The sequence below is a fragment of the Phoenix dactylifera genome, chromosome 12 (genome assembly GCF_009389715.1).
Source record: "Phoenix dactylifera cultivar Barhee BC4 chromosome 12, palm_55x_up_171113_PBpolish2nd_filt_p, whole genome shotgun sequence".
Classification (NCBI taxonomy): domain Eukaryota; kingdom Viridiplantae; phylum Streptophyta; class Magnoliopsida; order Arecales; family Arecaceae; genus Phoenix; species Phoenix dactylifera.
In genome coordinates this window covers 8289390-8361478 of record NC_052403.1, presented here as the reverse complement: position 1 = coordinate 8361478, position 72089 = coordinate 8289390, and the positions used below count along the sequence as shown (strand labels likewise).

The 72089-nt window shown below is 42.0% G+C and overlaps 2 protein-coding genes, 2 long non-coding RNA genes, 1 other non-coding gene and 1 pseudogene across 5 annotated transcripts; 1 reads left to right on the top strand and 5 right to left on the bottom strand.

The window, feature by feature from the left end:
* Window positions 1-15541: 15541 nt before the first annotated feature.
* Window positions 15542-15647, bottom strand: LOC120112818. The gene has a single exon (XR_005514449.1). It is a non-coding gene; the product is annotated as a small nucleolar RNA R71 (small nucleolar RNA).
* Window positions 15648-23629: 7982 nt separating this feature from the next.
* On the bottom strand, window positions 23630-26174 carry LOC120112748. Its single transcript, XR_005514417.1, has 3 exons — window positions 25884-26174; window positions 24553-24602; window positions 23630-23788 (listed from the first exon to the last, which is right to left on the bottom strand). It is a non-coding gene; the product is annotated as an uncharacterized LOC120112748 (long non-coding RNA).
* Window positions 26175-29415: 3241 nt separating this feature from the next.
* LOC113461011 lies at window positions 29416-30513 on the bottom strand. Its single transcript, XM_026800060.2, has one exon. It carries the CDS (start codon window positions 30511-30513, stop codon window positions 29416-29418), a length of 1098 nt encoding a protein of 365 aa, XP_026655861.2.
* Window positions 30514-30983: 470 nt separating this feature from the next.
* Window positions 30984-32582, bottom strand: LOC120112749. Its single transcript, XR_005514418.1, has 2 exons — window positions 31908-32582; window positions 30984-31147 (listed from the first exon to the last, which is right to left on the bottom strand). It is a non-coding gene; the product is annotated as an uncharacterized LOC120112749 (long non-coding RNA).
* Window positions 32583-33000: 418 nt separating this feature from the next.
* Window positions 33001-49872, top strand: LOC120112797 (annotated as a pseudogene).
* Window positions 37931-40395, bottom strand: LOC120112747 (protein argonaute 2-like). Its single transcript, XM_039132563.1, has one exon. The coding sequence runs from the start codon at window positions 39771-39773 to the stop codon at window positions 38265-38267; it is 1509 nt and encodes a 502-aa protein (XP_038988491.1). The 5' UTR covers window positions 39774-40395; the 3' UTR covers window positions 37931-38264.
* Window positions 49873-72089: the final 22217 nt, after the last annotated feature.

The window sequence follows — 72089 nt, the reverse complement described above, 5'->3', positions numbered from 1 at the left end:
GGCGCCTTCCCTTTGCGGTCCATGGAGTTTCCCCCAAACCGCCCGAAGGTCACCAGGAGCCGAGAACACTTGCCGAGCCAAGTTACTGTGCTTCACACCGCCCCGCCCACCCGCCGTGAATGTCACACCGGACGGCCGGAGCCTCGTCGGACGCCGATAGGACGCCGCCGACTAGCCGTTTGCTTTCTCACACTATGCTGGAGCTTCTCGCTCTAACTATCCGTTTGAAAGTATGCCTGATTCTTTAGAGAGAGAGAGAAGAGAAATTTTTTTGATATCTTTATTTAGAATAGATTTTATTTTAGATTGATGCAAGATTTTAAAATATTATCGATTTTGTAAGACTTTTAGCTCTATTATTTAATTAGAATTTAAATATTATTATTTAAATTATTTCTACTGTCTAATTATAATATTATGATGAGATGTCTTTCATGCTCGTGAGGAGAGTTTTCTATGAGTATGCGGTGGTTGCCACGACTCTCGGCTCGAGATCTCGGATCGGGGGAGTGACAATTATTATGGTATTATGGTATTAGAGCATAAGTGGATAAATCATAAGTTATAGAATCAGACATAGCATGAGTGTAGGTGGACAGATACTAGGAACATTGGGACGTTAGTTTATGATGATTATGATAATTTATTCTAAATACTTGTAATTAACTGGTAAGCTTATTATGGGTATGCTGCTATCTGATGAATATAAGTTAGGATGCTTCTACGTCGGATGAAAAAGACTATTAGTGGTATTACTGATAAAGCACCAAACAAGTAAGATGGTGGCACACCCCAGCAGGTCGGTGGCACCCCTTAGTAGGAGGGAGTCGTCGATCCTGTCAGGAATACTCAGATAGAACAATAAGAATCGGGCTTAGGTCAGGTTAAGGGGTATGATGCAAATGCAACAGCAGGTGCAGCTGCAGTTGCTCCATCAGCAACAAGTTCAACAACAACAAATGCAGTTGCACCATGCATAGCAATAGCAAGGATGAGGGGAGCAGTACGAGCAGTGTAGTAATATAGCTGAGTTCAAGAAGCTGACTCTTCCAGCTTTTAAGGGGACTACGGAACTTTTGGAAGCTGACATTTGGTTTACAGAGATGGAGACAACGTTCGTTGTTCAGAGATGCCGGGATGATGAAAAGATTCTTTATGCATCATACATGTTGCATGGTGAGGCATTCAATTGGTGGCAGATGCTGGAACATAAATATGAGCAAGATAGGGAGCCACTCACTTAGGAAAGATTCTGTGGAGCATTCTATGATAAATATTTTTCTCGGAGTGTAAGGATGCAGAAAGAGCAAGATTTTATTCATCTAAAATAAAGGAATATGACCGTTGCAGAATATGAAGCTAAATTTACTGAGCTAGCTAAATTTGTTCCAAGGTTAGTTAAGGATGAGCTAGATCGTGTGCATAAATTTGAGATAGGACTGAAGACCGAAATTAGAAAACAGATGGTATCTTATGAGTTGGCTACCTATGCAGCTGTGGTGAATAAAGCTTTAATATTTGAAAGGGAGGTTAATGAATAATAGGTGGAAAGGGCAAGAAATATAAAGAAGAGGAATAGATCGGATGAATTTCAAGGTCAGAGTGGTGGAAGCACTAGGGATTCAAATAAGAGATCAATAAGTGATAATGCTAGGTCGACAAATGGCGTCAAGTGTTCTAGATGTGGTAAAGCTCATGTCGACCAGGATTACCATTAGATGACCGGTGCTTTCTTTAGATGCAGTAAGATAGGTCATAAAATTGCTTCATGTCTACAAAGAAATGAGGATTAGTCTATCAAGATAGCTGAACAAAATAAAGATTAAAATTAGAAGCTCCAAACCCAAGAAAAGGGTTTATGTTATTAGGCAACAAGATGCACAAGCTATTGATGCGATAGTGACAGGTACTAATCTAATTCCAGTATTTATTCCTATATATTGTTTAATATGAGTATTACTCATATCTACTGCTTTTGTTAGATGACTTATTATGTTGCTAGGAAAAGATTAAGTGGTTGTATAACATTCTTTGATTAACTGTCAAAAAAAGAACATGAACTTTTAAATTTCGGAAGTGTTCACAAGGATTAAGATATAGCAATGCAGGTGCTAATAAGTAGGTAATTTTAGAAAAAAAACCTAGACCTGACATGAGTATGTTGAGGTTTAAATCAGAGTGGTGCAGCAGAAGCGTGGCGAATTGAATTATTTGACACTAGTAAGACAAGATGACTTTGATTTGAGAAGTATTATGACTTGCTTTGGAAGAAGTATCATCTACTCTTTGAACTATAGGTACAAAAACTTTGTGGACAAATTTTTTTTAGGGGGCGAGAAAGTTAAATCTGTGGACTAGGCCCGGTCCACTTAATCGGCCCAGCCATATTTGAGCCAACTTCACGTGTGATGCATGTGAGGATTAGAAGGAAGACTCTGACTAGGAATCTTCTTCCTCCCGATTGCAATGGTGATCGGAGTTCCATCGCCACCCAAAGAACAGCCGGATAAGGCCGAAATTATCTATTTAGAGATCTCCTTCCTCCTCCTTTAAGTTCACCCAAGATCAAAATACCAATCCAAAGCTTCTTTTTCGATCATCTTCCTCGATTTGTCACCGAAAGGAGTCACTAGACTACCTCACCGGACCGAGGTAGGCCTTTTTCTCTCTCTTTCTCTCCCCCTCTCTCTCTCGTGGTCTGTTAACTGTGAACCACTCTGATTTGGGCCGATAAATCGTCAAGAAACCGTCCAAAATAGAGTGCCCAGTTTCGGCCCCTTTTTCTTTCGAGTTTCGCTGCCGTCGGCCACCGTTGCCGACAATGACTGCGGCTGAGAGCCACTATGTCCACCATCGCTCGGGCTGAGCCACCATTGGCTGCCCAGCGAATCTGACCGAAAAGGAGAGAGAACTCTTCCTATTTTTGAAAGAAGAGAGTCTCTTCTTTTTTTCTCTCCCTCTCTCTTTCTCTTTTCTCCCTCTCTTATTTTTCTCTCTACTAAACTTTTTCTCTCTATCTGAACTTTCTCTCTCTTCTTTCTCTCTCCTCTCTTCTCTCTCCTCTCCTCGACTTTATCTTTCTCTCTCTATATGGACTTTTTCTCTCTTCTTTCTCTCTCCTCTCTCCTTTTTCTACTTGAATTCTTTTCTAGAGTTGATGAGACCCTGTAAGTACGATTCTTAGTGATTTCTAGATTGACCTGGGTAAAGAATTCTAATCTAGAGTCGTCGGGCATCGTGCCAGCCCTCACCTTGGTTCTTTGCCAAATACTGTTAGATTTAGTTACCTCCAATCTATAATTAAACCATCTGTAACTTAGTTTGAATATGATCAGATGAGTTTTGCCTTGATTAGACCAATCGGGATGTTGGGCACTCTCGCTTGGGTCGACCCTATGAGGATATTGCAATTAGAATTTTTAATAATAATGATAAATTTTGATTGAAAATATATTTTTTAAATACAGAATTCGAGAAGAAATTTTTTGAAATTGATTAGACTGATAGTTAGGTTCGCTCGCCAAGGTAGTAATGATGTCTTTTTTAGAATTTTTATTGACATAATATTATTCTTCCATCGAATAATTTGGTAATGGATTTAGATGTGATTTATGAATTTTATGAGACGTGATTTGAAATAAAAGACTAGATATGTAAATTGGAGTAATATTTTCGAACTATTTGTTAAATTATTTACTGTTTTTATATTGTATATGCATATTTTGATTGAATTATGATGTATCTATTATTTTATAAAAAGAACTTTGATGTGTATCAGATTTGAACTCTCAATCTGACTATATTCTGAACCCTGCCAATTGGGGGGTTATGCATTGACACTCCGATTATTATTGATTTTGGCCTACACATAGGATTATATTGTAGTTTCTGGCCCACTCCCGTAGGGTATAAGTGCGGTATTCTAGCCCACTTTGTAGGATATAAGTGTTGTATTATGGCCCACTCTGCAAGATGTAAGTACAGTTCTTATTCTAGCCTAACCACAAGGTATAAGTGTGGCCATAAAAAGCTGCTGAGTTGAATGTAATTTGTTTCGAATTAGATTTATAATTACGTATACAAATATTTGAAAAATATAAATTTTTAATGAATTTGTGTTTGAAACGGAATTGATTACATCTTTATACTGATTTATCGTATTTGTATTTATATTTTATTATATTAATTGTTTAGTTAAAGTATTCATTATTTACTGGGTTGTTTAGCTCATTATACGATTTCTTATTATTTTACTGATCCGAAAATTGTTCGGACCTGGGGTTTTTCAATATATGAGAGAGACTAGAAGAATTATGGCACAAGTTATCTTATATTAAAGTTTATTTAAATTAATATATTATCTTTGACTAATGTTAAAATTGCGAGACATTGTAAGTTGAGTGAGCTAATGAAATAAAGATTGCATACTATTAGTTTAAATTGTTCTGCTGTATATTTATGATCTCATGTTGAGATGTCTTGCATACTCATGGGAGAGCTTTTCTATGGGTGTGCGGCAGTTGCCGCGAACTCCCGGCTTGCATTCGCGGTCGGGTGTGTGACATTAGAACGAGACAATGATTGACAGGTTTAAAATTCATGCTCAATCTGAGTAAAAACAATCAACAATTATAGTGTTTCCTCTTAAAAAGATTGACCTGTTTGGATTGCTAAATTCCTTCTACAAGAAGAGCCTTCTATCTGCTCTTAACATAGCTATTTGCTATTCATCCGCAGTAGGCGGCACGGTGAAAAACTCTTGCATGTTATCTACTTAGGTATCCAATTACCTTGAAATGTCTAGTGAGAGATGTACAGTTGTGAATGAAACGCCAGTAGTGCTTTGTTACCCTGCACAAAATTTGCTTTGCTTGGGAATGATTAGTAGCAGCATAAACAATAGATTTCAAGAAATAGTTCCATCTATTTGTTTATTTCTGTTCAACTACTGCGGGCTTCCTTTGTTGTGCTAATTTTAAGCTTGTGTTATTTATAATAGTCCTAGATTTTTCAAGCTAATTCTAAAAGCAGTTATTTTCTTGATTGTCAAAGTTGTCTTTGCACCACTAACTGGTGCATAAAAGGTTTAATCAATTTAGTTTCTTCCTTCCTTTCCTCTTTCAGATTTGAGAAAATAACCAACCATTTCATTTCATCAAATTGCATTCGACAAATTGATCGTTTAAATTCTCCTCATTCAGGATCATTTATTCTGAAAAAGCAGAGCACAAGGATCAATTGGAGATGTCTCATGAAACTTTTGGGCTGGATCTCGCCAGTTGTAGCAGCCGGGTTCGGGCTCGGACCCGTTAGGTGGGCCGGACGCGGGGCTCGAGAGGGGAGGGGCGTGGCGCTCTCCTATCCTCCCCACGGCCACATGAAGTTAGAGCGAGAGAAGGAGAGGGAGGGGACAGAGGAGGCGGCGGCGGCGGCGGCGGAGGTTTCCGGTGGTGCGGAAGGCACGCACACGTACAGGGAGGGAGGAACCGGGGTGGTGGTGGCGGTGGTCTTCCAGAGAGAGAGGGGGTGGGGGTAGGGCTGTTAATGAGCCGAGCTGCTGGGGCTCGGCTCGTTAGTCAAACGAGCCCGAGCCCGAGCCTAATATGAGGCTCGTTTACATCCGAGCTCGAGCCCGAGCTCGAGCCCGAGCAGCTCACGAGCCCAAACGAGCTTGGGCCTTTAGCTATTTGCTGAATGCTGATTGATTAGTCTCCCATGGCCATGGGCCCACCCGGCCAGCCCACTCTCCAGCCGAACCAGCCCCCACCGTCCATCGACCCAGATCGTGATCACCACCTCATGTGTCTCCAGATCGGATGATTCGGATCAGCTCATGCGATGCCCATGCCCTAGTCTCCTCCTGTGTCCTGTCTCCCTCTCGAGTCTCGGCCGCCTCTCCCACTCGACAGACGACAGTCGACTCCCAACTCCCAAGTCCCAGCCCTCCCCCGATTTCGGCCTCTCCCACTCGACTCCCAGCCCTCCCAGCCCTTCCGGCCTTCCCCTTCCGGCGATGACCCCCTTCCGGCCTTCCCCTTCCGGCGACGATCCCCTTCCGGCGACGATCCCCTTCCGGCCTTCCCCTTCCGGTCTGCCTTCTCCTTCGAAGGCTTGAAGCTGAAGCCCCAGCCCCGCCGCGCTCCGCCTCCCTTCGCCCGCACGCCGCACCGCCGAACCCTCCGGCCCCGGCCCTCCTTCTCCTCCGAACCCCTCCGGCCCTCCTTCTCCTCCGAACCCCTCCGGCCCCCCTTCTCCTCCAAACCCCTTCGGCCCTCCTTCTCCTACAATCCCCTCCGGCCTCCTTCTCCTCCGAACGACTCGATTAAGTCGATCCCTCGACTTGCCTCCCCGATTCTCCCGACTCCGAGTCTCCGACTTGCTGAGTTGCTGCGCGCTGACCCGATCGGCGACCGGCGACCACCGACTTGCTGGGATTTTCTCTTCTCCCCTCCGGTCTTTGCTCCTCAGTCCTCAACTCCTCAACCGTTCTGTTTCACTGTTTGATTTTATCTATTATTATTTCTTTATGAAATTTGTTTGGAGGAGGGCTGAATGTTATGCTTTCAAGTATTTAAGAATTGGGTCTAAATTTGTTTGGTTTTTGTTTTAGCCGTTTGTATAATTTATCGGCAGTATGGCATGCTTACTGTACTAAATATGTATTTGATTGTTGTTTATATTTTCAAGAAATGTCAGATGGCCAAACATGAATTCGGATCAACATGCCTCTACAGCTTATAGTGCAAATGAACTTGTTTGAATTGGAAAATATTATTGATAAAGATGATGCAATGGATGAAATGGAAAAAAGGTACAGGACAATCTTCGGATACCCAAATAGGAGGAAGAGATCTGAGGTGTGGACTGAATTTGATATCGAACAGTAGATGGCAACACAAAGGCAAAATACAATTATTGCAGTGCTAAATTGGTATAAAAGGGGGGTGCCACAACTCATCTCAAAAGACATTAAATGCTTGCATGCCTCGAAAACTTTCTAAGCCTAGCGAAGACAAAGAGTTAAAACAAATCTTATTGTCGTTTGATGTTACTCAAGGTCATGCATGCTAGCAACTTACAAGTATGACAAAGACAAGATAAGAGAGATTCTTGCAAAGATGTTTATAGTGCATGAGTATCTTTTAGGATGGAACATCAGTTTCTTTGTTTTATTCTGTAAAGCTCTTAACCCAAAATTTGAGCTAATAAAGCGGGTTACTTTGAGAAATGACTGCATGAAAATGTTTGCAATTGAGAAGCAAAAGTTGAGTCAATGTTAAGAATGTTGATAGAATTAGCTTAACGACTGATCTATGGACCTCAAATCAAACAACTAGGGTACATTTGTTCACTGGACATTTTTTAGATTCTGAATGGAAGTTGCAAAGAGAATTTTAAATTTTTGTAGCTTGGCACCTCCCCACACGGGAATTGCTATTGCTGATTGTATTCTTAGTGTCTAACTGAATGGGAGATTGAAGATAAGGTTTCCACTATTACGTTAGACAATTGCATCTTCGAATGACAACAGCAGTTAAAGTCTTGAGGGATAATTTTGCAATCAAAGGAAAGCTTTACTTCAGTGGAAAAATATTTTCATATTCGCTGTTGTGCACATGTTTTGGAACCTAATGGTACAAGATGGTTTAGCAGAAATACGGATGTAATTGAGAATATCCGCGAAAGTGTGAAAATATCTCTGAAGATGTCTCCTTCACGACTTCATAAGTTTACTGAAATTGTTAAAACAGTTGAAGTTGTCAAACCTCTAAAATTCTTCAACTTGATGTGCCTACTCGATGAACTCAACATATGAAATGCTAGAGTCCGCATTGGAGTTCAAACCGGTGTTTCCAATGTACAAGGAAAGAGACTCCAACTATAAATGGTTACCATCCGAGGAGGACTGGATACGAGCTACAGAGGTTTCAAAATTTTTGGAAATTTTTAATGAAGTCACAGAAGTGTTCTCAGGACGTCAATATCCAACTTCAAATTTGTTCCTTAATGAAATTTGGAGAGTGAAGAGAAATTAAATGATATGTCCTTTGATACTAGAGATTTTGTGGTGCGCATGGACTCGAAGAATGAATGAAAAATTTGAGAAGTATTGGGGAGACTGTAACTTACTAATGGCAATTGGAGCAGTTTTGGATCCTCGCTATAAAATGCAGCTCATTGTATTTTGTTTTCCAAAAAATTTATGGTGAGGATGTTTTTCAACGCCATATTGATGATGTTCATGAAGCCTTAGATATGCTCTACAAGGAATATGTATCTTCAGATGGACCAAATAGGATGTTGATGCTAGCAATATCCCAAGTATCTCCTCCAAACTGCAAAAAAAAGAAGGGCTAATCATCGGTTTCATATGTGGGCTCAACAACATAGGAATGCTATTCCTTCAAACAAAACTGAGTTGGACATGTATCTAGAAGAAGATATTTTCAAGCCTAGTGATGAAGACTATGACAAGTTTGATGCTTTAAATTGGTGGAAAGCCAACACTTTAAAATTTCGCTATCTATCAAAAATGGCTCGGGACATACTATCCATTCCTATTACTACTGTTGCTTCAGAGGCTGCATTTAGTGCTGGAGGTAGAGTGCTTGATCAATATCGTAGCTCTTTGAAGCCTGAGACTGTACAAGCTTTGATTTGTACTGGAGATTGGTTGCGTCAAGAGCTTGGATTTGGAGCCAGTCATCAAATGTAAGTATCATTTATAGTATTTAATATATCTTTTAGTAGTTAGTTTTTCAATTTATAATTTTGGGTTTCTTGTTTAATTTGCAGGTTGATGAAGAGTTTACGCAATGGAACACCGAGACTGGTCCTAAACGAGAGTACTTGAGAACTTGAGATTTATTATGTTTATTGTGTTTCTTGAACTCTTTTGTAGAACTTGATTTGTATGGGATGTTTTTTAGTTTGTTGAGGATGAACGATATTTTGTCATGTACTCATGTTAGATCTCCACCTTTAATGGGGAAAGTGTTATGGATCCATTTCCAAGCACTTCTTTGGTAGTGCACCCTCTTTTCCCTTTGGATACTTACAGGTAGAGAAACATGAGAAAGGTGGATCATTTTGAAAGCAATGTCAATTTCATGAAAGCAGAACCAGGATCATGAAAGCAATGTCAATTTCATCATATTGCAGAACCAGGATCATTTTGATATATAACAGTATCATGTAATTTTGATCTTAGGATGCCATGATGCTTGGTTTCCTATCTTATATATGCTATTGACATCATAAGAGAACCATGTATTCGTATATGGATGTGGGACATCAAGGGACAGGTTCTTGATGCACAGCTTTGATACTTCTGAAGCATCTAGATGGAGGTCAGCTCTCACCACTTTATACATGATTCATTAATCTATAACTTCTTGTCTTGACTTTTTTATTGTGAATCACACCATTAGATTATCTGGATGAAAAGTGCTGATTTCATTTAGTTCTATGAGCAATGCTGCCTGAATATCAGCCTTCTTTCCCATTAATGGAGTTTTTGTGTTTGTAGAGAAGGCCGGTCTGATGCTGCAGCCCACCGATGACCCTTGTTATTTGGCTGAACTTGATGTTAGATTGTGTTTCATTTGCATATTTTGTTTTCCTGCTCTCATCTTTTTGTGTTTATCAAGTAGTCTGCTACTGTTGCATGCGTGGATCCCACCCAACTGACAATTTCAATGGATGCAAATATATTGGGATGAGGTTATTGTCAGGATTAAGGGAGATGGTTTGACACTTGAAAGATTATTCAGCTAAGCATGATAATGCCCATTTTTAATATAGCATGGGCCTGGCATTATCCCATCAAACAGATTATAGTGACAATGGAATCTTGTGCTCTAGTTCCATTTTAAAACGTGGTCATTTATGGCTAAAACTCACTGAAGCATCAATTATTTCTATGCTGTTTCAAGGAAATAAGAAACAGACCACCGAGCTCGTACCGAGCCCCGAGCCCGAGCCCCGAGCTCGGGCTCGTTCAGGAGCTCGTAATTGAAACGAGCTTTACGAGCTCGAGCCCAAGCCTTTGCTTTACCAAGCGAGCCCGAGCCCGAGCCCAATACAGAGCTCGTTACCGAGCCCGAGCCCGAGCCCGAGCCCAAGCTACTGTGAAACGAGCCGAGCCGAGCTTTCCCAGGCTCGGGCTCGGCTCGGCTCGTTAACAGCCCTACATGTGGGCAGCGGATTAAGATTACCCTTTCCCCTGAGTTTCCTCTTTGACCCGACCCTTAATCTAGTTTCTCCACCCAGAGCCCGTGAGGCATTGCTGGCGTCCTCTTCCCTCAGATTATGTCCCTGACTAGGCTTCATTAATCTTGTGTGTGAAGGTTAACTCGGAGAGGACAACCATAAGGTCACTCATGGCACACTAATCAAGGTAAAATTCTAGTCTTCTAATTTTCAAATTTAATTTAATTATTAGGTCAGACTGTAGAAACCTAGAGCTAGAGTAGAGCTGAAGATTCGAACCTTAGAAATTTAGGCTAGATCCAAATTTTATCATGCTAATTATTGATTTATTGGGTACGTTAGGTGTATCTACGGACTAAGTCACCTCGTGAAGTCAGTCTTTGCTACCAATTGAGGTAAGGATCTCCGTGGACGATCACCTATATAGATGTAAATATTTTTATGTATATGCATGTCTATTATGTGCAGCTATTTTTGATGTTGCATGGATTATCACATTAATTATTTCACATGAAATATGATAATAAATTATGTTATAGAGTATAACTGACTTAGAAAATTGAGAATATTGCATAATTGTATAATTAGAAATAAATAGGCATCTAGACTAGTCGATCATGATAGAAGCGTGATGTGTATGATTTATCAAATTTGAGCTAAGATGTAGTACTATGATGTTGCCGACCATGGGCGCAAATGTGGAGTATGTTGGCCAGTTACAGACAAGGTCGTGGCCGTATCTGTTTCAATATCGGGGAAACCTGGTGTTTGGAGCTAGTTGGTCGGCGATAGAAATGTGGCATTTATGATTTGTTAGCTTTGGGCTGAGATATAGTATTATGATGTTGCTGACGCACGGACGAAAAATGTGGAGTATGTTGGCCCCTCACGAGCAACGTCGTGGCCGGAGCTTGTTCAATGTTGAGGAAACCTAGCGTTTAGAGCTAGCCAGTCGGTGATAGAAACGTGATGCATATGATTTGTTAGCTTTGGGCTGAGATGTAGTACTACGTTGTTGCCTTCCATGAGCAAAAATGTGGAGTATGTTAGCTGGTCACGAGCAAGATCGTGACAATAGCTAGTTCAATGTCGAGATAACCTGGCATTTAGTGCTAGTGACGTATTTGATTTGTTAGCTTCAGGCTGAGGTGTAGTACTATGATGTTGCCGATCGCAGATGGAAAACATGGTGTATATTGGCCGGTCATGGGCGAGGTTGTGACTGTGGTTAGTCCAAATGCTGGGATGTTAACATTGCCGGATCCGACCTATGTTAATGAAGGATAAATATTTTAACTAAAATTACTATTGAATGGAATTGCGAGTCTGGTGATATATGATATGCATATCGGAGCTGCTATTTGGGAATATGATATATGCACTGGGGTTGCTATATTTGCAATATACGATATACAAGTTGGAATTGTTATTTGATTTACTTAATGGATTTGGTAATTCAGCATTTACTTAACTATAGAATTATTGACATGTGAATTTTTATAATAGCTATATTTTGATATCATTTTAATAAATATATACACTATCTAAAGGTTGTTATCTTACTCGTGATGTTGTGTATGCTGGAGGATTCTGACTAGGCTGTTAGCTCATATTATTATTATTTTATTTTTTTTTAAAGCTGCAAATGCCTAGCTCTATGGAGTCGATCCGATTTTTCAGAGAAAGTGTTAGAAGAATTTGTATCTGATTATAGATATATATGAACCCTATATTTTGGAGACTTATTCATCAAACCTTTTGTTTGTCTTGGTTACAAATCTATTATTATTAAGTAAATCGGTTCAGATCTGTAGGCCTTGCATATTTTCTAAAGCTATGCCCTAGAGAATATGCGGTTGTGTCACGTGTCAAGTGATAAGTGCTTAATAATTCATAATTTAGTTATCTTTCCATAGCACTTATCAATGTTCTTAAACTAATAAATACATATTTTACCATGAAATTGAATAAACATTGAAATAAATTTAAAATATGGTAATAAGTAAATAATTCTTTTCTTAAAACAGACTCTGAACTCGTCTCTCTCCTGGTTGCGATCTTTCATGAAAACAGGGGATTGGGTTGACCTGGTTTAGTAACCTGATGGAGTTGTAATCAAGCTAAGGCTATAATTAAATAGGTTTTGGTCCTGATTAGATAATTATTTTTGTATGAGAAAAAGGTTTGATTAATTTTTTTTATTAAGTCCCGGTCTTGTTTTTGGTCTTGTCGAGTCCGGTCTGAAGCAGTTTAGCAAGAAGTAAATTTAAATGACATTGGGCTCGAGAACAAGTTCAAGCAAATCAACGATCATGACCCACCTCAAATCTAAAGTCAATTCTTAACCAATTCCTTACCTGTCTTCGTATAAAATTTATAATTTTTAAAACTAAAAAAATAAAAAATAATTAAATATCCACAGTAATTTCGAAAAAAAAAATACTAGAATCACTGTTCATATGAACAGTGTTACAAAATAATAATAATAATAATAAAAACTAATTCACTGTTTATCTTCTCCTACCCAGTACTGCAACAGGAGACTTCTTCCCCAAATCGGCCAGCCATTCTTCCATTCCTTCCCATCCGTCCGCGTATCATCCCGCGTGCCATCCCCGGGTATTCCGCCATCAGCCGGTGCAGCCAGCGACCACTCATCCGCGATCCTGGCCTTCCGTGATCAGCGACCCAGCCGCGTCGAAATCCCTGCATCCTCGCCTCCGCACTGCCATTCCGAGCGTCCGAGACAAGCTCCGCATCCTCCCAGCGTATCACGCCATGGATCCGACCACCTTATTCTTCCGCCCGTGACGCCTCCGACCCAGCAATCACCCAGCATCCAAGCATCTGCGTCGTCTCCCCTTCCGGATTGATCCCTAGCACCAAGCCGTGATCGGCTCCCAACAGCCGATAACCCAGCTCGGCATCCATCTCCAGCTCTGTCCCCATCTTCTCCGAGATCCAGACATTCCGCATCAGCCTCCCATCGATCCCGCGGCCATCTCGTCTTCTTCCATCCACCACCCGTCGATTCAGCGGCCAGCTCCATTTCCGGCAATCTACAGTCAATCTGGCGCTCCACGGGCCACGTATTCCTCCCAAGATCCAGCCATTTCCACGGATTGACGCCCTTCATCCTCTATAAAAGGAGGAGGGTGGCCATCGGCTGGAGGGGGGGAGCTCGGTTGAGAAAACAGGGGGTCTCCCCTGTTTTGGTGAAAAGAAGAAGAAAACCGAGAGGGAAGAAGAGAAAAAGAAATAAAAAAAAGAGAGAAAGGAGGGGGAAAGAGAATAGTTTTGGATATTTTGGGAAAAATGGGAGGTGATCAATTTCATTTGAAGATGGGAGGTCGTCCGGAAGCCATGCTCGGCTAAACGTCTAGTCTAGGGCTGGATGAAGCCCTAGCAATGTTACAGGGCATTGTAGTTCTTATTTTCTTTATTATTTTGGGGCTTGTTTAAATTCTTATTATCAATGAAAAATCCTTTTATGATGTTTAAACTTTGAGCATGCTATTTATTATTAATGTTTGCTAAAGTAGTCTAAGATGATCCATGCCTAGGAAGATGAGGTGTACTGCACCCTAGGTTAGCATAATTAGGTAGACACTTCTTTCTATACCGAAGATGGATTTTCTTAAAACTCTTTATGCTTTTATTTTAAAAAGGCTTGTAGCCAATATTGCATGCCTCTCCAAAAGATAAAAAAAATAAAGAATACAAACCCTGATGCAATGCTATGTGGTGGACTCCAAATCCTAGATCCATTTATTCTGATAAATTCTAATTCGCACTCATAGTTTAATTTAGTTAAATCAAGTTAGCAAATTCTTCTTCTTGAGTTTTTTTTAAAAGAAAAATAACTTATTCTTCAATCCATGTGGACCGACATCCGTAATCACTATCCTACAGGATACGTGCTATTGCGTGGTTTATTTTTGAAATTGAAATAACCGATCAATTTTTAGCGCCGTTGCCGGGGATTGCTAGCATAGTTTATTTTTCCTATCATTAAAAAAAATTAGTTAATTAAAAAAAATCTTGCAAAAATATATATATATATATCTAAAATAAAATAAAAAAATTATTTTCTATTATTGTTACTTTTTTTTAATCTCCTTTTTCTCTTCTACTATTTTTTTTTAATTTTTCTTTTGGTCTTATTTGATCAGGAATCGAAGAGGAGATCTGGGCTATCAAAAAGGAATGCTTTAGAGGTTTGCTTAAAAAATTTTAAATTGCTAGAAAAATTTTCTTTGGTAACCTCTAAATCTTTCTTATTTAAATTAATTATTAGCTTGAAATTTTGTGGTGATTGTTTGATTTTAATTTCAGCAGAAGTGTGAATGTATGTCTGATACACATATACCAACTAATCTGCACTTAGTAAGGGCAATCACCCCAACAAGATAAGAGCCGGATTTCATCACCGGACTCTTGCCCAACTTAGGTGAACTCAATCTCACCTAGTGTCACATTAATTAAAATCAATTAGACATTGGCTCCTAGGGACATTCGAGCTCAATAGGACGAAAATCACCGAAAGTTGCACCAATTTCGCTCTGTGGCTTAGTTGATGTCTAGACAAGCTTTGTCCCTATAAGGGAGACAGTTCATCTGTTCGAGGCAAGTGGGTTTTAAGTGGGACCTTTGCGAACGCATCGTGACCCCTCCACTTACCTGGGAGCTTACCTGGTCAACTCGGTTCATTAGACCGGATTGGAGGCTTAGGTGCCCTCTTCAAACCAGTTAGGAGCTGTCTAGTGATTTTAGGACAAATACAAGGATTGATGTGTTTATCTTTTATTGCATGCTTGACTGATCAAGTACTAGTGTATGCAAGGGAGTCGTTCTATAGTACGTGACCTATTACCTTTTGACCTTGAAATAGAACGGACCCTTAGGAATATTCGAGCTGAGATCAGAACATTAGAATCATCCCCATCTCCTGAGATGGCTAAAGAACAACCCAAACTCCTGAGGGAGTACTTTACTCCCACCATTTACACTTTTCCATCTTGCATTCGATTACCTGAGGTAGCAGCTGTACAATACGAAATAAAGTCTAGTGTGATCCAAATGCTCCCATCTTTTTATGGGCTCACCAATGAAGACCCATATAAACACCTAGATGAATTCCTTGAGATTTGCACCACTGTCAAGATTTAGAACTTCACTGATGATGCTCTAAAACTTAGATTATTCCCCTTTTCCCTTAAAGATAGAGCCAAACAATGGCTGAGTTCTTTAGAAGCCAAATCGATTCGCTCTTTGGATCAAATGCAACAAGAATTCCTTAAAAAATACTTTTCCATAGGAAGAACGAACCAGTTTAGACGTGCCATTACAAGCTTCTTCCAAACCGAGGGAGAAGAATATCATGAAACTTGGAAGAGATTTCGAGATCTAATCCGTAAATGCCCTCATCATCAAATACCTAAGTGGCAGCTAGTGCAATGTTTCTATGACGGATTGACTGAATGAAACCGTCAGATGATCGATGCTGCATGCGGGGGGACTTTCATGCTTCAAAATGAGCATGAAGCATGGCAATTATTTGAAAATCTTAATGAAGACTCCCTCCACCATGCTTCTTGTTCTCGTCAAGCACCTCCGAGTTCTCAAAGAAAAGGGACCATTTGTGAAATAAGTCATTCCATGGACCTGTCTAGCAAGGTAGATGTGTTGTCCCATAAGATTGATCAATTGATGATAGGAGGACATATCGTTAGCTCTTCCCAAGCACAAGTGTGTGTTATCTGTTCTAGCCCATCGCACCCTATTCATGAGTGCCCCTCAGCACCCCAATTTCCCGAACTCGTGCAAGAACACATCAATGCTGCCCAAACACAGCCCAGACCAGGTAATGACCCATTTTCCAATACGTATAACCCGGGATGGCGGAATCATCCAAATTTTTCTTGGAGGCAGCAAGCTTCGAATAATGCCCAACCCTACTCCCCAAATTTTCAAAACTCTCAGAATTTTCAAACCCCACAAAATATTCATCCCTACTGTCCATCGACTCAATTTCAACACACTCCTCCTCCACCCCAAAGAAACACAGCCTTTGAGGAGAAAGTGTTGAATGCCCTTCAAGGTTTGGAAACCATTACACAATTAGTGCACTCTCACACGCAATCCATCGCCAAGCTAGAATCCCAAATGGGTCAACTAGCCAATGAATTAAACAAGCGAGAGGAAGGAAAGCTTCCAAGCCAACCATTCAGTAATCCTAGGGGACAATACATGGCTCAAGAAAATCAACTAAATGCAATTCATCATGAACAAGCCAATGCTTTGACTACCCTAAGGAGTGGACGTGTAGTAGACAATAAGATTGGGGAAGATAACAATAAGGAAGATGAAGAAGAGGATAGAAATATATTAAATGAAAATCTAAAACCTTCTTCTTCTTCTTCAGCTAGTCCACCTTCTGCCAAAACTCACATCCCAAAGGCCCCATTTCCTGAAGCTCTTAATTCAATCGTCTCCCTTTGGCAAAAAGGGATCTTCACTAGAGGAGATGATGGAGGTTTTCAAACAAGTGAAGATCAACCTTCCACTTCTTGATGCTATTAGACAAGTTTTCTTCTATGCCAAATTTCTTAAAGACCTGTGCACCCAAAAGCGAAAATCTAGGACACATGTGCCTAGAAAGGTTTTCCTAACTAAACAAGTGAGTTCTATTCTCCAACACAACACCCCTCCGAAATTCAAAGATCCAGGTGCTCCCACCATCTCCTGTGTCTTAGGAAATAATTTCATTGATCGAGCACTCTTAGATCTAGGGGCAAGTGTCAACCTTTTACCTTATTCAATTTGTGAGAAACTTGGGTTAGGAGAATTAAAACCAACCTCGGTATCCCTTCAATTGGCTGATCGATTTGTAAAAACACCACGTGGGATAATTGAAGATGTTCTGTCAAGGTAGACAAATTCTATTTTTCAGTAGATTTCATCGTCCTTGATATGGAACATGAGCCTAATCCTAAGAAACAAATCCCAGTGATCCTTGGGCGCCCCTTTTTAGCAACAGCCAATGCATGCATAAATTATAGAACGGGGGTAATGAACATATCATTTGGGAACATGAAAGTAAAATTAAATGTGTTCAATACGGCCGACCAACCCGCAAGAAAAGTTGAGTGTTTTATGGTAGACAAAATAGATGACTTCATAAAAGGAGATGCAAAAACTACCTCACTGTGTCTGGCTGAAGACAATAAACTTAGCGCTTGTTGGGAGGCAACCCAATTCTCTTAGATTTTCATTTAACATTGAGGACAATGTTAGGTTTAGGTTTGGGGGTATTCATCTTGATTTTCATAAAAAAATATATATATAATAAAAAATAAAAAATAAAAAATAAAATAAAATAAAATAAAATTTTTTTAAAAAAAGAATGTGTGTACATTTTCATCTTTATAAATTGAATAATAATAATAATAAAAATAATAATAACAAAAAAAAACCTCATTTCTATACATTAATGCGAGAATGCTAAACACACAAGGTATATAAAATCTAAAAAGCCCAATGACTAGTCGGAAGTAATACAAAATTAAGTTCTTTTCATTTAGTCTCTCTTAGGGAGTTGTAAGCTAATTAATACTTCGGAATTTCACTACACACTGGCCGACACTTCTAAGGTCTAGGCTCGACATTATGTTGATAGTATAGTAGCAACCTTGGACCCTGATGAATCATACTTATCTAATCCAAAAAAAAATATATTATCAATAATAATGGATTTAGTCAGGACCATCGAAAAGGGCTACCTATTGTCAAAGGTCAAGTGGGCTTGTGATGAGAACTCCGAGCATAAGTCCGTACGGGAGTTTTGATGCCTGATACCTTGTGCCAACTGGTTTGAGAGTTGTCGACTGATTGCTCGTTACACGGAGAAATCACCACAAGAGTAAAAGTGCACAATTTATATGTCTTTATAAAAAAATAAAAAAAAACTCTGTATTGACCTTGAAAAAGACAATAGTGTGAAAGCCGTCATTGTAAAAATTCGAGTAAATTGGAATATTACAGATAAAGCCCGTGAGGTACTAAATTAAACATCCACAACTCTCGAAATCCTGCAGATAAGATGATTTTGAATCAGTGAGCAGGTTCTTTCGACCAATCCTTGGAAACTACTGGTATTAGCAATATTTTGGAGATCCAAATCCTTAGCTTGTGAACGGTCCAGATTTCACCAAGCACTCCAGTATAAATGAGTCTTACAACTTCCTAAACGGAAACTTAATGACTTTAACTTAGATTGCATACTAACCTAGAATTTGGGCTGACTTAGTAAATAAAACAGTGTGTGTTTTGAAATTCTTATCATTTATGTATTTAAATTAGATTTTAATAATAATATTTTTTTTTTTTGAAATTCTTTACTAGTATGCATTTGGAATTCGATTTTCACTTCATAGATCAATCGATCTAAAAAAAATAAAAAATAAAAAATAAAAAAAATAATAACAATAATAATAAATGATTTATTGAAGTTTGTGGGTATCTTCACTGAAAACTCTCACGAGACTATAACTCGTCCACTAGGGTAACCTAAGGGTTTAAAGCCTTGTTGCATATGGTAAATGCAATCGCGATGCCTGCGAAAGTGAGTTAGAGTTTTTCTTTTCTAATTTATTTTGCTCGAGGACTAGCAAAACATAGGTTTGGGGGTGTGATAAGTGCTTAATAATTCATAATTTAGTTATCTTTCCATAGCACTTATCAATATTCTTAAACTAATAAATACATATTTTACCATGAAATTGAATAAACATTGAAATAAATTTAAAATATGGTAATAAGTAAATAATTCTTTTCTTAAAACAGACTCTGAACTCGTCTCTCTCCTGGTTGCGATCTTTTATGAAAACAGGGGATTGGGTTGACCCGGTTTAGTAACCTGATGGAGTTGTAATCAAGCTAAGGCTATAATTAAATAGGTTTTGGTCCTGATTAGATAATTATTTTTGTATGGGAAAAAGGTTTGATTAATTTTTTTTATTAAGTCCCGATCTTGTTTTTGGTCTTGCCGAGTCCGGTCTGAAGCAGTTTAGCAAGAAGTAAATTTAAATGACATTGGGCTCGAGAACAAGTTCAAGCAAATCAACGATCATGACCCACCTCAAATTTAAAGTCAATTTCCAACCAATTCCTTACCTGCCTTTGTATAAAATTTATAATTTTTAAAACTAAAAAAAACTAAAAAATAATTAAATATCCACAGTAATTTCAGAAAAAAATTACTAGAATCACTGTTCATATGAACAGTGTTTCGTGAAAACACTGTTCATATGAACAGTGTTACAAAAATAATAATAATAATAATAAAAACTAATTCACTGTTTATCTTCTCCTTCCCCGCGCTGCAACAGGAGACTTCTTCCCCAAATCGGCTAGCCATTCTTCCATTCCTTCCCATCCGTCCGCGTATCATCCCGCGTGCCATCCCCGGGTATTCCGCCATCAGCCGGTGCAGCCAGCGACCACTCATCCGCGATCCCGGCCTTCCGTGATCAGCGACCCAGCCGCGTCGAAATCCCTGCATCCCCGCCTCCGCACTGCCGTTCCGAGCGTCCGAGACAAGCTCCGCATCCTCCCAGCGTATCACGCCATGGATCCGACCACCTTATTCTTCCGCCCATGACGCCTCCGACCCAGCAATCACCCAGCATCCAAGCATCTGCGTCGTCTCCCCTTCCGGATTGATCCCTAGCACCAAGCCGTGATCGGCTCCCAACAGCCGATAACCCAGCTCGGCATCCATCTCAGCTCTGTCCCCATCTTCTCCGAGATCCAGACATTCCGCATCAGCCTCCCATCGATCCCGCGGCCATCTCGTCTTCTTCCATCCACCACCCGTCGATCCAGCGGCCAGCTCCATTTCCGACAATCTACAGTCAATCCGACGCTCCACGGGCCACGTATTCCTCCCAAGATCCAGCCATTTCCACGGATTGACACCCTTCATCCTCTATAAAAGGAGGAGGGTGGCCATCGGCTGGAGGGGGGGGAGCTCGGTTGAGAAAACAGGGGAGACCCCCTGTTTCGGTGAAAAGAAGAAGAAAACCGAGAGGGAAGAAGAGAAAAAGAAATTAAAAAAAAGAGAGAAAGGAGGGGGAAAGAGAATAGTTTTGGATATTTTGGGAAAAATGGGAGGTGATCAATTTCATTTGAAGATGGGAGGTCGTCCGGAAGCCATGCTCGGCTAAATGTCTAGTCTAGGGCTGGATGAAGCCCTAGCAATGTTACAGGGCATTGTAGTTCTTATTTTCTTTATTATTTTGGAGCTTGTTTAAATTCTTATTATCAATGAAAAATGCTTTTATGATGTTTAAACTTTGAGCATGCTATTTATTATTCATGTTTGCTAAAGTAGTCTAAGATGATCCATGCCTAGGAAGATGAGGTGTACTGCACCCTAGGTTAGCATAATTTGGTAGACAGTTCTTGCTATACCGAAGATGGATTTTCTTAAAACTCTTTATGCTTTTATTTTAAAAGGCTTGTAGCCAATATTGCATGCCTCTCCAAAAGATAAAAAAAATAAAGAATACAAACCCTGATGCAATGCTATTTGGTGGACTCCAAATCCTAGATCCATTTATTCTGATAAATTCTAATTCGCACTCATAGTTTAATTTAGTTAAATCAAGTTAGCAAATTCTTCTTTTTGAGTTTTTTTTAAAAGAAAAATAACTTATTCTTCAATCCCTGTGGACCGACATCCGTAATCACTATCCTACAGGATACGTGCTATTGCATGGTTTATTTTTGAAATTGAAATAACCGATCACCAAGCTTGACAGGCAGGTTTGGGGCATGACAACCAATCATTCAAGTTGTCAAACTTGCGCAAAACCAAGCAAAGTTGGGTCTGTATATTTTGGCTTCTAAGTTCGATATTTTTCTATCATATCCATTCATGTTATATTTTGCATGCACACTTTTAGAAATATGTCCTTCCACAAATGAGACTACAAAGACCACTCTTTTTATTTTTAACCATTTGCTTTAGAATCCAAGGCTCATTATTTAAACTTGCTATATATTTTAGATCAGAATGATGAGTGTGTTCTCAAACCCCCTCGAACCTGAGATGAGCAAAATGGAGATCAGAATTTTACTACATATAATTCTATAAGCTTGGAATTAAGGATTGATAGGATTTGTTTTCTTGCATGCGAATGAGCTTTTGACGGAAACCTAGGGACAGTTTTGTTAAGAGCAAACATAGAAATTAGAAAAAATTATTTTATTTGAAAATTAAAAAAATATTTTTATTTAGAACTAGAATTTTATGAAATCTATAATTAAAATTTTATGAACTCTATAATTAAAACTTTATGAGGACTCTTGTAGTTTATTTTTATGTAGACTCTTATTAGAGTTTTTGGTTGCTATGTAAACCCAGATCCATTTTCTTTCGAATCCGTTTAATCAAACTGGTCTACATCATCATCTTAGTTGCCACATCAATAGCCAATTAGCAGTGCCATGTAAGCATACTGTCAGCACCTTTTGCCATGTCAGCAGTGTCAGGTCATCTGTCAGCATCAACTTTGACATCTTCGCCATGTCGGCCCACGAAACCTGTCCCTAGCTAATTTCAACATGCTGATTTTTTTTGGTCTGCTGATTCTACCTCTAAAGTAAGCTTTTCTTTGCTAGAAGGTGAAGTAGTGGTTTAAAGTACTCCTTGAGAAAAGATGCAATTGAAGCAATTTTGACTGATGAGATTGTTATTTCTTCTTATGGTGGCTTCTATCATTATCTTGTCCAATGGATAGGCCCACCCTTTATCTGTTGCTTCTTGGATTATAGCACATGACTTTTTTGAAAAATAGGAATATTTTTATTTGGAACTATAATTTCGTGGACTTTAGAATTAGAATTTTATAAGAACTCTAGTATCCTATCATTATGCGGATTCTTATTAGGGTTTTGGGTTGTCTATATAAACCCATTATTATGTTAATTGAGAGTACAATTTTCATTATTGAGATATGAAAATACATAATATTGAGTTGCCCTCTCCACCTTCTTCTCCTCCTTTTCTTCTTTCCTCTTCTTCTTCCTCTTTTTCTCTCTCTCTTTTTCTTTTGTCCTGCATTAGTTGATATGAGAGCTAACTCTTTCCCATATCAGCTTTATTGGTTCTGTACTACAATGGCACGTTTCAAATGTTTGGTTTGCTTCAAGTGCAAACTCTTAGAAAGATAGCTACGATAAAGTGAATTGAGGCTTTGCTCAAATGGTCATATTCCTCTGGATAGCATGCAGGGATTTTGTGTTTTGAGTCTTGGATGATGCATTTCTAGATAGTGCAGACAGATCCTCCCTCCATTTTGTTTTCTGAAAGAAACACTTCAGCTCAGTAGGGCAGACTAGGTGTTGTAATGATGTAATCTAAAGCTAAAACGACTACATTTAGTTGGAGTCCGGCCCAGTAGGATAGTGGTAAAAAGACTTCTTTCCTAGGCTTTCTACGACTGGCATCTCCAAGGATGGTAAAGTGGCTGATCAGTCAAGTTTTAAATTTAGAAGCACCAAAGAAGAATTGACAGTGTACGAGTCCATGCAACAATATAATTTTCTCAGCAATGTCTAGCTCCCTTTCAGTAGATGTCTTCGGAGGCTAGGGATAGGAAATAATGTTGGTTCCTAATTAATGGTGGTATTCTCTCAGCGTTTGCAAGGTTTTTATCAATGCTGTGATCATTTCACTCTTCTTTTAAAATGGAAGTGTTTACTAAACCTTTTGCTTTAACAAACTAGAGATATGCTTGCTCAAGTTTGCTTAAGTTTACTGTTACCCAGATGTGATTATGACACTGTAATTAGTTAGGTCTGTCTACCTGTGGAAGCATGAACATGGTAGCTGTTTAGCTTCTTTTTCACCTTGGAAACCCATATTTGTATGCATTGTTTTTTTTAATTTAAGCTCCCTGCATAATTATATTTTCGTTTTACACTCTACTTTGCACACTAATTCGTAGGAGCTGATATCATATGGACACATTTTTATGACTGACATGATTGAGTAATAATCATCAGGATGAAGAAGAAAAAGCAATTGAAGAGTGTCCTAGGAAGCTAGCCATATGGTCTTCACATGAGGTTCTGGGGTTGCTCTATCACATTGTATAGCTGATGGGACCCCAAGTTTGGTCCGATCTTGCCTCGTCACAGTCGCATGGATCAGTAGCTCACTCTTCTCATTGCATATTGCTAATAATCTTCAGCCTTCGGCATGCTCCATTGTCGCACCTTAGTTGTTTGAGTGCTTGAGCTATGATAGAGCATTGGAAGATAGGGTCTTAGTGTCACGCCCCAAATCCGGATCATGACACGGCCGTGCTATTGCTATCTTATGCACACAATAACACGAAGCCACATAAAATTTCATAATAAAAATAAATAGTTTTATTTACTAATGTCATAACATTAGTGAAGAAGTTGGAACAGTACAGAGCTTCTAAAATCTGATTATTACATAACATTTTCAATTACCCCAACCCTGAATAACATCAAGCTCCCTGCTCCTAATGGTCTTAATCATCTGTAAGAAAAAAATAGATAAAAAGGTATGAGCTACACAGCTCAGTAAGTAACCAGGTACTATCTTATTGGATCAAGTACAATTATTTATGCTAATGCAATGATTAAAAAGCCAACAATTGATGTAAAATAAAACATTTTATAGATGATATACACAAATCAGGTCATAAAGCAATGCATGTTCTATCCATAAAAGTTCATAATCATGATAATGCAAGTCATATAAAAATATTGCCATTTATCCATACTTTAGAAAACATACTCTCAGATGGATGTGCTGCTATGGTCACTATAATCCCGTGACAGGGCCTGTTAATCTTAGTCGACTAATTCTGTTATTCATTACCAACTTTAACCCGTTGGCAGAGGGCCTGTTATTCTTTGGATGCTAGCTCCAGGGTGTCGACTGGCCTCTATTTCTAGAGGTGGTCATAGCTATCTGAGAGTTCATAAATCATATTCTTTTTCTTTCATAAATCATAATCATCATAAATAGGTTTGAAAATGATAAATGGCATTATATAATTTAAAATGCATAAACATGCTTCAAATATCATTTTTCATGCAGTCTAACATAATCATAATTTCATAACTCATACATCATCAAATATTCATGAAGGATGCTCTTTAATCAAATTCATGTATCACATGCAATCATATACTTGATCCTAATTCTGAGAAAAATATATCGTAAAGCAATACATTTTCATAATGATGAATAAATAGTAATTTAAAAACTTTAATATCAGTGCCAAGGTTACTTACAGCAATTTGCTTTCCAATTTCTTACGTCCGGATAATGAATCTTTGATCACCTAAATTAATCACATAAGGATCACATTATTCTTTTCATGATTTTTCTAATTTATCATAACATGAATTTACTTGCTTGGAACTCAAGTCCAATTTACTTAATTTAGAGCCCTTGGCCTCGATTTAGAACCAGATTGGGTTCACGTAGGTCAATTGGATCTTTAATTAAAGAATTGGCTCGGTTCCTAATTGGATCTAGCCCTATTGGGTCAATTTGGTCTTTTGATTAGGTTATTGGGCTCAATTTCAAGTCCAATTAGGTTTAATTTTGGTCCAAGGTCAATATGGCTCATTTAGGCTTGAGTCAGGGTCAGCCCAAAGTCAATTTGGTCTCAATTTGGTTAAACTGGTTTTGAATTGGGCTTGATTCATATTCAATTTGGGTCTGCTGAGATTAACTCAGCTTAATTGGGTTCGAACCCAACTCAATTGGGCTTAATTGGGTTCGGATTTAACCCAATTTATAGTTTGGGTTCGTCCGAACTTAGTCCAATCTGATTGGGCTCGAATTGAATCAAATTTGGCTCAACCCATTTTTCTTTTCTTTTATTTGGGCCTAACAGGTTCGGACCCGAACTCGGATCAGACCCGTTAGGTCGGACCCGTTAAGGGTCTCTCCCTTTTTTTTTTTTCTTTTTTTTTCTTTTCTTTTCTTTTTCTTTTTCTTCTTTTCTTCTTTTTTTTTTCTTTTCTTCCCTCTTCCTTCCCGAACCTTCTTCTCCTTTTTTTTTTTTTTTCTTCCTCTTCTCCTCTCCCGACTCCTCCTTCCCCCTTTCTTCTCATTTCTTCTCTCGTGGAGGGAGGAGGGCGAGCTCGAGCGGCTTGGGAGGAGTGGGTAGCGGCCGACGGCGCCCAGCGGCCGGCCTGCGGTGCCCACGGTCGCGCCCGCGGCCGTGCCCGCGGTCGTGCCCGTGGCCATGCCCAAGGCCGTTTCGGCGGCCCACGGCCGCATCTACGTCTTGCTGCCGGCGACCCGCATCCCATGGCCGACGACCCGCGGCCCGTGGCCGAGGCCGGTGCCCGCGGTTGCGGCTGCGGATCAACCACCGGTAAGTCCTTTTTTTTTTTCTTCTTCTTCTTCTTCTCCCGCGGATGGGAGATCTGGCTCGGGGAGGGCCCGAGCCGCAGCCGGCGGCTCCCCGGCCGGCTTACGGCCTCTCTTGCTGCCGCGGCTTGCGGCCACCGCAGCCGGCGACCGCTGCCATCTTCCTTCTTTTTTTTTTGTGTGCGATTTAGTTGCTAAATTAGATCTACAAAGAATAATCTAGGAGTAAGGGCGTTACCTGCTTTGAAGAAGAACGTCCGCCTCCTACTCCGGCAACGCAGCCCTTTGTTCCGGCGACGCAAGCCTAATGCCAGATCCTGTCCACCGAGGAGAGTTGTGAGAAAAGGAGAATGGAGAAGAAACAGAGGAAGGAGGGTGGTGAAAAGCCTCATCGATCGGAGCTTCTTGTAGCCTTCGATTGCTGGGGAACGTGGACGGTTGTAACCGCCCACCATCAGGCGATTACAAACGCCCGCCCTTTGGTGTGATGGCCTCTCCCCATTCCTCTCAGAAACATGGACGGTTATCACATTCTTCCCCCCTAATAAAAATTTCGTCCTCGAAATTTACATACCTGCATTCTCAAAGAGTTGCGGATGTATCGCTCGCATTTCCTCCTCAAGTTCCCATGTGGCCTCTCTCTCCGAGTGGCTGCTCCACTGAACTTTTACATAGGGTATGATACGTCGTCTCAGGACCTGCTCCTTTTGATCAATGATGCGTAAAGGATACTCTTCATAAGTTAGGTCTCTATCAATCTGCAGGGGCTCGTGCTGTACTATATGGCTGGGATCAGGAATGTATCTCCGTAGAAGAGAAACGTGAAAGACATTATGCACGCTGGATAACTCTGGTGGCAAAGCCAGCCTGTAAGCAACCTCCCCTACTTTGGCAAGAATCTCAAAGGGTCCAATGTAGCGAGGATTCAGTTTACTATGTCTTCCAAATCTTGTAACACCTTTCGAGGGTGAAACTTTTAAGAATACAAAGTCCCCCTCCTGAAATTTTACTTCTCTTCTTTTCTTATCTGCCCAACTTTTTTGTCTATCTTGAGCTGCCTTGAGCCTTTTTCTGATCAGTAGAATCTTTTCTTTGGCAATCTGAACTAATTCAGGGCCCAACAATTTCTTCTCTCCAACATCATCCCAATGTAGAGGAGACCGACATTTTCTTCCATACAAGGCTTCATAAGGTGCCATCTGGATGCTAGAATGATAACTATTATTATAAGCAAACTCGACTAGTGATATATGATCATCCCAGCAACCTCCCAGATCAACAGTGCAAGTCCGCAGCATATCCTCCAGGGTCTGGATCGTCCTCTCTGACTGGCCATCAGTCTGTGGGTGATAAGCAGTGCTGAGTCTCAGATCAGTGCCCATGGCAGTCTGGAAGCTTCTCCAAAATCCAGATACAAAACGAGGGTCCCGATCAGATACAATGCTTACTGGTGCCCCATGTAAGCGCACAATATCATCAATATACCTCTGAGCCAACTTGTCAAGTGAAGTGCCAACCCTAAAGGGTAAAAAGTGAGCTGACTTCGTGAGGCGATCAACAATCACCCATACTGCATCATTCCTCCTTACTGTCCTCGGAAGCCCAATGACAAAATCCATAGTAATGTGCTCCCATTTCCACTCTGGAATCTCTAGTGGTTCTAGCAAACCAGCTGGCCTCTGATGCTCAGCCTTTACTTGCTGACATACCAAGCACCGAGCTACAAATCCTGCTATTTCTCTCTTCATGCCATTCCACCAGAAATGTTCTCGTAAATCTCTATACATTTTAGTGCTGCCGGGATGAATAGAGGAACGAGATTGATGAGCTTCCTCCAGAATCTCTCTTTTTAGATCAGCATCCTTGGGCACACATAATCTACAGCCAAAATGCAGAGTACCATCCGGATGGATTCGGAGTTCGGGTCGTAACCCTCTCTCCACATCATTTCTAAGCCGACACAAATGTGCATCTGTCTGTTGAGCAGTCTTTATTCTTTCTATCAAGGTAGGTTGCACCAACAAACTAGTCAACATACTCCCAGCATCCTTGGTAATCACATCGATCTGCATCATCTCAAAATCTTTCAAAATCTGCTTCTGAGTGGTAAGCAAAGATATGGAGCCCACTGCTGACTTCCTGCTGAGAGCATCTGCCACAACATTAGCCTTTTCCGGATGATATTTGATGCTTAGATCATAATCTTTTAGTAGCTCAAGCCATCTTCTTTGCCTCATGTTTAATTCCTTCTGAGTAAATATATACTTTAGGCTTTTGTGATCAGTAAAAACCTCACAAGGCTCACCATATAGATAATGTCGCCAAATCTTCAGAGCAAAAACCACTGCTGCCAACTCCAAATCATGTGTCGGATAGTTTTGCTCATATGGCTTCAGCTGTCTAGAGGCATAGGCTACTACTTTATCATTCTGCATTAGTACACAGCCTAATCCTTTCTTAGAGGCATCACTATAAATGATAAAACCCCCAGTACTGGTTGGCAAAGTAAGAATAGGAGCAGATACCAGCCTTTGCTTTAACTCTTGAAAACTTTGCTCACAATCTTCACTCCATACAAACTTTGCTCGTTTCTGGGTCAGACGAGTCAAAGGAGTAGCGATCCGAGAGAATCCTTCCACAAATCTTCTATAATAACCAGCCAAACCCAAGAAACTTCTGATTTCGGTGACATTTGTAGGACGAGGCCAATCCACCACTGCTTCTATTTTCTTTGGGTCCACTGACACCCCATCTTTTGAGATTACATGACCAAAAAATGCAATACTATCCAGCCAGAAATCACATTTGCTCAGTTTGGCATATAATCTATTCTACTGAAGAATCTGTAATACCACTCTCAAGTGATCTTCATGTTCTTCTTTGCTCTTAGAATAGATCAGTATATCATCAATGAAAACAATAACAAACTGATCCAAATACTGCTTAAAGATCCTGTTCATCAGATCCATAAAAGCAGCTGGCGCATTGGTTAGTCCAAATGGCATAACTAAAAATTCATAGTGCCCATACCTGGTTCGAAATGCAGTCTTCGGCACATCATCTGCTAGGATTTTCAATTGATGATACCCAGATCGCAGATCTATCTTGGAGAAGACTTGGGCACCTTGTAGCTGATCAAATAAATCATCAATCCGGGGCAAAGGGTATTTGTTTTTCACTGTCACCTTGTTCAACTCTCGGTAATCAATACACAGCCGCATACTTCCATCCTTCTTCTTAACAAATAGTACAGGAGCTCCCCACGGTGAAACACTCGGGCGAATGAATTTCTTCTCTAGGAGTTCCTGTAGCTGGATCTTCAACTCTCTCAACTCTGCTGGGGCCATCCGATAAGGAGCCTTCGAGATAGGTCCAACACCCGGTAAGAGATCGATTCGAAAATCAATCTCCCGATCAGGAGGTAATCCGGGTAGATCATCAGGGAACACTTCTGGATACTCTCTTACAATAGGGATATCCTCTAGCCTTATTTCTTTTGTTGTGTCTATCACACAAGCTAGATAAGCCTGACATCCCTTTCTGAGGGCCTTCCTTGCACTCATTGCAGAGATAAAGTGCAAAGAGGGATTCATAGTGGGCGCATCACCCTGATAGAAAATTTTCCGTTCACCAGGTATCTGAAACACTACCCTCTTGCCAAAACAATCAATGTGAGCATGATATTCAGACAGCCAATTCATACCAAGGATGACATCAAAATCATACATGTCTAACAGTACCAAGTCAGCCAATAATTTTCTGTCCTCTATCTAAACTATGCAGTTTTTATGAACAGAATCAACCACTACTGTCTTCTTAAGAGGAGTAGCAACAAGTAAAGGCTCATCTAACTTATCAGGCATAAGGTGCAAGGATGCAGAGAACTTGGAGGATATAAAGGAATGTGTAGCGCCAGAATCAAATAGTACTGAAGCATCAACAGAGTTGATGGGAATCATACCTGCCACAACACTGTCACTGGCACTAGCATCCTGTCGTGTCAGTGCGAACACCCGTGCAGCTCCTTTCTGCTTCTGATCAGCTGGTCTAGAAGGTCCAGATTCAACCTTCTTTTTGTTTGGGCAATCTCTGGCTATGTGTCCTGGCTGCCCACATATAAAACAAGCTCCCATCCTCTTCAAGCAAGGACCAGTATGCATTTTACCACAGTAATCACAAGCTTTAAATTTCTTCTTGCTAGGAGGGCCTTCAAAGTTCCTTGACCGGTTCCTCAGATTTTTTGACATCTCGAGCCTTTTCTGTTCACCTCTTTCCTTCTCTGATTTCTTCAGATCTGTTTCTACCTTCAATGCTCTCTCCAGGACCTCTCCATAGCTGGTGAAAATCAGAACTGACAACCGGGATCGAATGTCGTCCCTCAAGCCCTGCTCAAATCTGTTAGCCTTGCTTCTCTCAACCTCTATCATTTGAGGACAAAACCGACCCAGCTTAGTAAATTTGTTGGCATATTCTAGCACAGTCATATCATCTGTCTGCCTCAGAGATAAAAACTCATTTTTTTTAGATATTCTAACTGACTCAGGAAAATACTGCTCATAAAACATCTTCTTGAATTCCTCCCATGTCAGTAGCTCATCCTCACCCTCGAGTGCAGCTTCAATAGCCGTCCACCAGAACTCTGCATTCCCCTTCAGCATAGGAATAGCCAATCTGACCTTTACTTCTTCAGGATATTGCAAGGCTTTGAACATCTTCTCCACCTCCCGAATCCAGGTCTCAGCAATCAGAGGGTCAGCTCCACCGTCAAACATAGGTGGGTTGAGCCTACGGAATCGCTCATAATAGGACTCAATGGACTGTGCAGGTCGGACAGTGGCCTGCACCTGCTGCTGCATCTGCATCTGCATCTGCTGCTACACCTGCTGCTGCATCTGCATCTGTTGTTGCATCTGCTGCTGCATCTGTTGCTGCATTTGCTGCTGCATCTGAAGGAGCTGAGTCATCACCTGACTTGCTCCTGCAAAATCGGCCTGGGTGGCAGCTGGGTTAGGAGTTTGCTCGGCTGGCTGCCTGGCAACTCTTCTCCCTCTTGCTCCTCTCCTCCGAGCTGCAATATTTGCCAAGACTTCATTCTCTCTGTTCCTCATTTTCACCTATAAAAAAAATATTAGCATAATTCAATTAACTAATTTTCTTTATTTTGAATATGCCGAATTTAATTCAACGGGACTTAACTACCCATTTCCCTTACTAAAACTTTTTTTTTTACCCTTTATTAAACCTATTGCTCTGATACCACTAAATGTCACGCCCCAAATCCGGATTATGACACGGCCGTGCTATTGCTATCTTATGCACACAATAACACGAAGCCACATAAAATTTCATAATAAAAATAAATAGTTTCATTTACTAATGTCATAACATTAGTGAAGAAGTTGGAACAGTACAGAGCTTCTAAAATCTGATTATTACATAATATTTTCAATTACCCCAACCCTGAATAACATCAAGCTCCCTGCTCCTAATGGTCTTAATCATCTGTAAGAAAAAAATAGATAAAAAGGTATGAGCTACACAGCTCAGTAAGTAACCAGGTACTATCTTATTGGATCAAGTACAATTATGCTAATGCAGTGATTAAAAAGCCAACAGTTGATGTAAAATAAAATATTTTATAGATGATATACACAAATCAGGTCATAAAGCAATGCATGTTCTATCCATAAAAGTTCATAATCATGATAATGCAAGTCATATAAAAATATTGCCATTTATCCATACTTTAGAAAACATACTCTCAGACGGATGTGCTGCTATGGTCACTATAATCCCGTGACAGGGCCTGTTAATCTTAGTCGACTAATTCTGTTATTCGTTACCAACTTTAACCCGTTGGCAGAGGGCCTGTTATTCTTTGGATGCTAGCTCCAGGGTGTCGACTGGCCTCTATTTCTAGAGGTGGTCATAGCTATCTGAGAGTTCATAAATCATATTCTTTTTCTTTCATAAATCATAATCATCATAAATAGGTTTGAAAATGATAAATAGCATTATATAATTTAAAATGCATAAACATGCTTCAAATATCATTTTTCATGCAGTCTAACATAATCATAATTTCATAACTCATACATCATCAAATATTCATGAAGGATGCTCTTTAATCAAATTCATGTATCACATGCAATCATATACTTGATCCTAATTTTGAGAAAAATATATCGTAAAGCAATACATTTTCATAATGATGAATAAATAGTAATTTAAAAACTTTAAGATCAGTGCCAAGGTTACTTACAGCAATTTGCTTTCCAATTTCTTACGTCCGGATAATGAATCCTTGATCACCTAAATTAATCACATAAGGATCACATTATTCTTTTCATGATTTTTCTAATTTATCATAACATGAATTTACTTGCTTGGAACTCAAGTCCAATTTACTTAATTTAGAGCCCTTGGCCTCGATTTAGAACCAGATTGGGTTCACGTAGGTCAATTGGATCTTTAATTAAAGAATTGGCTCGGTTCCTAATTGGATCTAGCCCTATTGGGTCAATTTGGTCTTTTGATTAGGTTATTGGGCTCAATTTCAAGTCCAATTAGGTTTAATTTTGGTCCAAGGTCAATATGGCTCATTTAGGCTTGAGTCAGGGTCAGCCCAAAGTCAATTTGGTCTCAATTTGGTTAAACTGGTTTTGAATTGGGCTTGATTCATATTCAATTTGGGTCTGCTGAGATTAACTCAGCTTAATTGGGTTCAAACCCAACTCAATTGGGCTTAATTGGGTTCGGATTTAACCCAATTTATAGTTTGGGTTCGTCCGAACTTAGTCCAATCTGATTGGGCTCGAATTGAATCAAATTTGGCTCAACCCATTTTTCTTTTCTTTTATTTGGGCCTAACAGGTTCGGACCCGAACTCGAATCAGACCCGTTAGGTCGGACCCGTTAAGGGTCTCTCCCTTTTTTTTTTTTTTTTTTTTTTTTTTTCTTTCTTTTCTTTTTCTTTTTCTTCTTTTCTTCTTTTTTTTTTCTTTTCTTCCCTCTTCCTTCCCGAACCTTCTTCTCCTTTTTTTTTTTTTTGTTTTTCTTCCTCCTCTTCTCCTCTCCCGACTCCTCTTTCCCCCTTTCTTCTCATTTCTTCTCCCGTGGAGGGAGGAAGGCGTGCTCGGGCGGCTTGGGAGGAGTGGGTAGCGGCCGACGGCGCCCAGCGGCCGGCCTGCGGTGCCCACGGTCGCGCCCGCGGCCGTGCCCGCGGTCGCGCCCGCGGCCGTGCCCGCGGTCGCGCCCGCGGCCGTGCCCGCGGTCGCGCCCGCGGCCGTGCCCGCGGTCGCGCCCGCGGCCGTGCCCGCGGTCGCGCCCGCGGCCGTGCCCGCGGTCGCGCCCGTGGCCCACGGCCGCTTCGGCGGCCCACGGCCGCATCTGCGTCTCGCTGCCGGCGACCCGCATCCCATGGCCGACGACCCGCGGCCCGTGGCCGAGGCCGGCGCCCGCGGTTGCGGCTGCGGATCAACCACCGGTAAGTCCTTTTTTTTTTTTTTTTTTTTTTCTTCTTCTTCTTCTCCCGCGGACGGGAGATCTGGCTCGGGGAGGGCCCGAGCCGCAGCCGGCGGCTCCCCGGCCGGCTTACGGCCTCTCTTGCCGCCGCGGCTTGCGGCCGCCGTGGCTTGCGGCCACCGCAGCCGGCGACCGCTGCCATCTTCCTTCTTTTTTTTTTGTGTGCGATTTAGTTGCTAAATTAGATCTACAAAGAATAATCTAGGAGTAAGGGCGTTACCTGCTTTGAAGAAGAACGTCCGCCTCCTACTCCGGCAACGCAGCCCTTTGTTCCGGCGACGCAAGCCTAATGCCAGATCCTGTCCACCGAGGAGAGTTGTGAGAAAAGGAGAATGGAGAAGAAACAGAGGAAGGAGGGTGGTGAAAAGCCTCATCGATCGGAGCTTCTTGTAGCCTCCGATTGCTGGGGAACGTGGACGGTTGTAACCGCCCACCATCAGGCGATTACAAACGCCCGCCCTTTGGTGTGATGGCCTCTCCCCATTCCTCTCAGAAACATGGACGGTTATCACACTTAGCTTCGCTATGAGTGCTTAATTTTGTTAGACATTCAGGTGATGCCATCTTAAAAGCTTTTTTTTTTTTGATTTTTTTTTTCAAAGTTCTCTTTTTTTTTTTCTTTTTTCTTTTCCCTATTTCTTCTGTGATATAATATTTATGTTCAGCAAAATAAACCCTAACAGCTACAATGACTTCATGGCACTGCAGAGCACCCATCACAGCAAATTATTTATCCAAGTTTGGCATGTGGATGCTAAAACTTAATGTTGCATGCACCTCAAATGCTAAAATCAGGCGAAAGAAAGGAAAATCAGAGAAAACACAATCATGATGTCTGTGCAGTAAAGATGTCACTCTGGCATATACAAAGTTAAAATCAAAAATTTGAGAGGGAAAATGGGGGAAATGAATGTTCTTATGGCGATCATACAGGTCACGCATAAGACACTACTCCAACAAAAATGCACAAACGAACTCTTGTATAATCTATATTTTTAAATCCATTATAAACATTTAAGAGAAACAAAACTTATAAGTCACACCGTGGTTGGCGGTATCGGTACTAGGCACTGTACCGATTCTCCGGTGGCACGAGTCGGTACAGGCCTTCACCGTGCTGGGCCGGGCTTGTACTGACAGAGGAGAGGGCACATAGATCGTGGGAGAGAGAAAAAGAGAGAGAAGGGGGAGAGAGGGAGGGAGAGGGAGGGACGTCGGCGGAGGGCTGGTGGAGGCCGCGGGAGGCGAGGCCGCGGCCGGTTCTCCTGTTTTAAATGAAATAGGGGTTCGGCTGCAGCCTTAAAAATTTTGCAATTTTTAAGTAAAATCGGCAAGTGATTTGCCAACTCCACTTAAAAATCACAACTTTTAAGGCTGTGGCCGGACCCCTGTTTTGAACCTGCAGCCTCCACCGGCCCTCCACAGGCATCCACCACCCTCTGCCGGCCTCCCTCCCCCGTTTGTTCTCTTTTTCCTTCTCCTTCTCCGATTCTGGCAACGATTTTCGTTTTTGTTGGCAGAACCATACCGGTGAGCCGCTGGTACGGCTCGAAACGGCTGGAACCATTCGGTTTAGGACGATTCCATCGAACCTAGGTCACACACTAAATATGCAAGTGTACAAATGCATTTACACAGGGAAAGGTGACTAGTCTTACTTCCTCATCATACCCACTCAATTGTTATGCAATTGCTGATACTCTCCTTTTTTTCCCTAAAAGAAGTAATTGATGTGAAATTACTTTTTCGTCATTTACACTAGCTCACCTCAAATGTGTTGGAAATCAGCTGTTTACCAGTTTAATTCCTTTCAGCAATTTCCATTTATCTCCCATGTTTGCACAAAAATAATCATGCTATATAGCCTTTCAAAAAAATGAAATAGTCCATGTCTCTGTTATGAGAGAAAGAATCCCCTGATTTTACTTCAGATTTGATAGAGATTCCCTTTGTTAGCATCGGCCTTTCATATAGCTCACTTTATGAACACTCCTTGGATTTTGTTGTGTTGATATTTAATTTCTTTTGACTTGGAATTAAATTTCATCATCTCCCTTTCATTCAAAAAAGAAAAGAAAAGGAAGAAAAAAATAAAAACCTGCACCATGCAATTAGGCAATCTTTGCTCTGTAACTACTTTGTTGACAAACATACCTGCACCAATTATATGATGTTGAGTTACTGTCAGTAGTGTGGTACCTCATATTCTATCCTGTGCCTTATTAACTACTGGATGTTTGCAAGTTGAGAGAAATGTATCCTAGTGATTTACTTTCTTTCAAGTGTTGAGGATTGGGTACAGATTATGATCTTGTACACCTTATGTCTTTGGAGTTAGCTGGAATATGCATTGCCCAATTGAATGTCTTCTCATAAATGTTCAACAACTTGGTTTGAAACCTATAATTACTTGTGAAAGATAGCTTATTCATAATTATTTCCCAATACTTTGGTTGTTTTACTTGATCATTGGTTTAGATATACTACTCCATGCATATCATATCTTTATTTGCTATTTATTTGTTTGGACTCCTTTACCGAATGTCCCCCTAAGCCTTTCCCATTGAATAAAGAAATGATTAACTCGCTGCAAGATCTCGCTAAAGTGACATGGACTGCAAAAGATCTTCGCTTTGCTTGCTGCAGATGCTCTTAACATCTGTTCTCAATCTCTAGAAGCCATAATTAAGGAGATGAAGTGCAGATGCTTGAAAACTATCCTTGAAAGTAAGTGTTCTCTAGCTTCATATATACTTTTGATGCCTCCATGAAGAAGCGTATACTTCATTCTTAATGTAAAATCAAGGGATCTCCTTTACAAAATATATACTTCCATTGTTGGCTTGTGGAAAGGGCAAAATTACTTGTACATGACTCTTGTACATGACTCTTTTCATCTTTAATTGAACATATTCTTCAAAATTAAAAGATTCACATAAACTAAAAGGTAATTCATCCTTAACTATCCATTTTACAAGTGCTTTTCTTTGATTTTAATGATTATATTTAAAATTACCTACAAGTAATCTCCCTTGTATATTAAGGGTACTTTGAGTTTGAGCATGAGAATCATGCATCCTATGACTCTCTTGATGTCTTTTTAAATACCCTGTTCTCCCACTACTACTACAACTATAAAGTTTGGCACATTTTTTACATCTAGCTTTCCAGACTCCATCAACCATAACTCTATCAAATTCATTCCATACAGCACTAGTCCTCTTACGAGAAGAGGTTTGATCTTCACTCGGTTCACCAGTTCTAGAGGAACTAGAAACATGGGGTTGGGGATTAGTTTCTTCTCCCTCAGAAACAGGAGGAATGCCAAACTGACTTTCCTCAAAAGATGATATATCTATGATTAATTCAAAAAATAAAAACTAACCGCAAGGAGGAATTGAGTAGAGGGTCGGAGGGCAGAGGCAGAGCCGAGATTCCGAGCTTCCTCTTGTGCTCTCAGCAGAAGCGACCTTCTCTTCTCAACAGGAACCTCCTCTTGTGTAGCACTTGAACAAACTAAAAATTAAATTGCTAGAAGAGCACTTTAGAAGAGAGAAATAATAGCAGTAGAGAAGGAGAGAATAGTTGGTTTGGTGTGGTGAGAATGAGGGAGGAATGGGCTATTTATAGAAGCCCATTTTTTTTTCCCAAAATACCCCTCAATTCAGCCGTTATTGGATTGTTGGGAGGGGTAAAAGGGTCATTTTCACGAAAATAGCCGTTGGAAACGGCTATTTTCCTCCCCCCTCCAGACGGGCAGTGCCAGGCACGGCCCGTCTGGAGCCGTTGCGGGCCGTGCTAGGCACGGCCCGTTTCGAGCTGTTGCGGGCCGTGCCTGGCACGGCCCGTTTCGAGCTGTTGCGGGCCGTGCCTGGCACGGCCCGTTTGCGCCCGTTACGGGCCGTGCCTGGCACGGCCCGTGGCGTGCCGTGCCCGGCCCGGCCCGCCAATAGACGGGCCTGGGGCCGGGCCGGGCCGGGCTGGCGTTCCGTGCTAGGCGGGCCGTGCCTGGCACGGCCCGCTTCATAAGCGGGCCGGGCCAGGCACGGCCCGTTTAGTCCTTTGGCCCGGTGGGCCTGGGCCGGGCCGGCCCGGCACGGCCCGTTGCCCAACACTATCTGTGACTCTGACTTCTTCCTATATGTTCTTTTTTTTGGAACATCAGAACAAGTTTCGGTCATTCAGCAGCATATTTACTTATCAGTTAATGGAAGTTCATTTCTTGTCGCTGAATTTGTTTATTCTTGTGTACTTCTTTCTGAGATCTAGTCTAGGTTGTGGTTCATGAAAGGGCTGCCCTTGATTGTCTAGACTTCAATTCATGCTAGGAATAAATGTAAGAGTCCTGTGCGCTGATAAGAAGCTCAAGGTTTTCCAGTCCTTCATGAATACTTAACAAAAGAAGGCATAAGGAGAACAAACAAAGATTTTAGCAAGCACTAAGGTGTTAAATTGCAGTTTCTTATATGCAGAAGTATAGTTGAACGAGCAGAAACCTTCTCCATGAATGCATAATTATTGTTGAGGGCTATCTTCATTTCTTAGAACTTAAGGCATCAAACCAACTCCTTTTTCCAGCCCTTATTTTGTTCATTATCAGTTAACTTAATGTTATAAAATGTCGAGATCTTACACCAGAGGAATCTATATAGCAGATACAGGCAACACTAGAAACGCGCTTTGTTATGCCCCGGTTGAGCTTAAAAGAGGAGATTAACTGATAAAGCAAAAGAAAACCAGAGAATTGTTTTACCACAATCCAATCCAAAAGTCTGAGAAATACATCACCATAATACACTGACATTCTACTAGATACATCACCATAATACACTGACATTCTACTAGACATAGCTTTGATAGAACTTCATCCTTGTCCACATGACTAGTTCTAATCAACCTGACATAACTACTTGCCTCTCTCCAAACCGTGAGAGAGAGAGAGAGAGAGAGAGAGAGATTGAGATTTACCCATTCCACCTATTCCTAAGATGTTCCCACTAACCATACTTGTGCTCTGTTTAGATTGCAAACTAGCAACCTTTCAGCATAAGTATGAACATGAACTCAAGCTCTTCAACCCAAGCTGTTAGAGATGTCAAAGGTAGAACATCCTCTTCTCAACTTTCTTATGCAGCTTGGGAAAACCCCCTTGGCCTGAAGAAGTGGGAGCAGGAAAGGATGAAGCAGATGATGATGCTTCCAGCATGCTCTCATAGTACAGACGCCCGCGATAGGCAGCAAGATCGGCATAGTAGACCGGTGGTGCCAATGAGACCGGCTTGGTGCACCGGGCAAAGGTGAAGCATAGGTTATATATAAGCTTCTGCAGCTCGTCCGACATGAAGCCATGGTCATCCTGCAGCCCGTAGTAGTGTGTCGGCTTGCTCGTCCCCAGGATCCCATTATGGCTTATGAGATAGAAGTCGAATGCCATTGGGTCGATGATTGCTGTGTCAACCACAGTGCCCGGAGGAACATTGCCATTTCTAGTGCATGGCTCACGTTCGCTCTTCGGAAACAAGCGAGTGCGGTGCCTCTTCTTTGCGACAACCACCGTGATCGTGGGTGAGTAGCCATCCGATTTAATCGCCGCCACGAGATCTCTCAGCTCCTCATTGAGAACCATATCAAACTGTCCATCGCTCACACCATCCCGAAAGTATACAATCTTCTGAGGCTTGACGCCATTGACTCGAGCATAATCTTCAACAAGCTCTCGACACATCTCGCCGAGCTCCATGAGCTCCATGATCCTCTCGGTGCGGTGGGGCTGAGCTCGGATCCTTGTAGCATAGCGGCTTATCCCAGGGCAATCAAGGTTGGCAACAACTGCTGCGATCGATGGGCTCGTGGTGTTCCCGCTTGAGGGGTGGTTCACATCAGCACCAATAAACATGAAGGGAGAGTCTTTCACTAGTGGGAGGGTATCGGAGAGTTCCACATTGGTGCCACCGAGCTTGCCATTCATCTTTAAAGCGAGGTTGGCGAAGTACTGGTCCTGCATTTTATTGGCGTTGTGGCTCAGGAGGCACTGGGTCATGAGCCCCAACTGTGTCTCAGAGATCAGCTTGAGTAACTTGTATCCCTGGTGGCGGTCTGACATTGGGCAGAATAGAAGCTGCAACTGCTGTGCCCCAGCAGCATGAATTGCTTTGTTAAGCTCTCCAAGAAGCTTATCATAGTCCCAAAGAACAGCCATTCTGGAGTCGAGCACGAAGAGAGGCTGGTCGTTCATCTGCATGCCAAGGTTGCGGCATCGTTTGACGATGTAATGGATGAAGTCACCGGTGTTGAGCCTTTGCTGCTTGTAGTGTGATGGTTGTGCGCTGAAGTCAAGAATTCCCCAATTTTGTAGGTTCTGGCCTTCTAGCAGTTTGTTCTTGAGAAGGTTCCATTGGCAGTCATTATTCTGGATGCTGAATTTGGAGATCTGGCCACTGGCATCCCGGAGTTTAAGATCAGGGCGAGCAAGGACACGGCCGCTCACTTGTGTCATTTCCTTGGCAACAGATAAACCAAATTGCTTTGCGATTTCTCCACTGCAAAATGCAACAAGAAGAATTGCTCCATGGGAAGATGTAAAAAGTTCTAGCTGCTTCAACATGGGTCTATGCCTCTCAATAGAAAGATGTTATTTGAGGACTTGAGATTTTTTTCCCCCTTAAAGAGTATCTTGAGAGGAATATGGAGTCAAGGATGTTTGATCACGTCCACTGAGTGATAAAGACGTTGCCTCAAGAGTGAAGGTTAGATCTAGGTAGATGGGTCTCAAGAAGGGAATAAAGAGGAACCTAAGAAGTATGGATTCATGCAACTTGAGATACAAAGAAATAGCGAATTATGGATTATTGGCTGAAGAATCATTCTAAAAGTAAATAAAAAATAGAATCTGATTAAGTATGTCTGGTGAAGAAAGGATTGAGCTCATGAATGAAATAGCTTTATCAAATTATGTAACAAATTACTCTTCCGATTGTATCTTTTAGATTAGTTTATGGTGAAAAGGCATCTGCTTCTGTCTTGTATCAATTAAAAAGATGAAAATGCCTTCCATTAAGTATACTGTCAAAGGTGAACAACATGGACCATGGAATATAGTTTTCCGAAGCAAAATTACGGAAAACCCATGCATATTAATAAGAGCAAAGAAGATTTAGATATTCTTTCAGAACTAACATAGAATGATATCTCTAGAATTAAGAACATTTTCACTTTTTATATTTGTGAGGTTAATATCAATTTAATGCATTCTTCACATTTTAGGCACTTGTGCATGCATGCACACATGCACAATATCTCAAGACATTCTTGAAAATGTCTACTCTTAATTTGAAGCTATATGAAGCTATAGTAGTTCTGATTAATTGGTCTTAGATCTTCAGTATGGCTAATTAGAGTCTGATGTATTCCAACAGGCAAGCAAGAAATGAAACAAAACTTGAAAATGTCTACTCTTTATTTGAAGCTATATGAAGCTATAGTAGTTCTGATTAATTGAACTTAGATCTTCAGTATGGCTAATTAGAGGCTGATGTATTCCAACAGGCAAGCAAGAAATGAAACAAAACTTGAAAATGTCTACTCTTCATTTGAAGCTATATGAAGCTATAGTAGTTCTGATTAATTGAACTTAGATCTTCAGTATGGCTAATTAGAGTCTGATATATTCCAACAGGCAAGCAAGAAATGAAACAAAACTAAAGCAACAAGTAAGATGGTTTAGAACAATACCTGCAAGGCCCATCTTCTGTGCGCATCATGCTGAATATTATCTCTTTCCTCTTCATGGGAGAAGCTAAGCAAGAAATGATGTTTTGCATGAGTCTTCTCGGGACATTCCGCGAAGCAACCCAGTTATCTTAGTCTCTAAGGAAACCATTCTTGCGGTCCAAGTCATCGCACCATAAATTGAGGTCCTCCACCTTGCATTCCCTTTGTTTGTGGTCGGACTCCTCGGGCCTTTCATAGATGGACTTCCAATCCGGGAGAGCGAGCGGTGGTGCTGGTAGTGGCGGCGGCCGCGGTGGCGGTAGAGGGAGAGGCCGCAGGCCTAATCAAGGCAATGTCGCCGGATTCCGGCAGCTGAACTCGCCAAATTTTGGCGATGGGGCTAGCGGTCCTCGGCAGGGTCCGGGAAGTGGCAGCGGTGGATACTATAGGCAGGCGCCCGCCGCGAATTATGGCCGTGGCGGCGATGGCCGTGAGCGCGATGATGCGCCACGGCGGGCGATGGCGGCGCCGCATCCGAGATGGGGCAGTCGAGGCTGCAGAGGGGCGCATTTCGAGGACGCTGCGGTCCGGTCGCCGAGTTCAAGCTCGATGAGTAACGGTTAGCATAGTTCTTGGGATTTTAATTTAGTGATCTCGCTTTTACAATACTATATGATCTTTTGAAGCCTTCACACTTACTGTAAGACATAATATTTTTGGGTTGCAATGTGTGTGTATATATATATATATAATCTAATGCAAATATTATGCTAGTACTGTAAATATTAACCATTATCATAAAAGAAAATTATAAACTTTTTTTTGGGTGCGTGAACAGTTGAGGGTTCCACTCATGCACTTATTCTTCTAATCTTCTTGCAGTTTGTCATTTTTTTTTACATGTTATAGTCATAATTATAGTTCATCCATGCGTCCATAATTCTAGTTTGAAATACATGACAAAGTGTTAGATGTATGCCCTAGAAGCCAATTTGGCTGACACATTGTTGATTCTAGGGACATAATTTTGTACTTGACTATTTATTATTGAAAAAATAAAAGGCATCTTTTCATTCATATTGTTTATGTGTCTATGAATCGTCCAAGGAATTAATAAGATGATGATACATATTCTTAAGAGTTGAGAATTTGAGCCATGTATCATTGGTGATTAATTTCTAAATGCTCCTGATCAATGGATCATCACGAGGACGGTGATCGATCCGATCAGTGCACAGATCACTTTCCTTCTGGATGGACGAGACTTGAGTCCACAGTGTAGGGACACTGAAGTGATAGTGCAGGTGCTTGTTAGAGAACAAGGGTACTGAGCGTGACCAAGACAAGAAGTCACTTGGATGTCTATCCACTCGTCAGTGACTTGCTTGATGTTGCAGTAGTGTGACTGGTCCTTTGACTTGCGGTGCTTCGGCTACTCACAGTGAGGTTATTGTAGTTTGACTGCACACATACATGGTCTCTAGCCATATGGGTCCATGCAGTGTAGATTGGCTGCAGTAGGTTCACTGTAGGAGTAGGGTATGCACCTACAAGGAATCTATCGACCTTGATAGAAGAGGAGTGATCCTATGTGATTTGTTGGACTGAGTTCTAAGACCTTGGCCAGGGCAGTAATATAAAGTGGAGAAAGAGTTTTCCACTATCGAGCTCAAGTCGAATAAATCTTGACATATGACAGACAATGGGGTTTGACGAGTTGTCCATGACCTCCGTCTTGTAGGGATCCACGATAGTAGGATTGTATCACATGTTAACTGCACCTAGAGGTTCATCATTCCATTCTGCTGGGTAGCCACTACATGCTGCTAGGTGTCACTGGTGGATGGTGGGACTCATAGGGATTATCTTGATGATCGATAGACCCTAATGAGTTGAGTTGGAATCGTTCCAACCCATTGAAAGGAGTTTTCAATGATATAGTGATAGAGATCACAATATATCTCACTACCAGCCAGAATAGAACCTATGGGGTCACACACACTAGAAGTATTGACCGATCCGATGGTTGAAAAGTGATTATGAATCACGAGTAATCAATTTGATTGATAAGAAGTTGAAGAAGGAACAAAGGGGATTAATTAATTGGACTTGAAACAAGAATCCTACTTCAGATAGGATATCTAGAGTCCTAATTAGATTAGGACTGGGAATCCTAGTTGGAGTAGGACTGGGATTCCTACTTGGAATAGGATTCCTACAATCCTAATGAGATTAGGAATTTTGAATTAAAATTGGATTCCTACTTGGAGTAGGATTCCTAGAAATCCTAATTAGATTAGGACTTCGGATTCAAATAGAGTCCTAATTGGATTAGGACTAAAATTAAACAAATTCTAATTGGATTAGGATTCCTTAAGTCTAAATTAATTAATAATCTAATGAATCAACATGACTCCTAATTGAATTAGGATTGAAGAGTTCAATTGAGTCATGGTTCATTCAAGTCCTAATTGGATTAGGACTAGCATAGATTGAACCCAATTTGGCCAATTCTAATTAGATTAGGATTAAACCATGAAAGAGGGACCTAATCCTCTTTGGAAGAGGATTAGGCTAACCAAGTAAGAGGGGCATCAGCCCCTCTCCACTTGATTAGGTGCGACATGAAGAGAGAGGGGGCCGGCGCCCCCTCTTGGAAAGTTGTCAAGGGCTCCTAACTTGTAGGAGCCCTTCATCCTTATTAAAGGAGGACTAGGGCCGGCGCCCTAATTGAATCCTTTTCCTCCTCTTCAAGCTGTGGAAGCCCCCTCTCCTCCTCTTGGTTCAGCCGCAAGCAAAGGGAGAAGAAAAGCCAAGAGTTGGCGGCTTCCTTTCCCTTCCCTTCCTTCATCCAACGCAAGGAACAACAGAAGGCTGCGTAGGGGCTCATCTTCTTCCTCTTCTTCATCCTTCTTCTTCCTCTTTCCAAGCACAATCAAGAGTTGATTGAGAGGGAGGACATCAGCCATCAAAGCTATCTCTGCAAGGGAGCTAGCACCCCGGTGAGATAGAGAGCTTGGATCGGATCCTGCTTCGTGTGGATACCCGTAGAGGCCGGACGTTTGAACGGCTTCAAGCGAACCCTCTTCCAAAACCACGAATTCAGATTTGCGGTGATCATCTACCCGCGCAAGGTGAAGATTTGATCTTCCTATTAGTTTTAAAAGTTTTAATTCTTACCTAATTACGAAAGGTCTCGAAACAACGTTCATGCGATGAACGTCGAACCCGTGCATGCCGATTCCGCTGCCATCTGATTTTTGTTTTGAAATATCAGCGGCATGGGCAGGTTCCCAACACAAAGTTGGTCCTTAACTTAGCAAACTGAAAGCATTGCCTATTTTTGTGTAATATCTTGCAAAATATATGTCTATATTGGATCATGTTTCTAAAAGCTCCTAATAATTCTTCAATTTTCCAGAGTCTCTGGCTTCAGATCTTAGTTCATTGACAATTTCCCAGTCACAAGCAACACCGTCATCTTTACCGCCATCTTTGCCTGATGTCAGTAAAAGGGTTCCCATGCAGAGGCCTGATCATGGCGGATCATCACGATCACCACAGCCACCAACTTCTCTCGAACTTGGAAAAAGGATACCTATGCGAAGGCCAGATCATGGTGGGTCATCACATATCAAGATTGTCAACCTCCTTGTCAACCATTTTCTGGTCAGTTACAATAAGAATTCAGTCATCCATCACTATGAGATTGATGTCAAGCCTGAGAAACCCTACAAAGCCTGCTCATCCATCGAACTCTCCAAGTCGGACTTACTCTCAGTCAAGAATGAGCTATTTAAGTCTGAATCCTATCGATCCCTGTTGCCATGTGTAGCTTATGATGGTGAAAGAAATCTGTACAGTGCAGTCGAATTGCCCATCGGGCAATTCGAAGTGAAGCTGGCTTCCAAGAACTATTGTGTTAGTATTGAGTTCAAGAGGCAATTAGAACTCAGCCGCCTCTCGGAGTTACCTGTCCCCAGAGAGGTCTTGCAGGGATTGGATGTGATTGTTCGAGAGGCCTCAAGCTGGCAAGGATCACCTTTGGCCGGAGCTTCTACTCCAGGGATCGTAGCTACGACCTTGGGATGGGTGTTGAAGCTCTGCATGGGTCACAGCAGACACTGAAAGGCACCAAACAAGGCCTTGTTCTCTGTGCGGACTACTCTGTCATGCCATTTCGGAAGTCCGGGCCAGTGCTCGACATTCTTAGAGACATTTTGTGGGTGTCATTCGATAAGAACACAGAATTGAGTCAGAGTCAGAGGCCCCAGGTGGAGAAAGCACTGAAGAACCTCCGGACTTCCGAAATGTCTCTAAGAATGACTCCCACAAAATGTCTCTAAGAATGTCGAGCACTGGCCCGGACTTCCGAAATGGCATGACAGAGTAGTCCGCACAGAGAACAAGGCCTTGTTTGGTGCCTTTCAGTGTCTGTTGTGACCCCTGCAGAGCTTCAACACCCATCCCAAGGTCGTAGCTACGATCCCTGGAGTAGAAGCTCCGGCCAAAGGTGATCCTTCGCCAGCTTGAGGCCTCTCGAACAATCACATCCAATCCCTACAAGACCTCTCTGGGGACAGGTAACTCTGAGAGGCGGCTGAGTTCTAATTGCCTCTTGAACTCAATATTAACACAATAGTTCTTGGAAGCCAGCTTCACTTCGAATTGCCCGATGGGCAATTCGACTGCACTGTACAGATTTCTTTCACCATCATAAGCTACACATGGCAACAGGGATCGATAGGATTCAGACTTAAATAGCTCATTCTTGACTGAGAGTAAGTCCCACTTGAAGAGTTCGATGGATGAGCAGGCTTTGTAGGGTTTCTCAGGCTTGACATCAATCTCATAGTGATGGATGACTGAATTCTTATTGTAACTGACCAGAAAATGGTTGACAAGGAGGTTGACAATCTTGATATGTGATGACCCACCATGATCTGGCCTTCGCATAGGTATCCTTTTTCCAAGTTCGAGCGAAGTTGGTGGCTGTGGTGATCGTGATGATCCGCCATGATCAGGCCTCTGCATGGGAACCCTTTTACTGACATCAGGCAAAGATGGCGGTAAAGATGACGGTATTGCTTGTGACTGGGAAATTGTCAATGAACTAAGATCTGAAGCCAGAGACTCTGGAAAATTGAAGAATTATTAGGAGCTTTTAGAAACATGATCCAATATAGACATATATTTTGCAAGATATTGCACAAAAATAGGCAATGCTTTCAGTTTGCTAAGTTAAGGACCAACTTTGTCATGTATTTCAAACTAGAATTATGGACGCATGGATGAACTATAATTATGACTATAACATGTAAAAAAAAAATGACAAACTGCAAGAAGATTAGAAGAATAAGTGCATGAGTGGAACCCTCAACTGTTCACGCACCCAAAAAAAAGTTTATAATTTTCTTTTATGATAATGGTTAATATTTACAGTACTAGCATAATATTTGCATTAGATTATATATATATATATATATACACACATTGCAACCCAAAAATATTATGTCTTACAGTAAGTGTGAAGGCTTCAAAAGATCATATATAGTATTGTAAAAGCGAGATCACTAAATTAAAATCCCAAGAACTATGCTAACCGTTACTCATCGAGCTTGAACTCGGCGACCGGACTGCAGCGTCCTCGAAATGCGCCCCTCTGCAGCCTTGACTGCCCCATCTCGGATGCGGCGCCGCCATCGCCCGCCGTGGCGCATCATCGCGCTCACGGCCATCGCCGCCACGGCCATAATTCGCGGCGGGCGCCTGCCTATAGTATCCACCGCTGCCACTTCCCGGACCCTGCCGGGGACTGCTAGCCCCATCGCCATAATTTGGCGAGTTCAGCTGCCGGAATCCGGCGACATTGCCTTGATTAGGCCTGCGGCCTCTCCCTCTACCGCCACCGCGGCCGCCGCCACTACCAGCACCACCGCTCGCTCTCCCGGATTGGAAGTCCATCTATGAAAGGCCCGAGGAGTCCGACCACAAACAAAGGGAATGCAAGGTGGAGGACCTCAATTTATGGTGCGATGACTTGGACCGCAAGAATGGTTTCCTTAGAGACTAAGATAACTGGGTTGCTTCGCGGAATGTCCCGAGAAGACTCATGCAAAACATCATTTCTTGCTTAGCTTCTCCCATGAAGAGGAAAGAGATAATATTCAGCATGATGCGCACAGAAGATGGGCCTTGCAGGTATTGTTCTAAACCATCTTACTTGTTGCTTTAGTTTTGTTTCATTTCTTGCTTGCCTGTTGGAATATATCAGACTCTAATTAGCCATACTGAAGATCTAAGTTCAATTAATCAGAACTACTATAGCTTCATATAGCTTCAAATGAAGAGTAGACATTTTCAAGTTTTGTTTCATTTCTTGCTTGCCTGTTGGAATACATCAGCCTCTAATTAGCCATACTGAAGATCTAAGTTCAATTAATCAGAACTACTATAGCTTCATATAGCTTCAAATAAAGAGTAGACATTTTCAAGTTTTGTTTCATTTCTTGCTTGCCTGTTGGAATACATCAGACTCTAATTAGCCATACTGAAGATCTAAGACCAATTAATCAGAACTACTATAGCTTCATATAGCTTCAAATTAAGGGTAGACATTTTCAAGAATGTCTTGAGATATTGTGCATGTGTGCATGCATGCACAAGTGCCTAAAATGTGAAGAATGCATTGAATTGATATTAACCTCACAAATATAAAAAGTGAAAATGTTCTTAATTCTAGAGATATCATTCTATGTTAGTTCTGAAAGAATATCTAAATCTTCTTTGCTCTTATTAATATGCATGGGTTTTCCGTAATTTTGCTTCGGAAAACTATATTCCATGGTCCATGTTGTTCACCTTTGACAGTATACTTAATGGAAGGCATTTTCATCTTTTTAATTGATACAAGACAGAAGCAGATGCCTTTTCACCATAAACTAATCTAAAAGATAGAATCGGAAGAGTAATTTGTTACATAATTTGATAAAGCTATTTCATTCATGAGCTCAATCCTTTCTTCACCAGACATACTTAATCAGATTCTATTTTTTATTTACTTTTAGAATGATTCTTCAGCCAATAATCCATAATTCGCTATTTCTTTGTATCTCAAGTTGCATGAATCCATACTTCTTAGGTTCCTCTTTATTCCTTTCTTGAGACCCATCTACCTAGATCTAACCTTCACTCTTGAGGCAACGTCTTTATCACTCAGTGGACGTGATCAAACATCCTTGACTCCATATTCCTCTCAAGATACTCTTTAAGGGGGAAAAAAATCTCAAGTCCTCAAATAACATCTTTCTATTGAGAGGCATAGACCCATGTTGAAGCAGCTAGAACTTTTTACATCTTCCCATGGAGCAATTCTTCTTGTTGCATTTTGCAGTGGAGAAATCGCAAAGCAATTTGGTTTATCTGTTGCCAAGGAAATGACACAAGTGAGCGGCCGTGTCCTTGCTCGCCCTGATCTTAAACTCCGGGATGCCAGTGGCCAGATCTCCAAATTCAGCATCCAGAATAATGACTGCCAATGGAACCTTCTCAAGAACAAACTGCTAGAAGGCCAGAACCTACAAAATTGGGGAATTCTTGACTTCAGCGCACAACCATCACACTACAAGCAGCAAAGGCTCAACACCGGTGACTTCATCCATTACATCGTCAAACGATGCCGCAACCTTGGCATGCAGATGAACGACCAGCCTCTCTTCGTGCTCGACTCCAGAATGGCTGTTCTTTGGGACTATGATAAGCTTCTTGGAGAGCTTAACAAAGCAATTCATGCTGCTGGGGCACAGCAGTTGCAGCTTCTATTCTGCCCAATGTCAGACCGCCACCAGGGATACAAGTTACTCAAGCTGATCTCTGAGACACAGTTGGGGCTCATGACCCAGTGCCTCCTGAGCCACAACGCCAATAAAATGCAGGACCAGTACTTCGCCAACCTCGCTTTAAAGATGAATGGCAAGCTCGGTGGCACCAATGTGGAACTCTCCGATACCCTCCCACTAGTGAAAGACTCTCCCTTCATGTTTATTGGTGCTGATGTGAACCACCCCTCAAGCGGGAACACCACGAGCCCATCGATCGCAGCAGTTGTTGCCAACCTTGATTGCCCTGGGATAAGCCGCTATGCTACAAGGATCCGAGCTCAGCCCCACCGCACCGAGAGGATCATGGAGCTCATGGAGCTCGGCGAGATGTGTCGAGAGCTTGTTGAAGATTATGCTCGAGTCAATGGCGTCAAGCCTCAGAAGATTGTATACTTTCGGGATGGTGTGAGCGATGGACAGTTTGATATGGTTCTCAATGAGGAGCTGAGAGATCTCGTGGCGGCGATTAAATCGGATGGCTACTCACCCACGATCACGGTGGTTGTCGCAAAGAAGAGGCACCGCACTCGCTTGTTTCCGAAGAGCGAACGTGAGCCATGCACTAGAAATGGCAATGTTCCTCCGGGCACTGTGGTTGACACAGCAATCATCGACCCAATGGCATTCGACTTCTATCTCATAAGCCATAATGGGATCCTGGGGACGAGCAAGCCGACACACTACTACGGGCTGCAGGATGACCATGGCTTCATGTCGGACGAGCTGCAGAAGCTTATATATAACCTATGCTTCACCTTTGCCCGGTGCACCAAGCCGGTCTCATTGGCACCACCGGTCTACTATGCCGATCTTGCTGCCTATCGCGGGCGTCTGTACTATGAGAGCATGCTGGAAGCATCATCATCTGCTTCATCCTTTCCTGCTCCCACTTCTTCAGGCCAAGGGGGTTTTCCCAAGCTGCATAAGAAAGTTGAGAAGAGGATGTTCTACCTTTGACATCTCTAACAGCTTGGGTTGAAGAGCTTGAGTTCATGTTCATACTTATGCTGAAAGGTTGCTAGTTTGCAATCTAAACAGAGCACAAGTATGGTTAGTGGGAACATCTTAGGAATAGGTGGAATGGGTAAATCTCAATCTCTCTCTCTCTCACACACACACGGTTTGGAAAGAGGCAAGTAGTTATGTCAGGTTGATTAGAACTAGTCATGTGGACAAGGATGAAGTTCTATCAAAGCTATGTCTAGTAGAATGTCAGTGTATTATGGTGATGTATCTAGTAGAATGTCAGTGTATTATGGTGATGTATTTCTCAGACTTTTGGATTGGATTGTAGTAAAACAATTCTCTGGTTTTCTTTTGCTTTATCAGTTAATCTCCTCTTTTAAGCTCAACCGGGGCATAACAAAGCGCGTTTCTAGTGTTGCCTGTATCTGCTATATAGATTCCTCTGGTGTAAGATCTCGACATTTTATAACATTAAGTTAACTGATAATGAACAAAATAAGGGCTGGAAAAAGGAGTTGGTTTGATGCCTTAAGTTCTAAGAAATGAAGATAGCCCTCAACAATAATTATGCATTCATGGAGAAGGTTTCTGCTTGTTCAACTATACTTCTGCATATAAGAAACTGCAATTTAACACCTTAGTGCTTGCTAAAATCTTTGTTTGTTCTCCTTATGCCATCTTTTGTTAAGTATTCATGAAGGACTGGAAAACCTTGAGCTTCTTATCAGCGCACAGGACTCTTACATTTATTCCTAGCATGAATTAAAGTCTAGACAATCAAGGGCAGCCCTTTCATGAACCACAACCTATACTAGATCTCAGAAAGAAGTACACAAGAATAAACAAATTCAGCGACAAGAAATGAACTTCCATTAACTGATAAGTAAATATGCTGCTGAATGACCGAAACTTGTTCTGATGTTCCAAAAAAAAGAACATATAGGAAGAAGTCAGAGTCACAGATAGTGTTGGGCAACGGGCCGTGCCGGGCCGGCCCGGCCCAGGCCCACCGGGCCAAAGGACTAAACGGGCCGCGCCTGGCCCGGCCCGCTTATGAAGCCCCAGGCCCGGCACGGTGGGGCCTGGCACGGAACGCCAGCCCGGCCCGGCCCCAGGCCCGTCTATTGGCGGGCCGGGCCGGGCACGGCACGCCACGGGCCGTGCCAGGCACGGCCCGCAACGGCTCCAGACGGGCCGTGCCTGGCACGGCCCGTCTGGATAGGGGGGAGGAAAATAGCCGTTTCCAACGGCTATTTTCGTGAAAATGACCCTTTTACCCCTCCCAACAATCCAATAACGGCTGAATTGAGGGGTATTTTGGGAAAAAAAATTTGGGCTTCTATAAATAGCCCATTCCTCCCTCATTCTCACCACACCAAACCAACTATTCTCTCCTTCTCTACTGCTATTATTTCTCTCTTCTAAAGTGCTCTTCTAGCAATTTAATTTTTAGTTTGTTCAAGTGCTACACAAGAGGAGGTTCCTGTTGAGAAGAGAAGGTCGCTTCTGCTGAGAGCACAAGAGGAAGCTCGGAATCTCGGCTCTGCCTCTGCCCTCCGACCCTCTACTCAATTCCTCCTTGCGGTTAGTTTTTATTTTTTGAATTAATCATAGATATATCATCTTTTGAGGAAAGTCAGTTTGGCATTCCTCCTGTTTCTGAGGGAGAAGAAACTAATCCCCAACCCCATGTTCCTAGTTCCTCTAGAACTGGTGAACCGAGTGAAGATCAAACCTCTTCTCGTAAGAGGACTAGTGCTGTATGGAATGAATTTGATAGAGTTATGGTTGATGGAGTCTGGAAAGCTAGATGTAAAAAATGTGCCAAACTTTATAGTTGTAGTAGTAGTGGGGGAACAGGGTATTTAAAAAGACATCAAGAGAGTCATAGGATGCATGATTCTCATGCTCAAAACTCAAAGTACCCTTAATATACAAGGAAGATTACTTGTAGGTAATTTTGCATATAATCATGAAAATCAAAGAAAAGCACTTGTAAAATGGATAGTTAAGGATGAATTACCTTTTAGTTTATGTGAATCTTTTAATTTTGAAGAATATGTTCAATTAAAGATGAAAAGAGTCATGTACAAGTAATTTTGCCCTTTCCACAAGCCAACAATGGAAGTATATATTTTGTAAAGGAGATCCCTTGATTTTACATTAAGAATGAAGTGTACGCTTCTTCATGGAGGCATCAAAAGTATATATGAAGCTAGAGAACACTTACTTTCAAGGATAGTTTTCAAGCATCTGCACTTCATCTCCTTAATTATGGCTTCTAGAGATTGAGAACAGATGTTAAGAGCATCTGCAGCAAGCAAAGCGAAGATCTTTTGCAGTCCATGTCACTTTAGCGAGATCTTGCAGCGAGTTAATCATTTCTTTATTCAATGGGAAAGGCTTAGGGGGACATTCGGTAAAGGAGTCCAAACAAATAAATAGCAAATAAAGATATGATATGCATGGAGTAGTATATCTAAACCAATGATCAAGTAAAACAACCAAAGTATTGGGAAATAATTATGAATAAGCTATCTTTCACAAGTAATTATAGGTTTCAAACCAAGTTGTTGAACATTTATGAGAAGACATTCAATTGGGCAATGCATATTCCAGCTAACTCCAAAGACATAAGGTGTACAAGATCATAATCTATACCCAATCCTCAACACTTGAAAGAAAGTAAATCACTAGGATACATTTCTCTCAACTTGCAAACATCTAGTAGTTAATAAGGCACAGGATAGAATATGAGGTACCACACTACTGACAGTAACTCAACATCATATAATTGGTGCAGGTATGTTTGTCAACAAAGTAGTTACAGAGCAAAGATTGCCTAATTGCATGGTGCAGGTTTTTATTTTTTTTTTCCTTTTCTTTTCTTTTTTGAATGAAAGGGAGATGATGAAATTTAATTCCAAGTCAAAAGAAATTAAATATCAACACAACAAAATCCAAGGAGTGTTCATAAAGTGAGCTATATGAAAGGCCGATGCTAACAAAGGGAATCTCTATCAAATCTGAAGTAAAATCAGGGGATTCTTTCTCTCATAACGGAGACATGGACTATTTCATTTTTTTGAAAGGCTATATAGCATGATTATTTTTGTGCAAACATGGGAGATAAATGGAAATTGCTGAAAGGAATTAAACTGGTAAACAGCTGATTTCCAACACATTTGAGGTGAGCTAGTGTAAATGACGAAAAAGTAATTTCACATCAATTACTTCTTTTAGGGAAAAAAAGGAGAGTATCAGCAATTGCATAACAATTGAATGGGTATGATGAGGAAGTAAGACTAGTCACCTTTCCCTGTGTAAATGCATTTGTACACTTGCATATTTAGTGTGTGACCTAGGGTCGATGGAATCGTCCTAAACCGAATGGTTCCAGCCGTTCCGAGCCGTACCAGCGGCTCACCGGTATGGTTCTGCCAACAAAAACGAAAATCGTTGCCAGAATCGGAGAAGAAGAAGGAAAAAGAGAACAAACGGGGGAGGGAGGCCGGCAGAGGGTGGTGGATGCCCGGATTGGAAGTCCATCTATGAAAGGCCCGAGGAGTCCGACCACAAACAAAGGGAATGCAAGGTGGAGGACCTCAATTTATGGTGCGATGACTTGGACCGCAAGAATGGTTTCCTTAGAGACTAAGATAACTGGGTTGCTTCGCGGAATGTCCCGAGAAGACTCATGCAAAACATCATTTCTTGATAGGAAATAGTAAGAATTTGTTGACAAGCTTTTACTATTCTCGAATCAACTCTTTGAAAAAGGTAACTTCATGCTTCTCTGGGCGCTCAAGCCGTTGCTATTAGCGCATCCATTTTGAAGCTGCGCCATGTGGTTTTGAAGCTGGCCAGACCAATACCAATTCCTGTAGTGGTGGTCAATATCTAGGGCTCCCCATCTTTCTTTCGCCAAACCCTCCTCTGGACGTTCTAGCTATGGTGGCTGCTCCCTAAGGGCTCGTTTGGTTCGCGGGAAAAGGAGGGAAGGTGTGGTCAACGAAAAAGTAATGAGATGCCTATTATTTGGTTTGAGTTTTCAAAGGAGAGAGATGAGAAAGTTGTATTTCAATGGGAATATGATTCCCACATTTCATGGAAAAGTTACTTTCCCATGGGACAGGAATCACTTTATTTTTATTTTTTTTCAAAAAGGCCCTTCAGCATTAAAGAAGAATTAAAGAGGCATTAAATACCTAATTTTTATTAAGAGCATAATAGAAATTATACATAACTTTCCCAGAAAAGTGGATGTCCAACCAAACATAAGCACTTTGGAAATTTGTCACTTTTCCATGATCAACAAACATACCAAAAGTACTTTCCTAGGCATCCTTTTTCTAGAAATTTGTTTTCCAGGAATCATATTCCTAGGAAGAAAAATGCTTCCCGCGAACCAAACGAGCCCTAAGAGTCTAACGTGGATTCTTTAGTTCTTCCTGTAGGAAAAATATTTTGCTTTCGGCAAGAGAACATATTCCTTTGCCGACCGTTGTTAGATTTAGCGGGTTCTCCGACTCCTGGGTTTCAGGGGAAAAGCTGATCGGTACCATTAGTCCATCTAATATGCACCAATCCCCGATTGTCGCATCAGCTCGGTGAATCCAGCAATACTCTTGCTTGTAATAAGCTTAGATTTTCATTTGTAAGGTAATATGGGAAAGATACTTCGCTTCTTTTGTGTTCCTTGGAGTACTTTCGGCAGGCGAGGAGGTTGTTGCATTTCAATCTGATCCGGTTGCAGAGTTTTTAATTGTTTGAGAATAGGGCTGAAAAGTGCTGGAGTTTAGCTCCGGAATTGAGTTAGTATTTGTTCGTTATTAAGTAGTGTTGGGGGAAAAATGGACTACACCAAGCATGTGGTCAAATCGCCAGCACTCGATGATGAATGTAACGACAGCAAGCATACTCTCGGCAGTCACGACCTCAAAGCACCTGACCTTAAAGCGCTCAGACTTGGCATCGATAACCACAGAGCTCACAACCTCGATCTCGGCATGACCTTGGCAGCTACGGTCTCGGCAGAGTTGAGCCTGATCGACCTCATGGCCAAGAAAGACCCAGTCAAAGAGAGAAGTAAACCTCCCCACTACACTGAAAATCAAGCCCTCCATCTCCGGGATCAAATCCTGCGATCTCCGCCTCAACGGTTGTCAACATTTGAATACACACGATCTCAACGAATCACCAGCTAGCCCGAAATCTCAGGTCGTTTATGGTAACTCATTGATTCGTGCAATCACGCCCAATCACAGGTAATTGCCACACCCCCTCCTATAAAAGGGGGTAGAGCTCTAGGCCGGGGACTTTTGGGTTCCTCCTCGAGCCATCACTTCTCTCTGTTACTTCTCACTATTATCCCTCTCCATTAAATATCCCCTCTGACTTAAGCATTGGAGGGCCTGCACCGGAACTCCAAGCCACAGGCTTCTTGCAGGTCCGCCGAAACGGCCGTCAACCGCTGTACCACCAGCCGAAGCTCCTCCACCTCGGTCGCCCCCGGGTCCAAATTCCAGCAATAGTTGGCGCTAGAGGAAGGGCCCGAGTCGTGACCATAAGATTGAGGAGCGGGGGAGCCTCTAATGCCTCTCGACATCGCGCACCAAGTCCTAGCCATTCAGTCCAGAACCCACCAGCAAGGCCTCTGGCGGATCAAGTTCCTCAGATCCAGCCTGAGTAATTCAACACGCTGGTGTAGCAAGTTCAGGCCCTGGCAACAGCAATCCAAGGCCCGCAATGCATGGAGGCCCCTCCTATGCTGCCTCCGCAGGTTCAGGTCCAATCGGCGCTCCTTCCAGATGGATCTGTGTTCCAAGGCCGAGATCCCCATGACTCTCTGAGAGTCAACAATGGAAGACGTCGCTGTCACCAGGGTTCAACCCGAGCGTCTCCCCGGAGAGAGCCGTTAGGAAAGAACCAGGATAAAAGGCCGCAACCCTCGGAAGCCGAATCAACCCCAGGTCAATCAGTACCGGGACAAACCACCATGGCGATCTCTCAAGGTGGAAAACTCGACAAGAAGGTCGAGAAACTCGAGCGGCAGATCGAGGCACTCCAAGACTAGAGGGCCAAGTGCGAGGGCGACCACCAAGTCGCCTTTCTTCCGCCAAATCGAGGACGAACCGGTCCCACTAAGGTTCAAAATGCCTCAAATAGAGCCCTAAAACGGGACCACCGACCCTCTAGACCACTTGGAGAGTTACCGAACCCTCATGGCACTGCAGGGCTCCTCGGAGGCTGTGCTCTGCAAGGCTTTCCCCGCAACCCTCCGAGGAGTGGCTCGACTTTGGTTTTCCGGTCTAAAGCCGGGCACTGTGTCTTCTTTCGAGTAGTTGGGCAGACAGTTCGATGCCAATTTTGCCGCCAGCCGACGCCAGCGCCGAACGTTGGATTTTCTCCTCGACATCAAGCAAAACGAAGGAGAGTCTCTCAAAGACTACATCGACCGTTTCACTGCCGCAACCTGGGAGGTCCGCGAGCTTGATCAGTCGATCGCCATGTCCGCGTTGAAAATAGGAGCTCGGTCCTACAGGTTCCTCTTCTCCATTGATAAGAATTTTTCCGCTGACTTTATCGAGATGCTGGCCCGAGCTCGAAAATATGCAAAGGCTGAGGAGGCCATCGCCTTCCAGCGGGATGCAGCTGAACAAGCCTCAAAGGGGCAGAAAAGGCATCGCGAGGAGCGTGGCCGCGCAAGAAGTCGATCTCCCCGCCGAGAGAAGAACCTGCCTCATTTGAGGAGTCCGCCTCGTCAGCAGGTGCAACCCCGATCGAGGTTCCCAACTCGGCCGAGATCTCCGCCTCGGCCAAGGATGCCCCTGGGGAGGTACGAAAACTATACTCCCCTCAACGCAACTCGGGCAGAGATCCTTATGGAAATAGAAGCCCGAGACTATTTCCGACCTCCACCTTCGATGCAGGAGTCAGAAACTCGGCAGCGCTTGATAAGTGCTAAATAATGCATAAATTAACCTCTTTCTCATAGCACTTATTATCATTTTAATGTACATACTTTTAAATTTAAACATATATATATATATATATATATATATATATATATATATATATATATATATATATATATGTCCCTTCAACATTGCATTCTAATAATTTATCAAAAGTAATTCAGGTTTGTTTGATTTTGGGTCGAATTCAACGTATGCAGGTCAGGTCGAACCTATCATTTGTTTGGCTCATAACCATGAAGACGAATCACAATAGAGCACACGTGGCAGCTATCCCGAGTGACATATGCCTATATGCCAAAGTACATGGGATTTCAATAAGAGGATCATGAATACTTGGATGGCAGGATTGCTTTGCAAACAAATTATCCTTCCACGTATTAGAGTTCCCTCAAGTTTCTTTCTCCAGCGGGATAAGCCTCTCATACACCCACATCCAAGTCCCAGGCGCCCATTCTCTTCGTCACAAACATCATCCCAAACCTCCCAGCTATCAGCTGTTCTTCCCATTCCCTTCCAAATCCAAGGAACAGAAACGTCCATCGTCCAAGATCTTCATTCCATTCTCTTCCCAGCCGAATCTCCCAAACGTCCCAGCATCCTCATCCCGTCCGCATTCCAAAAATCTACTCCCAGCCGATTCTAGCTCTCTCTTCCATCCTTATCCAATCGCAAGATCAACTTCCAACAACCCTTAGCATCCGCATCAAAGGATCAAGTCTCCCCTAGCCGTGAGCTTCATCCAAGATCATTCCCTGCTCCCATGTCCAAAAAGATAGAGCCAAATCCAAGCTTCCCACGCATCCGATTCACCTCCACAGCCGTTCGTTAGTCCATATCAATCCTTCATTCCAAACTTCCTTAACTTCCCAGCCATTCCGCTCCCGTCCACGAACAAAGCCACGTCTTCTCCTTCCGAAGTATCTCCCAGCCGTTCCACTTCCCCTGTTCCATCATTATCCCATCTCCCCTTCCGGATTAACTCCCAGCTTCATCCCATTCAAATTCCTTCATCCACAAATCCCGATCTAGCCGAGATCCTCTCAACATCCTCATCTCCTCAGAGCTCGTTTCCAGCCAAATTCCTTAGCCTCCGGCGTCCGAATATCTCATGGACAACTTCTGGATCAGCTCTCTTCCTCTTCCGGATAACCTTTTTCTCCCACGAATCAATCTTCTTTCGAATCCCCTGTTTTCCGCGTCATTCCGGATGAACTCCATCCATCTTCCAGCAAGATATCCTCCCAGCCGCATCTCAGCCGGATTCCCAAGCTTCTCAGATCACATCTCCCAGTTCTCATCTCCACGGATAAGCTCTCAACAGAGTCCAAACTTATCCCCTGTTCCCAGTGTTCATTTCCTCCCAACGGAACAAAGTTCATCCAAGCTCCCATCTGCCGAACAGAGTCCGAGTCTCCAGCAAATCAAATCAGCTTCTTCTCAACGGCATTCACACTCCAACTTCATCTCAGCCATGAGCATCAAATCCCCTGCATCCAAGGATCAAGCCATCTGTTCAAAGTGATCCGTTCCCAGCTTATCTTCTTCCCAACTCTCGGATCAGCTCCAAATCTCAGCGAAGCCAGCACCCATGACGCGTCCGAGTACTCCGCGATTCGATTCCATCTGCAAGTGAGCTTCGTGAGGCTATAAAAAGAGAAGACTCCTCTTCCTTGGCGGCATCTCTCTCAGGCAAAATCCCACTGAGAGGAGTTCTCACGGGAAGAAGAGGAAAGGAGAGATAATACTTTTGGGTATTATGGGAATAACTCCCCACGACAAAAAAAAAAATATATGAGGAAGGGAGTTTGATTTTTATTCAGTTCGTGTTGAGATTAGTCTAAGAGGAAAGACGAAGAAGGGAGGAACCCAGTTATGATGAAGGCCTTCTGCGTTGTTGCTGCTACCTCCCATACCATGGAAGGCTAATCTCTTCACTGGGGCCGAATGCAGCCCTAACAAAGAGACACGGATTTTGTTTTTTTTTATTTCTTCTTGGAATTATATGAACCTAATTGATCTTATTGAATATCCTTTTATCTCATATTTAATTTCTGTAATTTTAAATATGACGTTTATACAATTGTTCTTCATGATCACTAAGTAAATATAAGATAGTCCATGCTTAAGGAAGATGCGATGTGCTGCCACCTTAGATTAGGGTAGACATTTCATGCTAACTAAAGATGGATTATGCCTAAATTACTTTTGTGAAATTTTATTCGAATGCTTATTAGGCTTGTAGCCAATTTGCATGTTAATCCAAGAATAAATTAAAATACAAATAATCCTTGTTCCGATGTTAGTGGTGAATTCCTTGCCCTAGGTTTCCTCCAACTGATATCCTTTTTATCGCATTTTCTTTTATTAACTTGCTTAGTTTAATAGTCTTCGCAAACTGTCTTTTTAAATATTTTCTTTAAGAAAACAACTGTACCCCAATCCCTGTGGATCGATACCCGTAATCACTATCCTACCAGATACGTGCTATTGCGTGGTCTTGAAAATTGACTATCAGCGCTATAGGAAGTATTGTCGTTTCCATCGAGACCACGGCCATGACACAGAGGAGTGTTTCCGACTCCGAGATGAGATTGAAGCACTCATCCACCGTAGGATACTCAATCGATTTGTGTGCAACCGACGTGACGAAGAAAGACCAGCAGAGAATGCTGCACCGCCTGAAGGCCAAAACGACAACAGGCCCATCGCTGGTACCATCAACGCCATAGGGAGAGGCCTGGCCAAAGGGGAGCCCAGCTGAAGAGCTGACCGAGAAAAAAGTCCCTATGAAGCATCAACGTACCTCTGAAGCCATTTCGTTCTCGGACGAGGACCTAAAAGGAGTTGAAACTCCTCATGATGACGCTGTGGTCATCTCTATGGTCATAAATAAATTGGATGTAAAACGCATTTTAGTTGATAATGGAAGCTCGGCAAACGTCTTAAATTAGATGCTTTCTAAAAAATGAGATTGATGGAGGGTCAGCTCCAAAGAATGAATGCTCCGCTGGTCGGATTCATCGGAGATTCAGTCCCGGTCGAAGGCGTGATTAACTTACCCATCACGGCTGGGCTCGCTCCTCGAGAGAGCACTGTGAGGACGGACTTCCTTGTGGTCCGTCTGCCTTCGGTCTATAATACTATCCTTGGCCGACCGGGACTCAATGCCTTCTGAGCCGTAGTTTCAACTTACCATCTACTCGTGCGGTTCCCAATCGAGCGAGGAGTCGGTGAAGTTCGAGGGGATCAGGTGACAGCCAAGCAATGCTACATGGTGACCCTCAAAGCAAAGCAACCAATCAAAACACCAAGACGAGCAGAACAATCAATTGACGCGTCAGCCCAAGTTTCGGACCAGGCACTGCCCATCGAAACCCTGGAGGTGAGATGAGCCTAAGAGAGAACGGGCAGAACCTGGTGAGCTCCTCATTCAATTCCCCTTGAGAAAAGACTGTCTGAGGCAGACTGTACAGATCGGCTCTAGCCTGAGCCCTCGCGAGCAAGATCGCTTGATCGAGTTCCTCCGATCCAACATGGATTTCTTCGCCTGGTCGCCCACTGATATGCCGAGAATAGATCCCGAGGTCATGGTCCACCAACTCCAGGTGAAACCAACCTACAAGCCCGTGAGGCAGAAGAAATGGAGCTTCGCACCAGAACGACAATGGGCAGCAGCTGAGGAGGTTGACAAGCTCCTCGAGGTCGGCTTCATCCAAGAAGTCTCCTACCTAGATTGGCTCGCCAACATAGTCCTCGTAAAGAAAGCTAATGAAAAATGACGCATATGCGTGGACTACACCGACCTAAACAAAGCCTACCCAAAGGACAGCTTTCTCCTTCCTAGGATCGACCAGCTCGTCGATTCCACCTCGGGGTAGCAGCTGTTGACCTTCATGGATGCTTTCTCGGGATATAATCAGATTCGGATGGCACCCGAGGCCGAGGAGAAGACAACATTCATCACCGACAAGGGCCTCTACTACTATAAGGTAATGCCCTTCAGGTTGAAAAATGCCAGGGCTACCTACTAGAGACTGGTCAATAAGGTCTTCAAAAATCAGATAGGTCGGAACATGGAGGTCTATGTGGACGACATGTTAGTAAAAAGCTAGACTGTCGAATGTCACATAGCCGATCTCGACGAAGCGTTCTCGACCCTCCAGAAGTATCAAATGAAGCTCAACCCCACAAAGTGTGCTTTCGGAGTCACCTTAGGCAAGTTCCTCGATTTCGTGGTGACTCAACACGGGATCGAAGCCAATCCTGAAAAGATCCATGCATTGCAGGAGATGACATCATCGAGGATGGTCAAAGAAGTACAATAGCTCGCTGGACGAGTTGCGGCCCTAGGAAGGTTTGTCTCCAAGTCAGCGGAGCGGTGCCTCTCGTTCTTCAAGATCCTCAAGCGACCAAAGGACTTCATGTGGACCGAAGAATGCCAATAAGCCTTTAAAGAGATCAGACGCTATCTTGCCTCCCCTCCATTGCTCACGAAACTCCCAACAGGGCGAGCTTCTTTATATGTACCTGGCTTTATCCCCGATGGCGGTTAGCTCGGTCCTGGTTCGAGAAGAAGACAAATCCTAAAGACCAATATACTACACCAGCTGAGTTCTGAGGGATGCCGAGGCTCGATACTCCAAACTGGAGAAGACAGTCTATGCACTTCTCACCTCAACTCGAAGACTCCAACCCTACTTTCAGGCCCATACCGTGGCCGTATTGATCGACCAACCCATAAAGCAAATTCTCCAATGGTCAGATCGGGCAGGGAGAATCGCGAAGTGGACGGTCGAGCTCGGAGAATTCGACCTTGAGTACCGCCCGAGACCAGCAATTAAAGCACAAGTGCTTGCCAACTTCGTAGTAGAATGCACCCTGCCGGATGACCCCGAGGCCGAACTCACGCCAAAAGGGGACGCCCTAGAGCAGCCATGGATCCTACACGTCGACGGCTCCTCGACCTCGGGGGTAGTGGTGCAGGCCTCATTCTCACCAGCCTAGATGGGGTGGTCGCAGAACAAGCCCTACGCTTTGAATTTCCTGCCTCGAACAACGAAGCGAAATACGAGGCACCCGTCGCCGAGTTGAAGTTGGCGAAAGAGCTCAAAGTCAAAAGCCTGAAGGTTTTCAGTGACTTCCAACGGGTCGTGAGCCAAATTTTGGGAATTTTGAGATAAGGAAGCCATCAATGCAGAATACCTCCAAAAGGTACGAGATATCACCTCCATCTTAAGCACCTTCGATATCCAGCACATCCCCAGAGCGAAGAATGAGAGGGCGGACCAGCTGTCGTAGTTGGCAACTTCCTGCATGAGCAAGCTTCCGAAGACTACGACGCTCGAGTACCTTAAAATATCGAGCATTAAGGAGCCCGAGCCGGTCCTCTGCATTGAAATTGAACCGAGCTGGATGGATGCGTTCGTCAACTACCTGCAGAATGAGATCCTTCCCGACGATGAGCTCGAAGCCCTCCGAATCAAGCGTCAGGCTTTCCGATACCTCTTGTATGAAGGCAAGCTCTATCGCAGGTCCTTCACCTCTCCCCTCCTTAGATGCCTCCGCCCTTCGGAGGCGGATTATACCATGCGAGAGGTCCATGAAGGGATCTATGGGAACCACCTAGGAGGTCGGGCTTTGGCCTACAAGATTCTACACCAAGGATATTATTGGCCTACACTTCAGAAAGACGCTGCGGACTTTATCCAAAGGTGCGACCGATGCCGGCGAAACACCAACATTCAGCGCCGACCCTCAGTCTCACTGACCTCGATTAGTGCCCCCTGGCCGTTTGCCCAATGGGGGATCGACATCTTGGGGCCATTTTCCCAGGCCACGGGACAAAGAAAGTTCCTCATTATCTCCATCGACTACTTTACCAAATGGATCGAAGTTGAGCCGGTGGCCCAAATCTCCGAACCGAAAATGCGAGATTTCATCTGGAAATCAATAATCTGCAGGTTTGGGCTCCCTCGCGTCCTCATATCCGACAAAGGCCGTCAATTCAACAATGCCCGCTTTAGGAAGTTCTGTTTCGAGCTCGGCATCAACCATCATTTCACCTCGGTCGCTCATCCACAGACGAATAGAGAAACGGAGGTGACGAATCGGACCATCCTTCAAGAACTCAAGGCCATACTCGACCGATCTAAAGGGCAATGGATCGAAAATCTCTACAATATCTTTTGGGCCTACAGAACAACGTTCCAAATCCCAACTGGCGAAACTCCGTTTAATTTGGCTTACGAAACGGAAGCAGTCATCCTCTTAGAGAACTACGACACGACTTCTAACTCATTATGACTTAGAAACAACCTGGATCTCCTCGAAGAAACAAGGGAAGCCGTATGAATTCGCATGGCAAGATATCAACAGAAAGTGGCGCAATACTATAATTCCAGGATAAAAGTCAAGCTATTCAAAGCAGGAGATCTCGTCCTGAGAAAAGCGGAGGCTTCTCAACCTACCGAGCAAGGGAAGCTTGCCCCGAACTGGAAAGGTCCATATCGAGTTGCTTGGGTCCAACGGCCTGGAGCGTACAAGTTGGAGTCCCTCGATGGGACCCCCATTCTCCAAAGTTGGCACTCCGAGAATCTCTGAATGTACTACCAGTGAAACCCTTCTAAGGGTCTTCGATGTCCGAAAACACAGCCAATAAGGCATTCTTCAAAGTTTTCTCTTAATTGTTCAATGATTCTCCTAACAATAATCTGTTTATGAATTTCAGGATGTTCCTGAGATGACTCGAGTCCTTAAGGGAAATCTAATGATGCCCCGACCAAGCTCGGGACGCCCCACTGCGCCGACCGCGAGCTTAGACTCTCTCGACCTTGGGCATTACTGAACGGAAATCAGAGTTATAGTCCGAAATCCCTAAGGCAAAAACTACAAGTCGAAGAGCCCTCAAGTTTCAATGGCCGAATGATAACCTAGCCTCAACCCACACTACAACTGAATCCGAGCCCAAAGACTTAGCGAAATTCTTCAAAAATTTGAGCCTGAAGACTCAGCAGAATTTTTCGAAGAATATCGGAATTACATGCAAAGGTAAACGATGCGTGAAGTTCTACTCAAGCAGTCAAAAATGAAAGCCCATTGGGAGTGTGGGCAAAAACGAATCAAAAACACAACAAAAGTGGAGAAAAGCAAATATTTTATTGATAAAAAGCCGCAGGGCTGAGTACAGGATGTTGGCTTCGAGGCCGACCCGCTTGGCCGCACAATGGCTGAAGCGGCCGACCACGTATAAAAAAAAAAGAAGCTAAGTCCTAGAGCATTTCTGGAGCGGCGATGATCTCGGCGCCGACCTCGAAGTCATCCACAAGAACCACCTCGGGATCCCTTGCAGGAGCAGCCTCGGGATCCTCTGCTGGCCCATCTTCGCGGGCATCCGTTGTGTTGCCCAAGGTAACAAGCCAAGAGGGGGGGGGGGGGTGGGGTGAATTGGGTTTTCAAAATTTTCAATCCCTTAATCAAATTGATAGATGAATGAGTAGTTTAGTTAATATTAATTAAGTGTGTGTAGTGAAGTTCGAAGGACATACAATGCAAACACACAAGAAATATAGTGGTTCGGTGCTCTCCTAAACACCTACGTCCACTCCTCAAGCGTTTTCTTGGAAATTCACTATAATTCCGCGAATTACAGTTGGATTGTTTTTCGGGCTCACAATCCAAAAACCTTTACACTTTGATTTTTCGGGATCACCAATAACCTATGTTGGTTTTGCAGGCTCACCAACAACCTACACCGTTGGTTTTACGGGCTCACCAACAGACCTTACAAGAAAATTAAAAAGGAAGAATTTGAAACTCCTAAATGAGCAAATATAACAATTATACACTAAAAAGAGAGATAAGAAATAGTTATCGCTTTGAGAATGCTCTTCTCTTCTTTGCTAAGGTTACTTCACTTCACAATGGGTTGGTGGAGCTATTGAATGCACTCTCAGATTGCTCAGCCACCTTCTTTTTGGGACTTGAATGAAGAACCTTGATGAAGAGCACTAGGGCTTTCTTTCTCTTGAATATGCTATTGATTTTTTGCAAAAGATTCTTTCCTCTGATGAATAGTATCTCTTAAATACTTCCTAACCTCTATTGGTCACTTCTCATTCGTTAGATTTGAAAAACTAGCCGTTACTAACCGTTGGAAGCTCAAAAACTATTTTTGCAGAACTAGCCGTTATGCCCTTGCCCGTGCTGGGGTCGACCCAAGCTTTTCTGGGGTCGACTCAAGTTACTTTTCATCAGCCTTGGGGTCGACTCAACTTTCTCTGGGATCGACTCAAACTTCTCTAGGGTCGACCCCGGCTACAGTGGGGTCGGCCTTCTCAGGAACCACAGAACCTTGTTTTTTGGCTATTTTCACTAGAGTCGACTCATGCTTTCTTGGGGTCGACCCATGCTACAGTGGGGTCGACTCAAGCTCCATTGGGGTCGGCCTTCTCAGGGATTCCAGAGACATGGTTTAAACACTTATCCTGGAGTCGACTCATGTTCTCTTGGGGTCGGCTCCACTAGGGTTGGCTCAAGTCTTCCTGGGGTCGGCTCCATCTGGGGTCGGCTCAAGAAAATTTAGGGTCGGCCCTCTCAGTAAATTTCAGAGAGTTGTTTTCTTGAGGATTCAAGTTGGGGACGGCTCATGGTTCTTTGGGGTCGGCTCAAGGATACTTGGGGTCGACTCCACTTACTGTTCATCTGTGCCATTTTTGCAAGGGTGTTCCAGATGGTTCCAAAGTGTGCCAGGATCGACTCCACTTCTTCTGGGGTCGACTCATACACTGTCCCAAGTATGCTACTTCGTGCCAGTACGTGCCATATGTATCAGGGTTGACTCCAAACTTCTTTGGGATCAAACCAACTCACAATTTCCTGCATCTTAAGATTAGACTAATTCATATAATCAATAGAATATATTTCCAGTAATTTTGAGTGTATGCCACGATAGAACTTCATACTCTTAACAATAAAAATTATTGTTTTGCCCTTAAGAGTAGATTTTATTTGAAACTTTGCTGAATTAGATTTAAAAGCTCTCTATCATTTTTCTACTACAAATTTTATTTCGTTGTTAATCATTGGAAGTCGACTTGATCTCATTCTCTCAATATATTATGAATGTATCGAGGGTGTCGTATTTATTAGTGATATATCACGTTAAACTGTATTTTTAATTTGATGTTCCCTCAATTGTTGTGTTAATCATCGAAATAACACTATCCTCCTCAATGTCCCCCTTTTTGATGATTACAAAACATTGAGTATGGGCAAATTGACGCTTGTATGAAAATTAAGGGTTTTAATTTAGAAAATGCTTAAGTTACTGAATTTCAACTTTTCTAAATTTAAAAGTGAAAGCTCCCCCTCTTTCATCTAGATATTGCCAATTTGAACTTTTGATTTTCTTCCCCTTACTCTTGTATTTTATTAAAGATGAAACTTCAAAAGTTTGAGATAAAGCAAGTTTTAGGTTATGTATCGAGGCATGAGGAGTATTTGCTAAATTCAGAAATTTTAATTGAAAATTCAAATTTGTTTATTTGGGATTTGAAAGTGTAGAAAATTTTCATTGTTGCACATTGCTCCCCCTTAAGTGAATATATTTTCTTCCTATTTATTTTCCAAACTTACTTCTCCCCCTATATTGCAACTTCTCTCTTTTCTTACTTCTCCCCCTTTTTGTTATTATCAAAAGAATATATAATCCATGAGTTTTCAATGACAAATATCATAAAACATAATAAGACATTGCATTTCATAAGATTCAAAATTACAATATTCTAATAAGCCAAAAAAGATAACATCGTTTTCAAATAAAGGAAAGCAAAATACATAGATAACTAGAGTGTCTCTAGCCACTAATCTAGATGAGTCCCTGTAGTACTATCTGTTAGGATTTGTATCCTAAATGTCAATCGTCAGCATATTGATGATTGAATTTTGTAAATGAATTCAAATTAATAAAGTGCTATTTGGCATTATTCATCATTTCATCTTCAAATGAACTCTTATATGATGAAGTCCTTAGGACTTATGTTATGATAAAGGAGGATTTATCTTTGAGTCCTTAAACTTGTTCGCGACCAAATGATATGTTGTTACTAGGACGACAGCATTATCGAGATTAGGTCGTTGTGTGACATATACGTTGGTTGTCCTCTTAACCAAGGAGTGTGGAGACACTGGTATGCCACATAGGTGAAGTGTAGGAGTACATTTCACTGAACGTGACCAATTCCAGAACGCTCTACTGTCGAGAGATGTTCCGAGTGGATATAGGTATAAGTTTGGCCCTCTGACCTGAGACCGCAACCTGTGACTAGCAAGCAACTCACTGTACTTTGGTACCGGACTACCTGAATTTCTAATTCAGTGACGGAAGGTCACTGGGTGCAGTCAAGTACTTGCGTAGTCAGTTGTGAGTCAAGATGGAATTGACCCCTCCTGAAAATATGAGATAATGTCTTGTGATTAATTTAGCAAAACCTTGGCCAGGGTAATCCCAGTGAGGAGTCACGGGATATCTAAAGTTAATCACATAATGGATGTACTAATTATAGGGTTGACAGTGAGCTCTAAGTCATCCTGGCATTAGGAGTCAAAGGGATTGAATTATACAGTAACCATAGTTCAGGGTTCCAGAATATTTGCTTCGCATATATTCGGCCTATCCGGACGTTGGGTACCATTGCTAGATGGTCACATCAATTAGTGTAGGAAATTGTTCCTATACTACCGGCTTAGGTTCGAACCTATGAGGTCACAAGCATAGATGATTCTTGATTGATCAAGAAAGCTGATGAATGATTAAGAATCATTCAGGGATAATTTGGTCAATTTGATTGGCAAATTATCTTATAAAATAATCAAAGTAATTATTGAAGGATTAATTAGTAATTAAATTACTAGTAAACTCAATTTGATTGAGTAATTGTGCTAAGGATGAGCCAAATTGAATTGGATTCAAGTTTGGGCTCAATCAGGATTTTACCTGATTGGATTAGGTTAGAACCAAAAAGGACTTAAGCTGATCAAATTAATTTTAAATTAATTTGTTCTTAATTTGGGATTGACCTAATTGGATTAGGTCCAACACAAAGTAATTAATTCAATTTGATTGAGTTTGCATGAGCTAAAATTGAATTGGATTCAATTTGAGCTCAATCAGGGTCTGACCTGATTAGATTGGGTTCAACCAAATTGCTTTGTTTTAATTCGGGTTTGACCAAATTTGATTAGGTGCAACCCAAGGGGATTAGGCTCAGATGATGTGGCAATTATTGGTGACATGGAATTGGATTTCATGAATTTTAAATAAACCAAAATTATTGCATGGCACATGGACCCATTGCTTGAGACATGGCGACATTGTTTGTTATTTGAATTTAAATTCAAACATTAAGCAATGTTTTAAATGATTTTAATCACTCAAACCATCAGCCAAGGTGGCGTATGAGTTTTTGAATGGATTAAATTTGAATTTCAAGAGGTGATTTCGAAATTATGAAGTGTTTTACCTTGCCGCATGGATTTCAAATTCCTTCCCTCTTGCACATGTGTTTAAAATTTGAATTTAAATCAGATTTGGTTGAGATCTGATTTGGGTTGTTCCTATTTTTTTGCATGTGCCAACTAAAAGAGGTTTTCTGAAAATAAATTTCAAATTTTGAATGAAAATTCGGAGGCCATTAAAAGGGGTCAAACATGGGCACCAAAAACACATCCATTGCAGCCTTCTTCCTCACCCGCCTCCTCTTCCTCTTCTTCTCCATTTTAGATAGGATTTTCAGGGTGAATATCTAGAAGATTCAAGATCAGATCTGAGTCCTCTACTTTCCTTACAAACCTCATCTCCATCTGCTTCAAGACGATTGATCAAGAGTTGATTGAATCCCGACGGGCAGATTTCAGCTTTCAAGTGTTCTGCAACTGCTAGCACTGTTGCGGAAGAAGATCCTTCAGGACTTCGCGTGTACATCTCGTAGAGGCCATTCGTGTGCGTGGCTGCGAAGTCAAGAATCAGATTCACAACTTTCATCCATCATAAAAGGTATTAATCTAGCATTAATCATTTATTATGGTGTCAAGGTCTAGGTCCGATTTCCCGAGGTTTTACCCTCTTTTGGGGCTCCTCACGGAGATATCTCCAGAATCCATTCGATGGATATTCAGAGATTAATTGGAATAGAGTTCTTAAGTTTCAGATCTGATAGTTAATCATGCATAAAAGTTTTAGCATAATTATTTAAACGATTCTGACATAATCCTATGTGTTCTTAATGTGCTGATTTCTAGATTTGATCTTGTAAGCATGCATGAATTAAATTGTTTGATTCATTATTCCGCTGTATTTTTGAAATTTTAAAAGAACTACGTATGGCTTAATTCCCCTTGTGAAGGGGTACGTAGGCAACCCGATCAGGTTCAGCCATGGTTTTCAAAAAAAAAAAAATTCAGCATGCTAAACACCGAAGAACCTAGGAATAACTTTCATTGGTATCAGAGCCAGGTTTATGTTTAAACTCTTATGTTTGAATTCTTGCAATTAAATCTGAAATCATTAACATGTTTAGATTAGATCTAAAGTGCTTTTTATGATTGATTTAATTGCTGATTATGCATGATTAAGTAGATCTGAAATTTTGGATGCATATGATGCATGTTTGTGTTAGGATTAGTAACATGAATAAATCTGAAATCATAATATTGTTTAGATTAGATCTAAATAAAGTTTATGATTCATATGATCTCTGATTTTAATGAACAAATCAGATCTGAAAATAAAAGTGAAAAAACAAATACATAAGATGTATGTTGTTTGTATTAATTCATGTTGTTATGTATATGTGATGCATGAACATAAAACATAATGATTTAAACATGAATTAAATCTAATTACATATGATTAATTACAAGAACTCAGATCTGAAAATATGTTTTAAGAACTGAAAGATTGTAATTAATATGTAATTAAAAAGAAATATGCAATGATCAAAACTTTCATAAGTCTAAACTTAATTGAGAATTAAGTGTTATGAAATAGAATTGTAACTCAATTAATTGACATTGCATAATTCTTTGGGCATATGGGTTAGCTTGAATCAAGTTCTTAGGATTGGGTTAGACTTAAGGTTAGAATCAAACATGGTCTAATTAGAGTTAATTGATCAAATCTAATTAAGTAGTAACTAGATTAGGTCAAGGAAACTCTAGGTTAAATACAATAGTTGTAGATTGATCAATTCCATGTCTTTGATTAGACCAAGATGGAACTTGATTTAGGCTCAGAGGTGTAGCCCGAGTCATTTGAGTAATCAAATCGAAATTGATTAACCAGTCGGTGTCTAAGGTAAGTTTGGCAGTTTTGATCGGTGGTTTTTAATTGGGAGCTACTCGCACTGATTCGTCTTTGTCGAGTTAATGGCATATCCCTTTCACCGATCTCACTTACCTGGCCGACATGGTCAATCACATTTTGATTGGATCACTTAATGATTCGAGTTAGCCCATGCCTTAAGGAAAATCAGTATGACTGATTTAGGTGTCTCCTTAACCGGTTAGTCTAATCTGATTTGGTGAAGTCAGTGGAAGAAATTAGACTAACCGGATCTTTTCATCTATCCTAATTATGAAATCTTCTAAAATTATTAGGTCCTTAAAATGAAATGGTTATGGGGATAACTAGGTCATAGCCTCCCATTAAGTTGGGTGATAATGGGTCCAATGTTTTGATAATTATTGGAGGCGCCACACGCCTGGTACTTATCAAGCATTGAAATTGTCATTCAATATATGATGAGTTAAGTGTACCTTCAATAGGCAGTCAGGTGAGCTGAGCCACACTCGGGCTTGGTCGTCTATTAGTTGATTAGACTTAACCCTATCATTTAATGGTTGGACCTGACTAGGGTATTCGGTGGAGGCGCCACACGCCTGCCGGAAAACCTAAGGCAAAATCATCACTAGAAGTTGCTTGGTAAAGCAATTGGTTAAGAACCTACCAATAGGTGCATATGGGTTGGCCGAGCCACACTCGGGCCTATATGTGATCTATTGGGTTCTAGTGCCCACTAAAGAATTACACTACAAGAAAATACACTTTCAGCGACTACTTTTGGCGACTAAATGAATAGTGGTCGCTGCAAATAAGACTATTTGCGACCAACATCCTTGTTAGTTACTGAATGATTGTCCTACACCGACTAAATGCATATTTGGTCGCGAAAACTCAAAACCAAGTTGGCGGGATGGAGGTAAAACATTTGGCGACTAAAGTTTGGTCGCTGAAACTAAGGCTATCTGCGACCAACATCCTTGTTAGTTACTGAATAATTGTTCTACACCGACTAAATGTATATTTGGTCGCGGAAAATCAAAACTAAGTTGGCGGGGTGGAGGTAAAACGTTTGGCGACTAAAGTTTGGTCGCTGAAAATAAGGCTATCTGCGACCAACATTCTTGTTAGTTACTGAATAATTATTCTACACCGACTAAATGCATATTTGGTCATGGAAAAGCAATACCAAGTGACTAAAAAAAATTTAGTCTAGAAAAATTTTGGTCCTTAAAGGTTGACCTCCAGTGACTAAAAAAAATTTAGTCTAGAAAAATTTTTACGAATGGCGCCTTTTTTCGATAAAAAAATTGGGCAGAAAATTTGAGTTTTTTTAGTGACCAAAATTTTGGTAGTGGAAGGTTCCCATAAAACCGAACGATGTTGTACTAGTCCCTGTAAGATGCTAATTTCTAAGTTAAAAAAAAAAATGCTTATTTTTAAACGGTGCCATTTGACACCTTAATTTACTTAGGCATGCATATCCTCGTCTCTTCGGCTAAATCTCAATCCCACTACTTTTCTTCATACTTAAATTCTTTTTTATTTTTATTATTATAATATAAATTTAAAAGCTCGAGCTCGGTGCTTGACTCTTTGTCAAATAAATATACGGATCGACAGGATACGCGGCATGCAGACTTGGGAATGAGAACCGAAAAAGCAAAGAAATTAATGCTCATCTCAATTGATCGGTCTTCCATCAAAACCATCTATCTTTCCTCTGCAAAATAGTTCATTTAGAGCATTTTAGATCAATATATTCTTCTATGAGTCGTGCACAACAGCAGCAATATTACGCCGATTCTTCCAATGCATCAACAGGAATTCGATCCTCGATCCAAGTCCATGCTGGCTTCTTCACCACATGGTTCTATGCAACCCTGCAGCATTGTCCCAACAACCATCAGCTGGCAAGGTCTCTATTATTGTAGCTAATGGAACTCTTGGATAAATTATTCTAGTCTAACAAGGAACTTCAAAGGAAGATTTATCGTTTGAAAGAAGGAGCTTCAAGGGGGGGAGAGAGAGAGTTGGGCTGGTCTCTA

Excerpts from the sequence above, each read along its gene's own strand:
- LOC113461011 (XM_026800060.2), bottom strand. The coding sequence starts at position 30,513 with ATGCAGATGCAGATGCAGCAGCAGGTGCAGGCCACTGTCCGACCTGCA.
- LOC120112747 (XM_039132563.1), bottom strand. The coding sequence starts at position 39,773 with ATGTTGAAGCAGCTAGAACTTTTTACATCTTCCCATGGAGCAATTCTT.